The sequence below is a fragment of the Elgaria multicarinata genome, chromosome 13 (genome assembly GCF_023053635.1).
Source record: "Elgaria multicarinata webbii isolate HBS135686 ecotype San Diego chromosome 13, rElgMul1.1.pri, whole genome shotgun sequence".
NCBI lineage: Eukaryota > Metazoa > Chordata > Lepidosauria > Squamata > Anguidae > Elgaria > Elgaria multicarinata.
The window spans coordinates 13703506-13775594 of NC_086183.1; the positions used below are offsets into that span (position 1 = coordinate 13703506).

The following is a 72089-nucleotide window of genomic DNA, read 5'->3' on the forward strand; positions in this document are numbered from 1 at the left end:
AAAGGCCCATCTAGTCCAGCGTCCTGTTCCTGCAGTGGCCAACCAGATGCCCACAGGAAGTTCATAAGAAGGACATGAATGCAACAGCACCCTCTCACTCATGGTCTCACACAGGTCTCTGTTACCAATGTCCCAAGCCTGTTCACATAGGAACTGCCACCTCAGAAACACTGGGGTCTTGTTTGGAGGCCTGTATATATACAGAGCAGTTCAAGGTGTGCTGCTGTCCTGTTCTCTGCTGGCATTCCAGAGCAAGTGCACCAAGATAGTAGCTGGGTCTTCCATGGGTTATAGCATCGGAATGGCAAGGAAAACACCAAAGGGATGGAAGCCTCCTCATGAGCGAGGAAGGCTTTTCTGTTATTGGAGAATCCTGATTTGAAATCGCAGGCTCTGGCACATAGGTTGCTTTGGCACAGTGGAGCAATGAGGACAGAGTGACCTTCCACGGTTGTGTCACTTTCTGTTGATCATGGGGGGGTGGGGAATGAAAGGTAATGCAATGCATGATGCCCCAAACTCTTAGTTTATGTCTGTCCATCCAGAATTCATAGGATACCTGATCCTCTCTCCAGAGCTAAAATAAAGGCAACTCTGATTACAAAAGCAAGAAATTGGTTTACCTCTTTTCTTACTACATAGAGCCAAAAGAGTCATTGCAGAGGTGACCGAGGCATAAGAAGCCACAAGTTTCCAGCCTGTGGCTGAGCAGTACTGATTACTCTGCAATTGTTATTGGTGGGAGACTGGGCTCCACTTAAAGGGCTGTGGCTTGCGATTGTTGGTTTCTCCATAGGGTTGAAATCCATTGTCCATTCCAAATGGGTAAATCGAATTCCAATATTGTTATGGGACATATGGTACTTGGTTACTTGAGGGTACTTCCATATCATCTGCTAAAGTTAATTCATATCATCTACTAAAGATAAAATATCATCTACTAAAGTTAAAATGAAGTTAATGCAAAAGGTCGTTTTGATATTGGCTTACCAAAATACTTAGCAAATAATGAATGAGGGAAGCAGCAGAGCAAACGTTGATGTGTAAGCAACAACTCAACTATCAACGTAACACAAATGTGTGCTGTGAATTTTTCAAAATGGTTGAAAGCCAACAATACTTGAAATCCAAAAATGTTTTAGAAAGAAAGAAAGAAAGAAAAATTTGAGAATTCAAACCAACAATTAAATTCACACCTATGTAGCAGGTTGCAGCTGGTGCCTCTCTTGCACATAATCTGATCTGTAGTACATGGAGAAAAAGAACAACCCAAGCATTTGCAGTTCAGAAAAGTCTGAAATGTTCATGATCAGGTCTATTGCCCAAGCGGCAACTCCTTCGGTTTTGGCTAAAATTCAGTGGTGGTGACCTGGGTTACTTCTGAATGCAGTTCCTCCCCTCTGCGTCCATGGGAGCCCCTTTTATGGCTTTCCATGTCTAGTCATGCCGATTTATTGAGGACTTCTGAAGGAGTGCAGGTCGAGATGCGCTCTCGGGTGGTGTTCCGGGCCCGGCTGAAGCTGTTCTGTTCCATCCGTGACCGGAAGGGGAGGCAGAATTCTCGGAAACACCTCTTGAAGTTTTCATCCAAGAAAGCGTAGAGGACTGGGTTGAGGCTGCTGTTGGTGTAACCCAGGGCAATGCAGAAATGCAGGCTGGCCATCACGTAGGGGTTCTTCTTGTCAATGCCCACCAGGGTCCAAACGATGACAAAGATCTGGATGGGCGTCCAGCAGATGATGAAGGCTGCCACCACTACCAGCACCATGCGTGTGATGCGGCGCAGGTTCCGGTCCTTCTCCTTGGAACCCGAGAGGAGGCGGACACTCTTCAGGCGGAGAATCATGAGCCCGTAGCAGATGGTGATGACCAGGATGGGGACCAGGAAGGCAAAGATGAAAACACAGATCTTGGTGACTGTGTCCCAGTAAATCTGGGGTTCAGGAAACTGAAGGAGACACATCACAATGCCACCTGCATAATAGGGAGAGGAAGAGATGAAGAAGACCTTCAATCAGTACATGGAGAGGGAAGAGAGAGAGAGAGAGAGAGAGAAGAGCTGTAACTCAATTGCTGAGGAAGGACTATTTCCTTGCAGAAGTAGTTTTTCACACCTGAGATGCTCAGTGGTTCAACCCCCAGCATCTCCAGGTATGGAAAACTCCTCTCTTAAACCTTGGAGTGAACCAATGATCTGACTCAGTAGCATCCTATGAATGATGTTCAAAATCACTAGGTTTCCCCAAATATCATCAGTGCCTGATTCCTATTTGCATTCGCTATCACTTCTCGCTCTGTGTGAAGAGGAAACTTGTGCAAACGGAGCAGCGATCAAAGGGGAGATTCATGCAACCCCTGTTGGAATCCTGGATCAGGGTTCTGGATATGTTTCCAGGGATTTACTAATTGCTGAGGAGCTGGAGGAATCAGAAGACTCAGCAGAAAACTTAAAGGTCAACGTTGCACCTGGACATTGATGTCATGATTGAATAATTGGTGACTTGATTGTTTCAATTAAGGGATTGCAAGCAGTTGCATCATTGTACAGTTAGCCTATAAAAAGGATTGTATTCCCATGTACATGTATCAGAAATGATCACTCAGAAATGATCACTGTATCAGAGCTGTATTGACTGACCGTATGTAAGTATTTGTATTTGTGATTGCCATAACTAAATTATATTTTTATATGCCAGTAAAGGTTTCTTTAAACCTACTGAAAGTCTCAGTCTTAATCTGTGTCTGTGCTGAGTTTGCTGGAAACCGCTGCAAAACTCTGTTATAAGGTTATTGGCCAGAAGCCCAGTCTGGCAATAACTAAAATAAGGTTGTAAATATTAGACCAACATATTCCAATAACACCCCCCCCCCCCAGGATTTGCACAGATCTACTGTAATTTGCAGACATTTCCTCCCTAGACTAAAGCAGGGCTGTTTCAGTCTACTAAGGGGATTTGTGCAAATTCGAAAATGTGCACAAACTGAAATGGGAATTAGGAACGAGGTGAATGTGAACACGTGTTCAGCTATTTGCAAATATTTTTGGTGAACACGTGCTCATGTTTGGAGCTTTGAATAGATCATGCTTGCATGTCTTGTGAGCAAAAATTGAATTCTCATACAACTCTACTTCCTATGTCAATGCCCAGAGAGAGAGAGAGAGGCCAAGTTCTGACATTATTTCCCCGGGCTCGTTCACTACAGATACTTGCAGCACCATCTGTTCGTTGAAAGAAGTGTAGCTAAGTCCATCGGGACCTGCTGCTGTTATAATTCTTGATTGGGTCAGCATCACTGAAATCCTGTGAGACTGTACCATTCAACCACATCTGCAAACAAACTGGAATTCACACACTGAGTACAGCAGACTTCATTGGGGTGGGTGGGTGGGGGTCAGGGAAGAGGTTTGCATTGACATACAATTAGATCTGATCTGCATGCAACATCCCCCCTGTTGCATTAGTTATGAGGGTCTGCAGCTATGACCCTTTTGGTATCCCATCCCTAAATGCTACAAACCGAAGGACACAAGAAATGCTGTCCAGAGTAGCAATGGATAGGGAAGGGCCATAGTTCAGAGGTAAACAACCTAAATAATTTGGGGTCATCAGCAAATTTGGCCACCTCACTGCTCACTCCTAAGTCCAGATCATTGATGAACAAGTTGAAAAACTCTGTCCCAATAGAGATTCCTGTGGGAGCCCACAGTCCATTAGGAGAAGTTACCATTTATTCTACTCTCTGCTTTCTGTTCTTTAATCTATTACTAATCCATAAGAGGACCTCTCCTCTTATTCCACGACTGCTAAGCTAGTCATTGTTAAGGGACTTTGTCAAAAATCATGTTGGCAGTGTCCGAGTAAACAATGTCTATCAGATCACCCCTGTCCTCATATTTACTGCCACTCTCATAGAACTCTAAAAGGTTAGTGAGACATGACTTACCTTTGCAGAAGCCATGCTGGTTCTTTTTCAGCAGGACTTGTCCTTCTATATGCCTACTAATTTTGACTTTAATCATGCTTTCAAACAATTTACCTGGAATGGATATTAAGCTAACCAACCTCTAATTTCCCAGATCCACCCTGGACTGCTTTAAAAAAACACACACAAAAAAACACATTGACATTACATTGACCATTCTCCAGTCCTCTGGCACAGAGGCTGATTTTAGGGACATATTATCTATTTTCTTAGAAGATCAGCAATTTTGCATTTGATTTCTTTAGGCTCCCTAGGATGGATACCACCCAGGCCCGGTGATTTATTAGCTTTCGAATTGTCAGTAAGGTCAAAAAGTTCATCTTTTGTCACCACTATTTGCCTCAGTTCCTCAGACTCCCTTCCTGAGACACAGGTATCTGTCCTATATGCACTGAAGACAGATGAAAATAATTGATTTAGCGTCTCTGCAATCTCCTTATCCTTCTTTAGTACTTCTTTAACTCTATTGTCATCCAATGGTCCAACTGCCTCCCCAGCTAGTTTCCTACTTCTGATATATTTAAAGAATTATTTATTGTTGGCCTTGATGTTGTTAGTATGTTTGCATCTCCTTTGTGCAAGTTTGGATTCCCATTTTTTCTCCTTATTTAGGAAGAACTTTTATTTTCTGAAGGAAACCTTCTTTTCTCTAATAGCATCCTTGACACTGCTTGTTAACTATGCTGTTGTGTTGACCTCTTGGACCTTCTGCTATCTTTCCTAACCTGTGGTACACATTCTAGCTGAGCTCCTTTTATTATGGTTTTGAGTAACTTCCAAGCATTTTGAAGGGGTTTAACCCTCTTGACTCACCCTTTCAACTTCCTTTTTAACAGTTCTCTCATTTGAGAGAAGTTTCCTCTTTTGATGTCAAATTTGACTGCGTCAGACTTCCTTGGCAATTTCCCACTGGAATTTTTATTAAAACTGATAGCACTGTGGTCACTGTTTCTAATTGGTTTGACAACACTCACATCTTGTATTAAATCTTGGGTGACACCATGTAGGATTAAATCCAGGGCCTCAGCTATATCAGGGGTTTTTACAGCGAGGATCTTGCAATTTTGTGATCATGAGATCATCGCCCTGGTCTACACGTGGCATGCAACATTGCACCCACCATTTTGGTTTTTTTGTTAAAGCAGACAGAGTGCACGAGCACTTGTGCGAAAAATGGTGAGTTTTTTTTAAAAAAATTACTTACCCGCTCTCCCCACCCCACCCCCAATGGGCACAAAGCTTCTGAGGAGCTTTGCAACCCATGCAGGGTTCCCGGCTCCTAGTGGTTACTCCCGACGCTGGCACACACGTTCTGCGGTCTTGGGATCAGCCTGAGACTGCAGAAAAAGTGGGCTAGAAGTGTAGGGTGAGATCCCGGGGCAAGGGAGGGATCATCCCTCCCTGCTCCTGAGATCCCCTGTGCATCATGTGAATGCACAGGAATGATCCCGGGGTGATCCCTGGGACATCGCCCCATCTAGCTATGGCCCAGGTTTGCTTCCCCTCTGGTCGGTTTCATAACCAAGTGTTCTAAGGCACAGTGATTTGGGGCATTGAGAAATTTAACCTCTTTGTCATGACTGGAACATCCATTTATTCAGTTGATGTGTGGGTAATTGACATCACCAATTATTATCTTGTTTGGATACCTCCCTTATTCCATTTTCCATCTCAAGATCATATATGCATGTTCTATGTTATGTGACTTGATGTAAAGAAGACAGTGGATGAGATCATGTGCTTGGATATATTCCTAGTTCTTGTTTTGTCCTTGTGGCACATTGTACTGGTCTGGATTAGGGCATCATATCGTCTGTGGAGGCATATAGAGTCTTCTGGTGGTACCATTCCACTCCCCCAGTGAGCCTCTCCCCACTTAAGAAACTGTTGGGGAATTTCTCTGCCCACAAAGAGGGTGGAGAAATTAACAAAGCCATTTACAGGAAGCCAGGTTCCGGCCAGACATCAGGAAAAACTCCCTGACTGTTAGAGCAGTACGACAATGAAACTAGTTACCTAGGGAGGTTGTGGGCTCTCCCACACTAGAGGCCTTCAAGAGGCAGCTGGACAGCCCTCTGTAAGGTATGCTTTAGGGTGGATTCCTGCATTGAGCAGGGGTTGGACTTGATGGCCTTGTAGGCCCCTTCCAACTCTACTATTCTATGATTCTATGATTCTATGTACATCTCTACAAGGCTTTTGCATAGCTCCTTTTCATTTCAATGGAAATTGGACAGGGATGTTTTCTAGTAGATAATGCCCCATAGTTCAGAATCTATCTGCTCCCTATTTTGCTTTCCTTAGGCTGCAATCCTATATCCACTTGCATTTAATGCATTTGTTTTTGTTTTAAACAACTGTGAGAGGGCAATCAGGATCAAGATTTCGGTGTGCAAGATGCTTTTTTTTAAACCCTTTTTTTAACCAAGGTCCTAGTAAAACCCCTCTGCCTTTCAAAACCTCCTGTTGGCCACGGGAGTGAAGCTGCTCTTAGCGCCCAAACATTCTACAAACTGCTCTGATGAGGTCGGAAAGCTGGCTTCATGATTGACACAAGGGAAAGCCAATCAGCATCACAGTATGGACAGGCCTACTTTGAGAAGTGGGGGAGGTGGCTTTATATTTGTCACAAAGACTTGCTGATCAGAGATATGTGCACAACCCTGTTTGGAGAAGGGAAGGGAAGGTAGCTTTGCAACTTAAACGAGGGTTGTCCAATCAGCGCTCTGCAAAGATGGCTTCTGAAGGGGAAAATGCTTTCTCCTATTCAAAAACTGAGCCAGTAGGTTGTGAATGTGCTCAAAATGTGCTGAACGTACTTCCACAGCACTCTCACAGCTAAAATTATGCAAGATCTGTATGCATGCTAAGTTGTTCAGCTTTAAGATCTAGTTTCAGAGCAGGTACTTCTATGTCCTCAAACCTTTCTAGAAGTTGGATAGGATAGAATACAGCAATGGACACTTGCCTTGAGATTTGGTGACAGCCATGATCATGATGGGCACCCCAATAACAGAGGAGAGGACCCAGATGCAAACATTGATTAGCTTTGCTTTGGCTGGGGTCCGGAAATCCAGGGCTTTGACCGGATGGCAGACAGCTATGTACCGGTCCACGCTCATCATGGTGAGGGTGAAGATGCTGGTGAACATGTTGTAGTAGTCAATGGAGAGGACCACCTTGCAGAGGAGTTCCCCAAAGGGCCAGGTCTCCATCAGATACTTAGCACTCTGGAAGGGCAGAGTGCTGGTAGCCAAGGCGTCTGCCAGGGCCAGGTTGAAGATGTAGATATTGGTGGCTGTTTTCATCTTGGTGTATCTGGAGGGATGAGACAAGTGGAGAGACATAAATTGCAGTTGATGCTTGCTCACTAGCCAAGAAGGACGGACATATTATTATCCTTCTAAACAAAAGCTCCAAAGGGCATCAAGGCAGGCATGGTTGAGCACCAGCCCAGGGCCCACACCCCAGGAGCAGCCCACTGACAAGAGTCCCCTGGAGTTGCTTCTGTTCTTCACCATTGCAACTTTCTTGTTCACCTGCCTCTCACCTCTGGCCAGACGACAGCAGTAGCATTGAAAAGGAAGAGCAGTAGATGCCTCTGACTATTTGCTCCCTAACTCCCTGCATGTCAAACAAGGAAGTGGTAGCAATGATGAAAAAAGGATGAAGAGCAAGAGCAGTGAGGAGGTAGAAATATTGAGTGAGGGGGGCACTGAAGGTGGCTTGCTCAAGCCCCCTCAAAAACCTGGAGCTGACACTGATCTCACAAGCCTTGTTTTGCTGTAATAGGAGATCATAGGATCTGTTATCTGTTATGGGAATCATCTGTAGGAGATCATAGGACCTGTAATCTGTTATGGGAATAATCTGTAGGAGATCATAGAACCTGTTATCTGTTATGGGAATCGCCTCTAGGAGCTCATAGGACCTGTTATCTGTTATGGGAATCGCCTGTAGGAGATCATAGGACCTGTTATCTGTTATGGGAATCGCCTGTAGGAGATCATAGGACCTGTTATCTGTTATGGGAATCGCCTGTAGGAGATCATAGGACCTGTTATCTGTTATGGGAATCGCCTGTAGGAGATCATAGGACCTGTTATCTGTTATGGGAATTGCCTCTAGGAGATCATAGGACCTGTTATCTGTTATGGGAATCGCCTCCAGGAGATCATAGGATCTGTTATGGGAATCGCCTCTAGGGGATCATAGGACCTATTATCAGTTATGGGAATCGCCTTTAGGAGATCATAGGACCTGTTATCTGTTATGGGAATCACCTGTAGGAGCTCATAGGACCTGTTATCTGTTATGGGAATCGCCTGTAGGAGATCATAGGACCTGTTATCTGTTATGGGAATCACCTGTAGGAGATCATAGGACCTGTTATCTGTTATGGGAATCGCCTGTAGGAGATCATAGGACCTGTTATCTGTTATGGGAATCGCCTCTAGGAGATCATAGGACCTGTTATCTGTTATGGGAATCGCCTCTAGGAGATCATAGGATCTGTTATGGGAATCGCCTCTAGGGGATCATAGGACCTATTATCAGTTATGGGAATCGCCTTTAGGAGATCATAGGACCTGTTATCTGTTATGGGAATCACCTGTAGGAGCTCATAGGACTTGTTATCAGTTATGGGAATTGCCTGTAGGAGATTTGTTATAGGACCTTTAAGATCTCCCATAGGACCTGCTGTCGGATTGGTTATAGGTTATAAATTTGTTATAAGATCTATAACAGATCCCATTACAAATCTTATAGCAAATTTGTAACCTATAACCAATCCTATAACAGGTCCTAGATTTGTTCTAGCTTATCTGTTATGGGCTCTTTTATAGTTTATTTATCATAGATCTGTTATAGGTTATAGGTTATCTGTTGTAGATCTGTTATAGATTATCTGTCATAGATCTGTTATAGGATCTGATATAGTTTAAGAGTTATCTGTCCACATATCTGTTTGTAGGATCTGTTATAGGAGATCCTAGGATTTGTTATCTGTTGTAAGATCGCCTATCTGTTATACTGATCATAGGAGACTTGTTTTGTTGTTATACAAAAAGGCCTGTAAACAAAAACACTGTTACACTCCATTTCTCTGAGATGTGAGTCGTTCCGGGGTGTGTGTGTGTGTGAGTGTGCGTGCAATTAACTGACTTTTGGTTCCCTCTCAGAGGAGGCCACTGGAGGCTTAATGGCATTTTATGATATTGGCATTCATTTACAAATATGCAGGTTGAGCCTTGATGGGGGCACAGCTTAAACCAAGGGTGCAAAACCTCAGGCCCGTGGGCCAAACCCAGCTCCCCTGGCTCCCCTAGATGGCCACATCCTCTTTCCCTGGCCTACATGCTTTCCCCCAACCACTGAACATTTGATGGCTTCCCAGATTTTAGGCAGTCTTCCTCCTCCCTTCTAAACGATAACAAGATACAGGAATCCAGAAGATTACTATATGGAAATCCAAAAATATAAAGATGGGTAGGTAAGGATCAGATGGGAGTTGGGTTTGTCTGAGACTGAGCCCAGAACCTAGAGGAGTTACATTTTGAAGGCAGTGGAAGCTGGTGGCTCCAATGTCAGTGGGGCTGTAAATCTGCTCCAGGTTCCAATCAGAGCCAGCCAAAACACTAAAGAAGCTATCCAAGGTGCAAAAACTTATCTCCATAGAGTAAAGCCTTCAGGGTAAATTTGCGCAAATTAAGAATTTTACCCAAAATCAAACTGGGAAAGTTGCACAAATCAAATGCAACCAATTCTCCCACAATTTGCAAATATTTTTGGCGGACACCTGTTCACACTTTCATTTGCTTTCAGGGCTTCGAACAGGGTGTGCTCACGTGTTTTCTGAACAAAACCAACATTCTTACCACCCGACACATCTGTGATAGGAGCATAGGAAGCTGCCTTGTCTAAAATCAGATTGGTCCACCTAGCTTTACACAGACTAGCAGCGGCTCTCCAGGGTTTCAGACATGGGTCTTTCTCGGTCCTACTGAGAGATGCCAGGGACTGAGCCAAAGCTGTTGCCAACAAATTCATGAACTGCTGATGCCCTGGAACAGTCTTCTCCAACCTGATGCTGTCTTTATCTGTGGGCCTACAACTCCCATCATCCCCAGCAGACTCATAGTCCAGCACTTCAGCAGAGCATGAGTTTGGGGAAGGCTGCCTCGAATTTCATCTCAGTTATTAAACCTTGGAGGCTTTCAGATCTATATCCTGCATCAATTAATATCTGTCATTCATTTCGTTTCTGGCTCTATTCCTCCTTTCCATGAATAATTCTCAGGCCTCATTAAATTCCAGATATCAGTTTTCAACAGCATCCTCGCTGGAGTACTTGCAAAGCAAAAGCAGCAGACAAGCCTGGGACCCTGTTGCTTTAAAAAAAAACACAGCCACTCTTGTTACACTATTCATAGGAGGATGATCCAGTCTTTATCTTGCTAATGTTTATAGACTAAGGGCTCATCTACACCAAGCAGGATATTCCACTATGAAAGTGGTATATAAAAGGCAGAAGCCACACCAAGCAGGATATAGCAGTAGATGGAATGTGTCGATGGGCCCCCAACAGTGGTCAATGCACTTCAATACCGCTATAAAGAAGTAGTGTGGCTCCTGCCTTTTATATAGCGCTTTCATAGTGGAATATCCTGCTTGGTGTAGATGAGCCCTGCATGTAAGGAGCAATAAAAGTATTGATATCAACAACAAAATGACCAGGCTCTCTTCTTTAAAAAAATGTGTATATCAGAAACAAAATAATTACTCTTATACACCCAGGCCAACTTGTGTGGTCACATCGGATGGCTTTGCTACATTTTGCTCCAAGGTTCATCTCAAGCATAAACAGTATTTCCCTCCCCACACATACGTATGTGCATGATATTTGCTCGATCCTCCCAGAGTGCAGGGCTCAAGTTACAGGAAGCCAGATTCTGGCTGGACATCAGGAAAAACTTCCTGACTGTTAGAGCAGCATGACAATGGAACCAATGACCTAGGGAAGTTGTGGTCTCTCCCACACTAGAGGCATTCAAGAGGCAGCTGGACATCCATCTGTCAGGATTCTTTTAGGGTGGATTCCTGCATTGAGCAGGGGGTTGAACTCGATGGCCTTGTAGGCCCCATTCCAACTCTATTATTCTATGAAAGGCCACATTTCAGACTTTTCTGCCCATCTAGTGAAGGTGTTTCAATGGGACAGAAAGGGTAGTATAAAAGAGGCCTCGGGATAGCATATATCCCAGCCTCTTCAATCCCCTCCCCTTCCTGTCCATCGAAACGCCTTCGCTAGATGGGCAGAAAAGGCCTTTTGATTGTGTGTATGTGATTTCTATTGTACACCCCACAAAGACAGAGAAGGGAGGCTTAATTTTTCTCTGCCTAGTTGTGATTTTACTGGTAGTCACTCTCCCCTCCTCCCGGGGGGGGGGGGTTACCAGTAAAATCACAGATGGGAAGAGAAGGATTAAAACTCCCTTATCGGTGTGGGGGCTTCCAATAAAAAAATACAGACCCTCCATACTGTAAATAAAAAACAACAACAAGACAAAAGATGTAGTTGCTAGCTTTGTCTTTAAAGTAACTTGTGGTTTCATCCTGAGATTATCAGTGTTAGGGTTGTGCACCTGCAAATGCTTATCCTCGCCTATCCTTGTATCTTGTTGATATATATATATATATATATATATTATTCAGTTCTATTCTACACAAAAACTACTTAAACGGTGATAGTTCTAGCTGCACAAGAAAGAGGATTAATCATTTGATGGCTTATTTGCAGAGAAAGAGCAATTGTTTGGAGAATTCAAAAGGAAGAGGCAGCAATTTTGCTTCAAGAAGCATCCCTTCTACCTCTTCCCACCTCTCTCTCTCTCTGAAAAGGTTTGACTGCAAAAGAAACCATTTCCCCCTCTATTTTTCAGACTGCAGGAGCAGCCGTGCAAACCTTCCTTCCTATGGTTGGCTGCTTTCCTTGTATCCTCTTTTTAATCTAATTGTCCATGGCGAAATAATTATTATGTATTATTTTATTTTCTACCAGGTTTGCTTTCAGAAATCTCTCTGGTTACCATGGGAAACTGATCTCTTGGAAATTTCATGATTAACAATCATCATTTGAAATTTTACATTTCTTAAGCTTTGCATAACAAAGCCCACATTATTTCAATTGTTTTGCCGGGTAGACAGAAAGGAGGGGTGGGGGGTTACTTCTGAATCAAGCAAGGGAATCAAAGGGGGATATTTATTATTCAAATGCTCCACTTCTGATCTTTTGGAGTTTAACTTTTATTTTACTTTAAGTACTGCTGTTCAGTATACATCTTCTCAAGCCAGCTTAATGCAATTAAAAATAAAAATAAAACAAAGTGTAACAATTACCTGATTAAAAAAAAGCAGGAATAAAAAAATCATAGACTGAAAAGCCTGGAGAAATTAAAAGGATAAAAAGATAACAAAGGAAGGAGGAGTCAGGCAAGCCTCCCTGGGGAGAGAATTGGAGAAATGGGGTGCCATGACTAAGAGAAGGCCCTCTCCCCAGTTCCCAGCCTCTGATGGTAGGGTCATCTGCAGGAGGGCTGCTCATAATCATCTGAGGAAGACTGAACAGGTTGATGTGGAGGCAAGTATTCCTTCATGTACACTGGTCCCAAGTTGTCGAGGGCTTTAAAAATAAGCACCAGCCCTTTGAATTGTGGTCCAAAATGGAGTAGTAACCAATGGAGATATCTGTATGTACATTTATTACTAGATGGTTATGTTTGCATGGAAGGATAAGCCAGAATATTACAGAAAGCACACAGCCAGTTTAGTCCCGCATTGCTCCTCCTTACTACAGTGACCATGAAACGAAACGGGGAGGATTAACTATGCACTGCGTGAAAAGTACTTCCTTTGATCTGCTCTGAACTTCTCACCAATCAGCTTTATGGGATGACCCCTGGTTCTAGTATTATGCGACAGGGAGAAAAATGTCTCCCATCCCATTTTCTCCACACTGTGCATTCTGTATATCACATCTCCCCAAATTCACCTTTTTCCTAAGCGAAATGGTCCTGGACATTTCCACCTTTCCTGGAGGAAAAAGCCATCAATGTCTACTAGTCCTGATGGCTCTAAGCTCCCTCCAGCATCAGAGGCAGAAAGCCTATATATAACAGTTGCTGGGGAACATGGGTGGGAGGGTGCTGTTGCACCATGTCCTGCTTGTGGGTCTGTGGTCGACATCTGGTTGGCCACTGTCTGAACAGAGTGCTGGGCTAGATGGACCCTTGGTCCATCTACATGGCTCTGTTCTTTCTTCCTGGCATAGTGAGGGTCATAAATGAGAGCAGGTTTTTGGATGACTGATGGTAGTAATGCCAAAGGGGGAAAGATGGCAGGTAGAGAAACAAGAGCAGAATGACACAGTGGAGCGATTTCACCAAGATCTGTTTATGTGAGATTTCCATCACCAATCAAATATCACAGCGATGGAGCTTTTTCACCACCTGACATTCCCTCAAAGATGCGTTTGAGTGTGTGTGTTTGAATGGAGGAAGGTTATGCATTCAGCTGCAAGTAAGTGTCACTGAATGGTCATCTTCTGAAACTCCCTTTTTCCTGGCTTAAAAAAAAGCTTATTGCCAAGAGGTGAAGGTTGAGGGGTGGGGTGGGGCTTCAAGTGATGGTGGCAGAAGCTCTTTCTTGAGGGATTATGTGTCACCTTGAGTTTGATCTATGGCTGGCTCCCATTCAAGGCCAGGGGAAGAGTAATGTTTTACTGGCTGGATTTCAGGTTGAAGCCTTTGACTGATAATATATATTCAAATAAATGTTGATATTCCGGGGGTGGGGGTGGTAACTCCAAAACACTCCAATATGAGCCAGCACTAAGCAGTAAACAGAGAAAAAGAGGTCATTATCTTTTTGTGTTCATATTATGTCTTTCTCTCCTTGTCCTCTTCCATTCAACATTGAATGGATAACGAAATTGAATGGATAACATTGAACAGATAGCTGGTGTGGTGTAGTGGCTAGAGTATGGGACTGGGAGTTGGGAGATTCGGGTTGTAGTCCCCACTTAGCCATGGAAGCTCCTTGGGTGACTTTGGGCCAGTCACAGACTCTCAGCCGAACCTACTTCACAGGGTTGTTGTTGTGAGGATAAAAATGGAGAGGAGGAGGATTATGTACGACATCTTGAGTTCCCTCCAAATGTTTTGGCCAATGACTCCCATGGCTTGGGACCACAATACCTGACAGAACGCCTTTCCCGACATGAACCTACCTGTTCACTGCACTCAACATCTAAGGTCCTCCTCTGAGTGCAGCTCGGAGGATGGCAACAAGGGAGAGGGCCTTCTCAGTGGTTGCCCCCTGACTGTGGAATGATCTCCCCGATGAGGCTCGCCTGGCACCAACATTGTTATCTTTTCAGCGCCAGGTCAAGACTTTTCTATTCTCCCAGGCATTTTAACATTTTAACAGTATTTTAACAGCATTTAACAACGTTAAGTTTGTTTCTAATGGACCCCAGAACTGTTGTTTTTAAATGGATACTGTTGTTTTTATACTGTTTCTGTTTCTGATGGTTTTTTAAATCTTGTATACTTTTTAATGTTTATTATTTTAAACTGTTGTAAACCGCCCTGAGAGCTTTGGCTGTGGGGCGGTATATAAATGTAATAGATAAATGAATGAATGAATGACCCTTCACCATTGACTATACTGGTGGAGGTTGCAGGCCAAAACATCTGCAGAGCGATAAGCTGCCCACCCTTAATGCAATATCCAGGTTCAGAGGTAGGATTCTATCCCAATGGAGGGCCAGTGTGGTGTAGTGGTTAGAGTTTTGGACTAGGAGTCAGGAGATCCAGGTTCTAGTCCCCACTCAGCCATGGAAACCCGCTGGGTGACTTTGGGCCAGTCACAGACTCTCAGCCCAACCTACCTCACAGGGTGGTGGTTGTGAGGCTAAAAATGTTGAGGAGGAGGATTATGTATGCCACCTTGAGTTCCTTGGAGGAAAAAAGGCAGGATATAAATGCAATAAATAAATAAGGGGTAGAAGGTACTGACAATACACCCTACTCCCAGACCTTTCAAGATGAAACATGGCCAGAGTTTTCAATTTGGGTGTGTCTGTTAACATCAAAATCTCCCCCACTGAATACTTGCACCATCCCAATCAAATATTCCTAGCCCCGCCCCACATCAAATTTTTACTCACCAGCCCCACATGTCGGGATAGAGGAAACATGGCAACATTCTTAGGTAGCAACATCAGTTTGCCCCTGGGGTTTTTCCATCCCTGCTGGAGATGTCTAGACTAAATCCTCCACACTCACGTATAGGTTGCAAAGGACTTAACATAGTTTCCTTTGCTCCCTTTTTTCTTTTTCTTTTTATCATGAACAGGAGTCTTTCTCGTTCATTTCCACCAAACTCCCTTCTTAACATTTCCTCCAGCCCAAAGGGTTTTTTTCAGGTTAGCATCAAGGTTAACTTTCAAATCATAGATTTGAACTTGAGTCATAATTAGTCTCTCTTGTAATGAAAAGCTTGATGCGATAAAGGCGCCGGCACCTCCTCCTGGCTTTGACACATTGCTGATTAATTACTCTGCCTTAATCGCTGTTCGGAGGCAAAGAAATTACTCTAAAAACACAGCAGTGCGATTGTAACTGGGAACACATCGCAGTTGGACAGTGCAAAGATTAACTGCTAACTTTCCTTTTGCCTGCATAGGGGTAGAGACATTTAGATGCCAGAGAATGGCTTCATAGCCATCTAGATATATCCTGATGGTGCTTTGGGGTACAACTACAATCCTATGCATGTTTAGGCAGAAAAGTCCTATTACAACCTTCATGCTGGCTGGGAAAAGCTGGGAGTTGTAGGAAATTTCTCTCTCTCTCTGACCTTAGCTATATCCCTGAGCTAGACCAGTCTATGAGGGAATCTACACATCATACTGAAGGTGCTCATGTGCGCCTCCAGTGCGCCCTCAAAACGATGGTGCAGACGGAGAAAGAAGAGGCGGAGGAGGGGGCGGCTGGGGAACTGGCCACGTCCTTGCTGCCGCCGCCGCCTCCTCGCCGGCCTCCTGCTGCCGGGGTAAGAGCCACCCAGGTTGGAGAGCTTGGCAGAAGCGGAAGCCGAGCTCTCCGACCCGGGTGGCTCTTACCCCAGCAGCAGGAGGCTGGCGGGGAGGTGGTGGCGGCAAGGATGCGGCCAGTTCCCCAGCCGCCTCCTCCTCCGCCTCTTCCTCCATCTCTTCTTTCTCCGTCTACACCATCGTTTTGAGGGCGCACTGGAGGCGTACGCGAGCGCCTTCAGTACGACGTGTAGATTCCCTCTATATCCCAGGGTGATACCCAGGATTGTCCCTGTGTGTCCAGATGACGCACAGGAGTTCCCGGGATCAGGGAGGGATCATTCCTCCCTTGCCCTGAGATACAGCCCTACCCTTTGGCCCCGCTTTTTCCGCGGTCTCAGGCTGAGCATGTGGCCCGTTTCCGTGGGTTTACACGGCTCTGCGCAATTACTTGCTGGGAGCTGCGCCCATCGGGGGGAGGGTGGGGGGAGCGGGGGAAATCATTTTTTTTAAAAAACAACAACCACGCACTCACAGTTAGTCGCTTGAGCGCTCCTGTGCTCCTGTCGCTTTAAAAATATTTTAAAAATGGCAGGTGCGACGCCTCTCTTCCAGAGGTCGCCACGCCTTATATTTAAATGAGGGAGAGATCTCACATTAATCGCAATGCGAGATCACCTTTCCTCCATCCAGCATTATCCGGTAGGTCTAGCTAAGGCCTCTCTCTCTCTCTCTCTCTCTCTCTCTCCCTCTCTCTCTCTCTCTCTCTCTCCTTCTTCCTCCCTCCCCTCCCCCTCTCTCTCCCTCCATCCCCTCTCTCTCCCTCCTCCCTCTCTCCTTCCCTCCTTCTTCATGCATAGGAATGCACCTTTAAGCACTTAGGGCTTTTTGTGAATATTCAAGGAGTATCATCAGAAGGGGGAAAATCGCATTTCCCTACCATCGCTTTGCCTCCTGCTTCTGTCCCACAATAGGGACGAACGACTTCCTCTTTCTTCACACAGGGAAGAAAGAGGAAGCAAGCAATGACTACGTGGCCCATTCAGTGGGCGTTTTATCACGCTGCTTCTCCTGCGCACAGCAGGAAATGGCGTCAAGCTTTGTTACAGCCCCAAACCCGGAATTTCCCAGTCATTTTTTGTGATGGAAAAATGAGCAGGAGACGAGCAGGAGGCAGATGGCATAGTGAAAAGGACCCATGAAAATCCATGGGTGGCCAGTAATGAGTGTGCTATAAAATGCTCAACTGATGACCCTCAAGGTGTGTGTGGACAGTAAGAGTGATTCTGCTAGAGCAGGGTGAAGATCTGTTCAGGGCAGCCTTTCCCAACCTTGGGTCTGTAGATGTCATTTGATGGCATCTGCTATCATTCATGGATGGCATGGCCAATTGTTGAGTTATGATAGAAATTGCCATCCAACAACACCTTGGGGAATCGGTAGCTATGGAGCAGTACCTATATGTTACTTTCAAATTGCTTTTAGAAAAGTAAGTTTGACCCCTTCCTCTAATCTAAAGAAAACTGAGCTGCATTAACCTTGATCTACTACAATAAAAATACATGGATGTAGGTTGTTTCCAGAAACATCTCTATACTTGCCCTGGAAATAAACTGAAGTATTCTGGCCAATAACTAACCATAGCTTGCATAGTAAAGGTACACGACCATTCACAATGATAAATCCTAGCATTGCTACTGAGATTATGTCTAAGGTCAAATAGTGAATTTGAAAACTATATCAGTGCGGGGTTTTATGATGCTAGTGCTGATGCTGAGAATGGATGGACTGACAGATTCCAAGGAGCTATTACGTTCCATACTTTTCCAAGCTTTTATCCATTTAGAACATTTAGAGAAATGATGACCAACATATTTATCCTAAGAGAAGACATTAGAGATATGTACTTTTAAGTGGTTGCACTACAGTAGATTTTTTCCATAGGGACACCATTATTATGTTGCAACCTTATGCGAACTTATCTGGGAGTAAATCCCATTGTACCCAGTGAGGCTTGGGAAAGCTGGTTTAGGGCCCTGAGTTGATAGGAGACGCCATATAGGAATTTCAGTCCTGTGATAACTGTTCTTTGAAATACCCCATTAGGGAGTTTCAGATATGCCCTTCCTCTGCACACATACAAATTTAAAGAATGTGTGAAAGGGTTCTACATGCGTACTGAAGTCCATGCATGGAGCGCCTCTACTCAACCGGGAGCCCTGGTTAGGCCAGGATCTTTCTCACTCACGAAGGCATTCTACATGCATACATTGGCACGAGCATAGAGCATCCTCACATGCAAGCATGCAACCCTGGGAGGCACAGCCGCTGCAAATGTAAGAGGCATGCAGGTGTCCTTCAATTCAAAGGAGGCAAGTTGTCTGAATGTCCTTATTATGGCTTGTCATCTCAGCAATATGAACATAAGTGCCCTGCTGGATCAGACCAAGGGTCCTTCTAGTCCAGCACTCACAGTGGCCAAGCAGCCATCAGCCAGGGATGAACAAGCAGGACATAGTGAAACAGCACCCTCCCACCCATGTTCCCCAGCAACTGGTGCACACAGGCTTATTGCCTCGAATACTGGAGATAGCACACAACCATCAGGGCTAGTAGCCATTGATAGCCTTCTCCTCCAGGAATTTATCCAACCTCCTTTTGAAGCCATCCAGATTGGTGGCCATCACTACATCTTGTGGTAGTGAGTTCCATAATTTAATTTATGCACTGTGTGAAGAAGTACTTCCTTTTATTTGTCCTGGATCTCCCACCAATCAGTTTTATGGGATGAGCCCAGGTTCTAGTATTTTGAGAGAGGGAGAAACATGTCTCCCTGTCCATATTCTCCATACCATGCATAATTTTGTACACCTCTATCATGTCTCCCCTTAGGCCTTAGCTAGACCTAAGGTTTATCCTGGGATCGTCCCGGGGTCGTCCCTGCCTGCCCCTGGGATATGCTGTGTGTAATTTACATGAACAGAGATGACCCCGGGATGATCCTGGGATAAACCCTAGGTCTAGCTAAGGCCTTAGTCTCCTTTTTTCCAAGCTAAACAATCAGGTTCTACCACCCTGGAAGAATGTCTCCATACCAGCACGTGATGTTTCCTTGAGGGGCTAATCTCTGGCCCATCTTTCTGTCACATCCTAGGTTCTGAGCCACCACATAAGTCTGCTTCCAGGGTTCCTGCACGCCTCACGTTTCCTCACACTGTTTCCTCAGGCAAGTTTCCCTGAGAATTCCAATATTAGGAAGTATAGACTGCATGTCACAAGAATAGGAAATGGACCATTCTTGGCCATCCAGTGATCTCCATCTTCCTCACATCGAACAATTGTGACCTTTCTTCCTTGTTGCCCATGAAGCTTGGAATCACCTTCTTCAGCTCCTTCCCCCAAACCCATCTTTTCTGCAAAGCTCTGACTCAATCTCCCAGTCTTCATGCTCTACGGTAAAACTATGATTTATCAGCTATCCCTGCCTCTTAAATCATGTTGCCTTTAGTACGATCTTTCGTTGATTGATTCTTTTAAAACCGTATGTTGAGAATATGTTGTGTTTGTTGTGAAATACCTTGAGTTGTTAAACTAGGGTGAGGGGAAATGGAACGGAATGGAATGGAGAGACCATGACTGGCTGGTTGGCTGGCCAGAATTCTAAACTTCACATTAAAATGCACGCCGAACATATTTCTCCTATTTATCTCTCCTCTCTAACTGAACAGAGACATGAAGAGGTTAGGAGCAGCCTCTGCTGACTTCACTCTTTCCCTCTGGGCCTAATGCAATTAGATTAGGCCCAGAGGAAATTAATAGGAAGGACCACCATGGAGAGGGTGTCGCATTTGCTGAAGGCACCCTTAAAATCTGGAACTGGCAGGATGTATTGAAAACAAAGTGCCGTTTGACCTCTGAACCCTCCCTATCATTGACACTATGGCCATAGCTAGACCTAAGGTTTATCCCTGGATCGTCCAGGGGTCAAACCTGTTCATCTAGGTGACACACAGGGGATCCAGTGCTCAGGCAGGAGCGAACCCTGGATGATCCCAGGATAAATCTTAGGTCTAGCTGTGGCCTATGACAGTTTTGTGAAATGGGAAAGACACTCTGAATGTGCTCAGAGACACTGCTTTCTTTGTCAGGACATCCAAGGACATTCCAGAACAGATCCTTGGAACAAGCTGCTGATATAACGAATCCGTGGAGCAAGCAAGCAAAGCAGAGGCAAGAGCGAAAGGAGTTCTTTGATGAAAAGACAAGTGAGCCACCACCCTACATGTGTAATAGCATTAGAGGCTCCGAAGTCAGTGGGGTGGTGAATCCGCTCCAGGTTTCAGTCAGAACCAGTCAGAGCCCTGACTTAAACCCCGAAGCAGATTCACCACCTTAATGACATCGGAGCCACCAGCCCCCACTGCATAATGGTGAAATTGATTGGCCAGATAACCCCCTTGGTCAGCAACAGCGAGAGTTCAGTGCTGATGTCCACATCAGAAACAGAAGGTAAGTCAAAGGGCTGCCATTAATATGCATATTTTGAAGCGTGTGATGAATGCAGTTTCCGTATCTTGCTCCATGTGCTACACGGACACTTGGCCAGCTGTTGCACTTTAGTTCTTGAAAGACCTTGGTCTATGACAGGAGTAGGCAACATGGTGCCCATGGACACCAATGCACCCCTAGGTACCTTTCTTGACACCCACCAAGTGACTCTAACCCTTCCCACTTTTTTTTTTTAATTAACACATTTTCTTCCAGCACATTTGGGATTTCTGTTGGTGTCAAAAACTGTGAGTTCAAAGGTGTTGTTTGGGGTCTCAGATCCCAACTCTGCCTTGTAGTCAGTCTTTTGGGCAGGTGACTTGTCCTTTGCCATGCCTCCCATGGCAGCCATTTTGTGCTGGTGCCCAGGACAGTTTCTCAAATTGCTAAAAATGCCCATGGCTCAAAAGCATTGCCTATCCCTAGATATCACAGAGAGCTGAAATTTGTATTAGGTACGTGCGTCTTTTTAAAATTTATTTATTTACCTTGCTTATATTTTGCCGTCACTTTTTAGAAGGTCTCACTGCAATCATCTAGTTTTGGGGTGTTTTTAAAGGAAGCCTCAACATTGTTACAAGAACCTTTTCTCGTGCAGATCAGAAAGCAATGGGGGGGAGAGAAGGTGCCCTCCAGACCCTTCCCCCAAGCCTTCATGGGTTTTGATTTTCAGTCTCGTTTTCTGGAAGTTGAGGGTTCTTAAGCAGCTGAGGATGAAATGAAGCAAGGAAGCAAGAAGCCAGTTTTTCTATGATGGAAGATTTAGACAAAAATGGCAAGCATATGGATTTCCTGTGCCCTTGCAACGGGTGTATCCCTGGTGTATCATATTTGTAGTGATTAAGCAGCTGCCTTGGTTAAAGACACATGGAATTTAAAGATGCACCAGGCAAGGATGTTTATTTTTAATTTTCAGAAGTGCCGTATGCCATTCCAAATTTAAGAAGCAGCTTAATAAAGAATTACACCAGTAGGGTGACCATATGGAAAGGAGGACAGGGCTCCTGTATCTTAAATAGATGCATAGAAAAGGAAATTTCAGCCTGTGTCCTTTGTATGCAGGCAGCACCTGACGAAATCCCCTCTTCATCACCACAGTTAAAGCTGCAGGAGCTATGCTAGAGTAACCAGATACAAAAGAGGGCAGGGCTCCTGCAGCTTTAACTGTCGTGATGAAGCAAGAATTTCATCAGGTGCTGCAGGCATACAAAGGACACAGGCTGAAATTTCCTTTTATTTGCATCTATTAAAGATACAGGAGCCCTGTCCTCCTTTCCATAGGGTCACCCATAGGGTCACCCATAGAAAAGGGAATTTCAGCAGGTGTTATTTGTATATATGGGGAACCTGGTGAAATTTCCTCTTCATCACAACAGTTAAAGTTGCAGGTGCCCTGCCCTCTTTTAAATCTGGTCACTCTAGTATAGCTCCTGCAGCTTTAACTGCTGTGATGAAGAGGGAATTTCACCAGGTTCCCCATATATACAAATGGCACCTGCTGAAATTCTCTTTTCTATGCAACTGTTAAAGATACAGGAGCCCTGTCCTCCTTTCCATATAGTCACACCAGTGGTCTGTGTAATCAACTAATCTCAATTCTAATAAGCGGAGAGTTTCATCCTACTATTCCAGCAGCAATAACTAGGAACAAACCAAGTACTAGAGATGCGTTGGTTAGGGTGACCATATGAAAAGGAGGACTGGGCTCCTGTATCTTTAACAGTTGTGATGAAGAGGGAATCTCAGCAGGTCTTATTTGTATGTATGCAGCACCTGGTGAAATTCCCTCTTCATCACAACAGTAACAGCTGCAGGAGCCCTGCCCTCTTGACCAGATAGAAAGGAGGGCAGAGCTCCTGCAGCTTTAACTGTTCTGATGAAGAGAGAATTTCACCAGGTGCTGCATGCCTACAAATGACACTACCTGACATTGCCTTTTCTATACAACTGTTAAAGATACAGCAGCCCTGTCTTCCTTTTCATAGGGTCACCCTAGCATTGGTCCATATGGAAGGGGAAAAGGAGAACCTCAGGAAACAAATGTGTTTCCCTCCATCCCAATCTAGTCCCCAATGGTTGCCTGATGGTCATATCCCTTCCCCCGATTGCTGGTTGTTTCTTGGGGGGGCGGGGTTCCCAGGCACTTGCACAATTTCCCCTCATTCTAAAAGATTGAAAAGCCACTTCTAAGGTTTCATCAATGGGAGCAAGGGCTTTAAATTAAAATATCCTAGTGTCTTGGCCCCGCCCAGTTGCTTTTGCCACACCCACCACTGGAATGCAGCCTATGAGAGCTTCTATGAAATGGAATTTGGCCCCTGCTCTAAACCCTGGGGATTTGGCGCGGGCTTCATATGTGCCAAGCCTAGTCTAATTGAGGTCTATTGTCATTCTCTGTGCTTCCATTCTTAACTTTTGCCACTGACATGATGCCATGTCTGTTTTAAAACAAGCTTTGCTCATTCATGCCTCCATAATTGCCGTTCATTCATTTGCTCATTCATGCCTCCTTTACCTTCTTGTCCCTGGCTGCATTCATAAAGGATTAGTAAGATCCTTTGGTGCGTTAAGTAGCTGGCATGGTCATGTTGCTGTCCATTGCTGTGAGTCACTGACAAAGAGCATCCACATGAAGCATCCTACCACTAGGTAGCGCTACCCACTTTGACTTGTGCACCTCCTACAATTCATCTCCAGCATTGTGAGTAAAGGAGGACTGCCACATTTCCCCCTTTACTTCTGCTTTCTAGTGGGCCTGCATGGTCTGAAGAATGGCAGAGGGGGATCTGAATTACCCCTGGCATTTGCATGTCCAAAGGGAGAGCGGGCCCTCCGTCTTCCACCCAGTATGCTTTGGCACAGCCAGTGGAGGTAGCGGCTCTGCTCCAGGTTTCAGTCCGAACCAGTTAGAACTCATAAGGAGTTATCCAAGGTGCTTCACAAACACCTTGGACGGCTCCTTTAGAGTTCTGTGTGGTTCTGATGGAAACCTGGACAGGAGTCACCACCCCACTGACATCAGAGCCACCAGCCTCCACCGGGTGCAACCTGAGACTTAGTTTTGCTACTAGCATCGCCTACCCCTAAGTCACAGCATGGCATGCAAAAGTAAATCCTATTATTATTATTATTATTATTATTATTATCATCATCATCATCATCATCATCATCATCATCATCATCATCATCATCATCGAATTTATATCCCACCTTTTTTCCTCCAGGGAAACCAAGGCTGCGTACATAATCCTCCTCCTCCGCTCCATGTTATCCTCACAACAACAACCCTGTGAGGTAGGTTGGGCTGAGACTCTGTGACTGCCCCAAAGTCACCCAGTGGGTTTCCATGGCCAAGTGGGGACTAGAACTCGGATCTCCCGACTCCCAGACCAACACTTTAGCCCAGGGCTGGGCGGGGGGGGGGGCAGGGGGGGCAGTTGGTATGGGCCTATGATTTTGAGGGGGCCTACTCCGAGTCCCCCTGGGCAAAGTTGCTTGATTTTTCTGTAGTTGACGTTGTTGTTGATGGTGAAGGTGATGAATTTGCCCAAAGAAGAGCTCGTAAAACATTTCTGAATGTGAAGAAGTGATGTCTTATATACAGCTTGAATAAAAGAGCTTGCCATTATCTTTTTTTATAAATCATTCTAGTTCATATGTATTTAGAACTGATTAAAAATACTTAATGAGCAGTTTGAAATGGAGCCTACATTTCCTATCTGGCCCGGGGCCTATTACCAGCTTTGCCCGGCCCTGTTTTAGCCACTACACCACACTGGGTCTCGTAGTGTTCTCCGACATCCCTTGCATTAGGGCTCCAGGCCCTTTCCTTCTCCAAGCCCTGCGTGCCCTTTCCTTCCTCCCAAAGGGCATCAGCGAATCCACTCCAGCACACAGCAGCATCAGGACAAGCCCTGTTGAGTCACAGGCTGGGAAACGCCATCACGGCTGCCGTAATGAAAACGAACCTGCCAGGTCGCCGTTTCGACTAACTGCACTCATCCGTGGAATGTGGATTCTCTTATCTCATTTTTTTTCAATTCATTTTAGGCTGTGCTCCATCTTCCGCCGCGCCTTGCGGCTAATATGGAAATGAAATGGAATGGGATCGCGTCATTGCTGTTGCAACCCCGGAATTTGCCTTCGCTCTTTGTGCGTGGGCTGGAGAAGAAGGAGCGACTCCGTCCGACTCCCTCATGCCCGGCGTTGTCACTGTGTGCCACGGTCTTCAGCAGCCGCGTGAAAGATGGAAACACACGCTTCTCCATGCTCAGCTAATTCATTGCATTTCAGTCGCTTTATAAGCTTCGGAAATGACTCGATGGGAAAAGCATCAGCTCTCTAAGCAGCGGCAGGAGATAAGAGTATATATGCATAACGGAGATTAGATAGGATTAAAAGATGCCAGGGTGATAAATCAACCGTTGGAGAAGAATTTTAAAAAGGGATGCAGAAGGTCTTTCAGCCCAAGGGCTAAATTCCAGTTCCGAGAAGCTTCTTGGGACCATATTCCCGTGGTGGGTGGGGTCAAAGGCAAAAGGGTGTAGTGGTGTAGTGGTTAGAAGCTGGCTCCCTCTGTGCTACACTTTTGGAGGCAGGCAAACGCTTTTTTGTTTCAGCAGGCTTTTGGGGCTACTCTGGACCTGTGTTAATGTATTGGATTCCCCCACCTCCACCCCCACATTTTTAATCTGTTACTGTTTTTAATTTTTTTAACGTGTTTTTAATTTTACTGTAGGTTTAATTCTATTTTAACTTTTGTAAATTTATATTTATATGTTTTAATTGTACATGTTTTAATCTTGTAAACTGCCTTGAGTCCCAGTACTTGGAAAAAGGTGGGATATAAAATAATAATAATAATAATAATAATAATAATAATAATAATAATAATAATAATAATGTGTTGGACTGGGAGTTGGGAGATCCAGGTTCTAGTCCCCACTCAGCCTTGGAAACCCACTGGGTGACTTTGGGCCAGTCACAGACTCTCAGCCCAACCTACCTCACAGGGTTGTTGTTGTGAGGATAAAAATGGAGAGGAGGAAGAAGAGAATTATGTATGCTGCCTTGGGTTTCTTGGAGGAAAGAAGGTGGGATATAAATGCAACAACAACAACAACAACGGGGTAGGGCCAAAATAATAATAACCCCCCCCCCAAATGCCAGCATATTTGAGCTTACTGCCAGTAACTAATGGCTCACCTACACAAAGCAGGTATTCCACTATGAAAGCAGTATGAAAGCGGTATATAAAAGGCAGGAATTGAAGTGCACTGACAACTGTTCGGGACCATGACACAGGTCATATACTGCTTTCATACCACTTTCATAGTATTACATCCTGCTTGGTGTAGATGTGTCAAGGCCCCCAACAGTTGTCAGTGCACTTTAATATCACTATAAAGCAGTAGTGTGGCTCCTGCCTTTTATATACCGCTTTCATAGTGGAATATCCTGCTTGGTGTAGATGAGCCCTAAGCTTTAATTAACAGAGGTATTTCAACCTGCTTTGCATGCACAACATCACCAGGTTCGATCTCTGGCATATTTAGGTAAGGCTGGAAAAATTCCTTCCTGACCCTGGGGAGCCAATGCTGCCAGTCAGTGTCGACAGTACTGGGCTACATAGACAAATTATCTGATGGTATAAGGCAGCTTCCTATGTGACTGTTTAAAAGCTCGGAAATGAGGAAAAGGTGGGGAAGGCAAGGGAAGGGAACATGGATATCTGGGAAGTCCAGGGGGAGAGGGTTCAGGTCCCCAGTTTAGGTAGGGTGACCATATGAAAAGGAGGACAGGGCTCCTGTATCTTTAACAGTGGTATTGAAAAGGGAATTTCGGCAGGTGTCATTTGTATATATGCGGAACCTGGTGAAATTCCCTCTTCATCACACCAGTTAAAGCTGCAGGTGCCCTGCCCTCTTTTAAATCTGGTCACTCTAGTCTAGCTCCTGCAGCTTTAACGGTGGTGATGAAGAGGGAATTTCACCAGGTTCCCCATATCTACAAATGACACCTGCTGAAATTCCCTTTTTTATGCAACTGTTAAAGATACAGGAGCCCTGTCCTCCTTTTCATATGGTCACTCTAGTTTAGGGCAAGATTAGGCCTCCAGGCCTGTGTTTCTGTAGACCTGCTCTAAAGGAAAAACTGTTCTTTCCATGCTCTTTATGAAGAAATGTGCAGATTTTGGTGAGTTTAACCGAATGTTCTCACTTATCTGCACCAGCCAAATTCAATGGCTACAGCTGGCCTTTGCTAGACCTACCTGATAATCCGGGGGTGAGGAGGGGAGAGCCCGTGATGCAATTATCACGGGCACTCAACATAGTCTACACCTCAGGCACAACAAGGTCAAGAAAGGAACCCATCGCGTCCGCCATTTTTTTTGTCTTAAAGGGGCCATGCGCATGAACGCTCATGCGCTCAGGTAAATGGTTTTTTTAACATTTAATGGCTTCCCCCGCTTCCCCCACCCTAGCCCTGATGGCCGCAGTGCTCCTGAGGAGTGCTGCGCCCTGTCCGCCACTTTTCCCGGCTACTTGTGAGTAATTGTGGTAGCCAGGAAAAGCGGCAGAACGGTCTACATGCTCGCGGTCTCGGGCTCAGCCCGAGGCCGCGGGAAATATTGGGCCAAAAGTGGTGCCCGTTACCCCAGGGCAAGGGAGGGTTGACCCCTGCCTGAGCCCAGGATCCCCTGTGTGTCATCTGGATGCACAGGGGCGATCCCGGCTATTAGCCTGGGCTAACCCTTCGTCTAGCTAAGGCCTGAGTCTCAGCATGGAGAGGACCAGCTGCACCTGCCTTCTGTCCAGCTGTTAGAGATGAGGGGCCTCTCAGGAAAGGAAGAAAAAAACAGTGGCAATCCTAATGGAGCACTAACATGCTTGAATACCCAGGGATAAAGAGCCAGAGTTTTAAGAGCGAAACTCTCAACATCTTCTTCAGGCTGCAGATGAGTGTCCACGCATGATGGAATGTTCCCCCATACAAAGAATTCATGGCACATAGGAAATTAGATCTTTGATCTTTTAGATTTTATGTGCATGTAGGGTGTCCACGGGTCCCCTTTTTGAAGACCTGTCTGGAGGCTGCCCTCTCTTTTGAAGGCATCCTGTATTTGATGGGTAGCCCTCTCCAAGTCTGATATAAAGACGAAGAACCATCCAAAGGAAGAGCTGGGCTTAGAAGTTGCCGATCAGCAACACCTGGACAGCAGCCTGAGCAAGGCACACTGGTCCCCTGGTCCCCACTGTGGTGCTATGTATATTATTTCTAAGGCCATGGCTAGGTCTACTGGTCTAGCATTACGGAGGGGGAATGATCTCACGATTTTATGATCACGAGATCTCCCCCTCCATCTACACGCGGCACGTGACATCCTGGGAGGACGAGGACGAGGACGTTGCAGCTGCCACTTGGTTTTTTTGTTTTCTTAAAGGGGAAGGAGCGCTCAAGAGGTTAAGCACAAAAGGTAAGTGGTGTTTTTTTTTTACAAAAACCCCCTCCCGCTCCCCCACCCCAATGGGCACAGAGCTCCTGAGGAGCTCTGCACCCCATACACGCTTCCCAGCTCCTCGCAGTTACTCGTGAGGAGCCGGGGCAAAACCGCGATGCCCGGCCACATGTCCCGCAGTCTCGGGATTATCCTGAGATTGCGGGAAAAAGTGGGTTTAAAGGCTATGCCGATATCCCGGGGCAAGGGAGGGATCATCCCTCCCTGCTCTCAGGATCCCCTGTGTGTCATGCGGACACACAGGGATGATCCCAGGGCGATCCCCAGGATATTGGCAGGTCTAGCTGAAGCCTAAGTTTGCATCTGTACATACAAATCAGCCTATGTAAACTTGATGCAAATTGGTATCCTCTTTTATCTTCGGTTTTGGTGAGGTATGTCCTCTGTTTTGGCAATTCCCAAGTAGCCACCCTATGCACAAGTTCCCCTTCTTCATCATAGGGGCCCTCGACTGTCATCAGAAGCGGTATAGTCCTAATGCAGATATTCCACTTACGCTGATCTGGGAGACAGCATCCATTTTCTCCAGTCGCTAAGTACTAATAGAAGCATCATTAGCACATTCACAATTACCATTCCGTTGACGCGAGCTTTCGCAAATACCCTTGGAAACAATTTGGAAGCTGTGCTATGCTCCCTCTCGTTTGCTTGCCCCTTAATGGTGCTGCTATCAGAGATAATTCGCCCAAATGAAGCCTTAGCAAAAATTGTGTCCCGCCGGAGCCAAACATTGGCTTCCCACGCAAGTACTTGGAGCCCAGTTTGCCGACACATCCAGCCCGTGTTTCAAAGGTTTGCAGAGATGAAGTTGAGCTCATTGGAAACCTTTAGCTTGAAGGAGATTTGATACCCCGTCTCCCAGGCCGGAAAATATTCCAGCCTCAAGAAGAGTACAGACTGCTGCTCAAATGTGGTCAGTGTTGAACAGCTGCGGGTTTTGTGACGGACCCAGCAAAACATGAGGAGGAACACATTTTGGAATGTGTTTAATAATCAACTTGTTGCATATTAAAAGGTAGAGAGGGTTGTCCACTGGTCCCTCTTTGGGGGATGTATGCTCAACTCTGGGCAGAGATTAGTGTCTAGAATTTGGAGAAAAATACAGATGCATTTTTAAGACAGGAGTGCACTGTCCTTTTGGCTCTGAGGGCCACGCACGCACGCACGCACACACACACACACACACACACACACACACACACACACACACACAGAGTGGTGGCTGGGAAAAAGCAATTTGCATGATGATCTCAGGGTGGGGGGCAGAATGTACATGCGTCATGGAAATTGGGGGGGGGCGAGATTCAGCAGCAGCAGAGCACCTGTGTGTGTATGTGTGGGTGTGGGTAAAGGTCTTGGGGCTACAGGTTGTGCACCTGTTTTAAGGTAATACAATAAGGTACAGCCAACATTGCAAATCAATTAAGAACTCTTGGGGAAAATCTAAGTATCCAACCCCCACCTGAGGAGTTCTCCAATTACGCCTGATTGCCGAGTCAATTCTAAATTGAGCTGAGAAGCATTCAGCTCTCCAGGGTGCTTAATTTCTAAATGGTGAGGGTCTAAGTTTTGAGTCTGTCTGAGCATAAAAATTAAGAGGAAGGATAGGAAGTCGTGTCAAGTGCTGTGGTAGGAGTCTGGAGGACAGGGCTGGCTCCAGATGTTTTGCTTCCTGAGGCAGAAAACAAGATGGCGGCCCCTCACACACCATGGACAAAAGCCAGTTGTTCTTCAGCAGTGACAGTGTATCCAGTGGAGGCTGGTGACGCTGATGTCAGTGGGGTGGTGAATCTGCTCTGGGTTTCAGTCAGAACCAGTCAGAACTCTAAAGGAGCACCTTGCATCTGACTTACTCTGACTGAAACCCGGAGTGGATTCACCACCCCACTTACATCAGAGACATAACTATTTAACATTATTCTATCTAAAATTATTTCTAGATCAGCTTTAAGGATGGAACCTGTGGCGTTACACCCCACAAGTCAGTTCCCTAATGCATTGTCTAGCATTGGTAAGTCTGTGGTGCTTAGAATGTTGACCTGAGTGGGTGGAGTTAGAATGTCTTAAGGGGGGGGAGGAGTGATATATAAGGGAATGACTGAGGGGATTGAGGGGTACTTTTAGGTACTCTTAGGGCCTTGCTAGACCTGGTCGAAAATCTGGGGGAGAGGAGGGGAGAACTCACGTTATGAATAATGCGAGATCTCGCCCTTATTCACACGTGAGCTGCGACGAGCTCTGGAGGAGAGCTGTCGCGGTCGCCATTTTTTTATTTTTAAAGTGGCGGCAGCAGTGCAGCAGACAGGAATGGTAAGTGGTGTGTGTGTGTTTTTTAAAAATCTCTTCCCCCCCTCCGCGATCTCCCCCACGGCCCCGTTCTCCTTCCCCCGCCCACAATGTCCAATCCCCCGCTTGCCACCCTGCCCGCAATGTCCGATCCCCCCACTCCCTGCCTGCAATGTCCAATCCCCCGCCTGTGATTCCCCCCCATGTCCCCTCCGTAGCCCTGATGCCCACAGCGCTCCTGTGGAGTGCTGCAGCCCATCCGCTGCTTTTCCCGGCTACTCAGGAGTAAATCTGGTAGCTGGGAAAAGCGGCGGACCTGGCTACACCAGGTTCAGCCCGAGACCACAGGAAAAACCGGGCCTGAAGTGGTGCTGGTTACCCCAGGCCCAGGGAGGGTTCAACCCTGCCTGAGCCCGGGATACTCTGTGCGTCATCTGGACACACAGGGGTGAGCCCGGGGCTCGTACTGGGCTAAAGCCCCATCTAGCAAGGCCCTTAGAGTCTTTAGCCTTTAGTGCTTGAGCTCTCTCTGTGTTAGCTCTGTATATTAGCTCTTGGTGTGTAGAGTACTTGGGTTCTGAAGAGTTTGAGGTTCAATATAGAGAGAGGTGTCTTTTGAGTGGGGTGTGCAGATAAGACAGTTTGTGTAAAATAAACAATACTGATAATAAAATTCAAGAGTGAATGTGTGTGTGACAGGAAAGCATGTATGTGAATGGGTGAAAGGATTGGATGAGAGGTTTCAAAAAGGTTTTTAAATATTTTATTTTGAAACAAAGCTTGTGAACTTTTAAAATAAATTTTAATTATTTTGTTTTAACTACCACAAAAATCCCACATGTCTCTTTGGCATTTATCATCTGAAGTTTATTCATTTAGCACCCACTCTGACAATAATTCACCTCAGCACATATAATTCACAGCGCATTATTTTATTATTGAAATCCTTCTCCATTTAACCCCTTTCTCCACATAGTTTGGAGAAAGGTGGTGTTTGTCCCTCACCTCAGGCATATCAAGCGGTGGTGCTTGGCTTGAGCAGGGAGTGTCCGCGGCCAGGTCTGTTGTTCAGAGCCTGTGTCATGGCAGAACCCTCTCAAGGTAGTGATGGAACAGCATCCTCCACCACACCTGAAGGCAGCAGGCTACCTTTGGGAGCACAGGAGAGGTTGCATGGCACAGAAGTCTCATCAATGCCTTGCTGCCACCTCCCAGGATTTGCTGCCTAAGGCAACTGCTTCACTCGACCTAATAGTAGGGCCAGCCTTGCCTGTGGAATAGTTATGTTTCTGTTTTGGAAGTTGGCCAGCAGACGAAGAAGCTACAGGCTTGTGCATCTGGAGGCTTGCCACAGGGAACCATCATTCATACTTGAGGCCTGGGAAATCAGAGGATGTTGATGGGTCAATCAGAAACTTTCAACTCTTGAACCACTTGGAGCATGTTACTCTTGAGAATACTTTAAAGCATTCTGGGGTAGTTTGGTGAACCAACTGAATAATTCAACAAGAGAAGATGAGTATTGAAGATATGACAGATAATGTCAGCAGGAACTAGTGATGGATGAATCAATCTATATCTGGTCTATGTCAGTTATGCATATGTTTAACCGTATCCCCATTCTATCCAATCTTTGCATCCATCTTCAAATTCCCACATTTCCCATATTTATTTTTGCGTGAAGCTTTCTCCAATATCTGCATTTTTCTTTGCAACTTCCCCCAATATATTCATTTTTGTAAGCAAAATACATGCATTATCTGTGCAACTTCCTCTAATATATGCATGTTAGTATGAGTTTTCTGAGCCAAAAGAGAATTCTAGAATCTGGAAAAGTGCACAGTCAAAAGAATAACTGCCTTCTGATCTGCAGATTATTCTGGGGAGTGCAAAATAAGTCAGTTCCCTTAAAAACACAGATCAAACAAAATACTCCGCATCCCTATAGCGAGGAGCCCATATTTCAGGATTCCCATCCTGCTTGGATGTTGGGTGACCTGAGTGAGGACAACTGCCTGAGCTATAGGCACTGCTGTGAAATCTAGTCCCACTGGCTTACCCTTGGGAAGGGAATGTATCTCAATGCCAATGGAATTCATACTTGGTAACTAGGGCTGTGCAGGGACTCCCCCCCCCGATCTGCTCAGGATCCCAACCCAGACCTTCTGGATCAGGTCCAAACTGCTCCAGATCAATCTGGACCTCTTCTGAACTGATCCGGATCTGAATCCGGAGTGAGATCCAGAGGTCCGGATTTCCCCCATAGACTTACATTGGAAAAGAAAAACGCCTATAACTTTTTTAGTTTTCAAGATAGAAACTTGAAAATGGGCACCATGATAGCTTCCACATAGGACCTTAGGCATGGTCACTTTGAAGGAAATGGAATCATCCCCTGATTTTGGGGGAAATTTTAAATTCCCCCCATTTACAGAAATGGTCCTATGTGGAAGCTATCATGGTGCCCAGTTACATGTGTGTATCTTGAAAAATGATGGAGATAAATGCAGTTTTGTAAATGGGGGGAACTTTAAAAATTCCTTAATAATCAGAGGATGAGCCGATTTGCTTCAAAATTGGCAAGACTAAGGACCTATTTAGAAGCTATCATGCTATCCTGTTACATGTGTGAATCTTGAAAAATAAAAAAGTTATAGGCATTTTTCTTTTCCAGTGTAAGTCAATGGAAAAAACACACGGTTTGACCCAAAATGGCATCCAGAGCTCCGGATCAGTGTGGATCGATCCAAACCAATCCGGACCTCCCCCGACCCAATTCAGATTTGATTTTAGGGGGTCCGGATTGGCTCAATCCACTCCAGATTTGGGGATCAGGAACGGAGCAGAGCACAGCCCTATTAGTAACTAAATGGCCTCAAGTTTAATTTCCCCCTTCTCTACTTAAAGGATCATTCATGTACTAGTGCTAGAAAGACCTCTGCCTAAAACTTGGACAGCCAGGTGTTGCCCATCAGTGTAGGCAGTATTGGGTTAGATGGACCAGTGGTCTAATCCAGTATAAGACAGTTAGCTGCATGTGGGTTTGTGTGTGTGAAATACCACCTTAGTGCCTGAATGGGAAACCTGCATTTACGGTAGAGCATAGAGATGGGCAAACTCCCCTGTGTCTTGTTTGCGTTTTGCTCACTGTACTCCCACCAGCTGTCCAACCCTGGCACGCATGTGGGCTGAGCCGCCAAATGGACTGCAGGCACCCAATGAGAACCCGTGTCTTTTGTTGTTGTCTACGAGCCATGATTTGTGCCAATTCGCGGCTGGGAATATTTACGGAAATTGTGATTTGCGCAAATTCGCAGCCATAGGTAGCACAATTCGTCCTGCCAGGGTGGTCCATGCATCTCATGGAGGGGAGAAGAAGCAGAGGGAGAGGTGACGCGCCCACCATTTTTTATTTTTAAAAAAGCAGCAGCGCACGAGCGTTCGTACTCAAAAGGTAGCTGGGTTTTTTTGTGTGTTTTTTTTAATTATTATCCCTGCTCCCCACCCCACCCCTGATGGGTGCAGTGGGCTGATGGGAGTTATAGTTCAAAACATCTGGAGGGAACCAGATTGGGGAAGGCAGGTCTAGGCAGATGTAAAGATGTCTTGAACTTCCTAGGCATGGTTTACCGACCATGGGGATGAGAGAAGAAGAAGAAGAGCCATAGCTCAGTAACAGAGCACATGCTTTGCAAGCAGAAGGACCCAGATTCAAAGTCTAGCATCTTGAATTTAAAGGTTGGCATAGAAGGTGATGGGAAACACCTCCCTCTGCCCGAGACCTCAAGGAAACAAATTGCTCTAGCATTTGAGAAGTAGCAAACCTCAAATCCATAACCTTCGGTAAATAAAGCCAGACACCCCACCCACTAGAGCACTGCACTATAGATCGTGCTAGCGAGATTAATGTCCTACTAAAACCCTGGCTGAAAGTCTCTTTGGGGAGCTAGGCTGGAGAGAAGGTTAATAAGTCCTCCATTATGGAACATGCCACATTGTTGATGGCCTCGATACATTTTACATGGTGGGTTTATTTTCCTCCGGTGAGTCACTGTTGATTTTGTTCACAGCCAAAGCCAGGCCAGAACGACCTTGTGAAATGGTCGCCATGTTCCGACTCTGTTGGCAAAAATGGAAAGGGAAACAGCAAATAAAAGAGAATTGGGACAAGCTTAAAAAAATAATAATCTTGGAGATGTCTTGAATTCAGCCCAGTTGAGCTAAATTCCACTGAATTCAAGTTTAAGCCTCATTGTAACCCACCACCCTGCGAAATCTTGGCAGGGTGGTGGGTTACATGAGGCCTCTTCCTTCCGCCTTCCTTGAAATGCAAGGACTGCTGCTGCGTGCACACAATAGCCACTTAAGTGGCAACAATTCTGATCATTAACTTTTTCCGAGTCGACAGATTGGTTTCATTCTTCATTTATCAGAGGAGAGCTACTTCAGGCAGAATGGGGAGTGATTTTCTTTCAAGGAAATCCTAGATGCCTCACAAGCCCTGTCTGATATATATATATATATATATATATATATATATATATATATATATATGAAATGATATGAAGGGATGCCCTGTCCAATTCTAGTTTAAAGATAAAGAACCATCACAACTGTTGTCCATCCATAGTTAGCACCTGTGCAGCAAACTGAACAGGTGGGCACTCAGTGTCTTCTGCACTATGGTGAGATGCACTGTATTTCTATTTCAATTCGAATAATGATGTCTCTATTTGCATCTATACACATAAATTGGCATAGATGCATTTGATGCAAATTGGTATCTTCTTTGGTCATCTTTTTGGTGACAAATTTCCTCTTTTTGGATGATTCTCATAAGTGGCCATCCAAGCCATCCCTAGCATTAGGCTATTACCTTTAAAGCCCTACATGGTTTGGGTTCAGGCTACCTGCAGGATCGCCTTCTCCCATACAATCCACCCCACACACTCAGGTCCTCTGGGAAGAATCTACTTCAGCTAGCAAAAACTAGATTAACAACTGTTACCCAGAGGACCTTCTCTTCTGCTGCTCCCAGACTGTGGAATGGCCTGCTGGAGGAGACTCGTCAACTTAACAGTCTACTAGCATTCCAGAAAGCTATAGAGACTGATCTCTTCCGGCAAGCCTATCCAGTGGAATTTTAAGATGTTTTTAGGATTTTTTAAAAAGATGTTTTTAACAATGTATATTATGTTTTAATTCAGTTTTGTTTATTTTATCATTTGTTGTTATTCCCTGCCTCGATCAGAATGGAGAGGCGGGTAAGAAATAAATGTGTTGTTGTTGTTGTTGTTGTTGTTGTTATTATTATTATTATTATTATTATTATTATTATTATTATTAGGCAGAGTGAGGCAGCTACCCCAGGCTAGCTGCTTTGGGGTGTCATGATAGGGGAGCAAGCCTTTAGCTATTTTATTGTTTATTAGGACTTTTGATACCGACTCTGGGGTTTGAATGGAGATCATGAGGCTGTGACTTAGGAATGGGGAAAAATTGGGGGAAATGCACAAAAGCTGGGAAAATCCCATATGATTGGGGGTTAGGAAAAATGAAGTTCAGCCAGGGGTAGGGTGTGTGGCCTTCTGGGGAACCCCAGAGGGCTGGATTTGGCCCTTGGTCCTGAGGTTCTCCACCCCTGAAACATAGGACTGGCCTCTGGCAGCCCCTCAAACAAAGGACCATGCCCTGTAAAGTAAGGAAAATATTCACCCTACCCAATTCAGGAATTCTGAGTTGGAAGAACTTGCTCTCCCTGAATAGATTTGAGTATTACTGGCCACATCCCTGTCACAATGGTAGCTGTCTCTGTAAAACTGACCTGTTTTGTTGGGAATATATAGCAACCTCATCTGCAAGTTGCTGGAAGGGGTCAATGTTTATTTATTTATTATTTATTTATTACACTTATATACCGCTCCCATAGCCAGGGCTCTCTGGGCGGTTTACAGAGATGTTGCAGTTAGTTAGTTAGTTCACGCACGCTTAGGCCAAAGCTAGTCTTAGGGTCTCTATAACCTACAGTGTGGTTTCCTGTGACTTCTTAATTTTGGTCTTCCCCTTCCTTCTTCTCCTCCTCCTCCCCACCCTCTCTCTGCCCTGCTCCATTGCTGGGAGCACTTATATTTGCTCTCTTGCTCCATCTGGTGTTATAGAACACAAATGGAGCGAACAAACTCTTTTAAAAACACACACACCATTACACTGGACCTGTATATTTATTCAAGAATATTGTGAGTAAACTGTTTTATCTTTCCTTCACTGAAGAAGCCTGCAGTCTCCTTTTTAGCCTTGTGTGCTCATTCAGATTTGCCTTTTGTTTTTTCTCTGCTAGCTGCCTTTTTAACAGGAGGTATCATTGCTAAATAATTCCTGTCAATTTTCTCCCCAAAGAGTAGGCAACCATAATAGATGTGCATCCCTCTATGGCCTTAGCTAGACCTAAGGTTTATCCCAGGATCGTCCCAGGGTCATCGCTGTGCATCTAAATGACACACACGGGATCCTGGGAGCAGGCAGGGACGACCCCGGGACGACCCCGGGATAAACCTTAGGTCTAGCTAAGGCCTATATCAGGGTTGGGGAATCACAACTCCGATCATACCTAACAATTGACCATGCTGACTAGGGATCGTGGGAGTTGGAATCCAGCAACATCTGGCAGATGACAGGTTCTCCAACCTCAGCTCTCTATCACTTCCCCTTTTCCCATTATCTCCTCTTTTCTCATCATTATTTGTCACTGGCTAACCTTTGCATGCAGAAAGAGCAGCTGGCTATAATGGAAATTTCCAATACCGTAGAAAGATGGCTTAGAGTTGTTGCGTTTCCACTTCCCAATTCTTCCAAATAATATGTCTAATTTGAGAAAAGTCGCTGCAGTAGTCTCCGCAGTCATAAAAAGTCGCCGTGCTGTGGCACCTCAGAAAGCAAATTGATTTATTGAGGCCCATGTGTTTTCCAAACACCAGTCTATGGCAGATGGATGAAATGGACTGAGAAGGTGACAGCTAGCACTCAGCTGAAATTTCTCAGGCAACATTTTCTTTTTCCTGAGAAAATTCACAAGATGTTTCTTTTTCTCCCCCCTCCCCCCAAGAAAAAGGAGGACACTTTGCTAATTTTTCTTTGAATATTCTCCATCAGTTTGTGTGCTACTCCATCACACAAACACCCACACCCACCCACACACCTGCAATGCCTTGGAATGACACTGCAACATGATGGCAGATGCAAAATGGTAGTCAAAATGGTGCCACTGTTGCTACTTGCGGCAGCAACAAATATATCTATCTCTATATCTATCTATCTATCTATCTATCTATCTATCTATCTATCTATCTATCTGCTCCCAGGTAATTCATATTTTCTGCAAAGTAAAGTACTGCAACTTGCATCAATTAAGCAGGCTGATCACAGTTGCATAATTTAGCTCATGTTGCAGAAAACATTTGACAAGTCCGTTAATATATATATATATATATATATATATATATATATATATATATATATCATATTCTTTTTTTGCTAGTCATGGAGCTGTATGGAGTCCTGAAATCTCACCCTCCCACAACTGGAAATCTTATTTAGACATCTCTTCTGTTTAGCAGGTACTACCCCACAAAGTTGCACAGGGCTAGAAACTTGTAGGGGCTTTAAAGATGCTCATCATCAGTTTGTAGGCACCTGAGCAACAGACAGAGCTGGTAAAATGGGTCACTTGACCACAGTCTTTCCCTAGGATGGTGAGCTGAATTGTATTTATTATTTCTATTTAAAATCTTTGGAATTATTTCAAAATGTGTATCTTTACATATAAATCAGCATATGCAAATTTGATGCAAATCATGCCTTTTCTCTGTCTTTTCTTTGGTGATGCATAAATGCTCACCCTAAAAACTGCTCCTGATTAGTGCTGTGCCAAATTTTTCTCCAATTTTTTTTAGCATTGTTGTTCAATTTGATAGAAAATAAATGGCTTTTGAAAAGACATTCAAATGAGAAAAACAATTCGGAGAAATTCTCATGGATTGGGTTCAGGGTTCTTATGTTTACCTTCCTTACAAGGTGGTTGAAACTGAAACTGACAGGTTTATCCATTGTTGCTTGTCACACAGGTATCCCTTGCCTATCAGAGGATACTTTGTGTGACCCTAAGGTAGCTATCACACACTCCTTAATGTAATGTGGTAGCCTTCCTTGGCCTGATGCTCTCCAGATGTTTCAGGGTTCAACGTTCATCAGTCCAAGCCAGCATGCAGGAACGCTGGGAATTGTAGTCAAAAAGCACCTAGAGGGCTGCAGGATGAGGAAAGCTGAAGTGTGAAAAAAGATGCATTAATATCCTGTTCCAGTGTGTTTCCTTGCATGGAATTGAGGGCCTGTAGCATGTCTACAAAAACACACCTCGAGGGACCTTGGCCAGCCAGCATGTTTTTATAGAATCATAGAATAGTAGAGTTGGAAGGGTTCTATAAGGCCATCAAGTCCAACCCCCTGCTCAATGCAGGAATCCACCCTAAAACATACCTGACAGATGGTTGTCCAGCTGCCTCTTGAATGCCTCTAGTGTGGGAGAGCCCACAACCTCCCTAGGTAACTGGTTCCATCGTCGTACTGCTCTAATGGTCAGGAAGTTTTTCCTGATGTCCAGCCAGAATCTGGCTTCCTGTAACTTGAGCTCATTATTCTGTGTCCTGCAATCTGGGTGGATTGAGAAGAGATCCTGGCCCTCCTCTGTGTGACAACCTTTTAAGTATTTGTAGAGTGCTAGTATGTCTCCCCTCACTTTTCTCTTCTCCAGGCTAAACATGCCCAGTTCTTTTAGTCTCTCTCCATAGGGCTTTGTTTCCAGATCCCTGATCATCCTGGCTGCCCTCCTCTGAACACGTTTTCATAGAACTGTTCAGCCCCTTCAAATGATATTGTATTTACTGGATGCTGAAATGGTGGAAATGCACAAACACGTGGCACATAAACACACACTTCTCAGACTACTGCCTATATTTGGTGAAGAGTCAGTCAGCATGGACTCCAAGATCATAGAAGCTTTGGGTGATCAGACTATCAGTGAAAGTTGTCAGCTTAGTGCACTGCAATCATAAAAAAGCAAATTCAATGTTATTCGAAAAAAGGATTGAAGCTAAAACCCCAGGCACTAGCACTTTGTTATATAGTCAGATGCTGTTTCCAGAACACTTTGTGCTGTTGTGATTACTACAGCCTAAAAAAATGTTAACATTCAAAACTGCTAATCCATTCAAACGTTCTTGCACCGTTGCGTAGGCCCCCTCAAAATTGTAGGCCCATGCCAACTGGCCCCACTGCCCCTCCCCTGCCCAGCCCTGTAAACATGCAGAGGATTGTGCTCTGAATGTTTGGGATTGGGGAATGGGTTTGTCAAAAACCCTACACTTATCTCAGGTTGATATCCATCATCTGGAAATAAAGCCCTGTGAGGAGAGACTGAAACAACTGGGCATGTTTAGCCTTGAGAAGAGAAGATGGAGGGGAGACATGATAGCACTCTTCAAGTACCACAGAGGAGGGCCAGGATCTCTTCTCGATCCTCCCAGAGTGCAGGACATGGAATAACGGGCTCAAGCTACAGGAAGCCAGATTCCGACTGGACAGCAGGAAAAACTTCCTGACTGTTAGAGCAGTACAATGATGGAACCAGTTACCTAGGAAGTTTGTGGGCTCTCCCACACTAGAGGCCTTCAAGAGGCAGCTGGACAGCCATGTATCAGGTATGCTTAAGGTGGATTCCTGCATTGAGCAAGGGGTTGGATTCGATGGCCTTATAGGCCCCTTCCAACTCTACTATTCTATGATCTAATGAAAACAGGGATGTGTACTACATGTGCAGTATTCTTGGGATCTGGAGTCAGAGGCCTTAGCTAGACCTACTGGTCTAGCATGATAGAGGGGTGAAGATCTCATGATATTTTTATCATGAGATCTCCCCCTTTGTTTACACGTAGCGCACAACAACTTCAGAGGGACAGGACGTCGCGCCCGCCATTTTGGTTTTTTAAAAAAGAGGAAGCAGCGCACGAGCACTCATGCACAAAAGGTAAGTTTTTTTTATTTTATTTTTTAAAAATCCCTCTTCCCCCCCACCCAATGGGTGCAGAGTTCCTGAGGAGCTCTGCACCCCATGCGCGCATCCAAGCTACTCACGAGTAACCACAAGGAGCTGGGACAAATCGTGATGCCCGCTCACACATTCCATGGTCTCAGGATCAGCCCGAGACTGTGGAAAAAGTGGGCCTAAAGTGTAGGGGGAGATCCCAGGGCAAGGGAGGGATCATCCCTCCCTGATCCTGGGACCCCTGTGTGTCATGTGAATGCACAGGGATGATCCTGGGGATCACCCCGGGATAAAGCCCCATCTAGCTATGGCCTTAGATTGATTGCCTACAACCTGTTTAAATACAGACTCAACTTTAACCCACACAGCCACTTGAACTTGCACAACCACTTTCAGGAGTGGGCCATATGCCCCACTAGCATATACTCCTTTAGCAAGCCTTTGCACAACAGACAGATTTGGCAGAGCTCCGCTGGAGCCATTTAAGTTTGCAGAATGATATTATTGGATACTGCCCTTGGATTAGCCCTTGGATTAGCCATTAATGCTTTATGTGTGTATGTTCTGTGTTTTAGAGTTTTAAACTTTGTATACTTGTTTTTATCACAATTTTAGAATTTCTGTAAACCGCCCAGAGAACCCTGGCTATGGGAGCGGTATATAAGTGTAATAAATAAATAAATAAATAAATAAATAAATAAATAAATAAATAAATAAATTTCCAACCTTCGGTTCTTTTCCAACATGGCTTTCGATGGTCATCCACTCCCTCACTCCTCCTCTCTTGCCTTTCCAACATTAGGACATCAGAACTGGCAGCTTTTTACTGATAAATAAGTTCTTCAAGATCTTACATGGATTCTCCTTCATTAGACATTTAAGCTGAGGCTGGATGGCCAACTGTCAGGGATGCTATAGCAGTGGATTTCCTGCCCTGGCAGGGGGGCAGACTAGATGACCTTTGAATGCCTTCCAATTATTTGATTCTATGCCATACAATTGATATATTGGGTATTGATCATTTGAAAGCATCAGCATTAGGTAATGGCAGTGGAGGTTGGTGGCTCTGATGTCAGTGGGGCTGTGAATCCATTCTGGGTTTCAGTCAGAACCAGTTAGAACACTAAACGAGCTATCTAAGGTGTTTCCACACCTTGGACAGCTCCTTTAGCGTTCTGGATGGTTCCTATTGAAACCTGGAGTGGATTCAGCACCCCATTGACATTAGAGCCACCAGCCTCCACTGGTTAATGGTAGATTTCTGAGAGAAGGAACGTTCAGATTTCTTTCTTTCTCTTTCTTTCTTTCTTTCTTTCTTTCTTTCTTTCTTTCTTTCTTTCTTTCTTTCTTTCTTTCTTTCCTAGGTGCAGTGGCAGGAGCAGGAATGGTGGCCTTATCAATATGCTGTCCACATTCTGAGAATGACAGAGTGACTTAAAAGTCCTTGAACTCTATATCGAGGCACTGGAATTGCCATTACATTTTCAGCCAGTATGTTTGTGTGTGTTTATGTGTGTGTGTGTGTGTGTGTGTGTGAGAGAGAGAGAGAGAGAGCGAGAGAGAGAGAGAGAGCAGGTGGGCGGGAGAGAAGATATCAATGGGTCTTAAGTTGGTCATGTCGTACCTATGTCCCATTGATTCCTATGGGTATATAAATATGACTAAATCTGGATCCAACCCATCTTGTTTAGGAGGTAGGTGCACAACCAGATCATTATAGAATAAAGTGCTGAGATTGTACTGATTTATTTAGGAATTTATAAACCACTTTTCATCTCTCTCTCTCTCTCTCTCTCTCTCTCTCTCTCTCTCTCTCTCTGGGAAAGGGAGAAAGCTTCATGGCAACAGAATTAAAAAGTTTTGGTGCCACTATCAAAAAGGCCCCGTTCCCCTTACCCACCAAGCAATTCCTTGCCAGCGATGGGCAGAGAAGCTGATTTCAGCACTTGGATACATTTGTATGGGGGAAGGAAGTCCTGATGATAACCTGGTCTTAGGCCATTTGGGACTTCAAAGGTCAATGCTAGCATTTTAAATTGAGGCTAAAATTGAAATGTTAAGCAATGCAATTTATAAACCCATAGGAATCAATGGGACACAGGTAAGTCATGACCAACTTAAGGAGAGCTGTGTGCTTGCCAGCATCCCAGTGCCTGCAAAGGGGGTTGTCTTCATGGCGCCAGGTTGGGGCTGCTCCACCACCAAACCTTACGCTATCATAGGTGCAAAGTGACAGCAAGTTGTCCTTACAAAGGGAGGCAGAGCAGACTTTCCAGCGACCAATAGGAGGTTGCTTCTGCCTGGGAAATGCCCCCAGAGTGACTTTCAGTGAGGATAAATGAGTGGAAGATCTGGGCTGTCCTCGCTCTGGCTGAAAAAGATGGGGTAAGTTCCCAACTTTTCCGCCATGCCTCTTCGACTCTTTGTGATAGGATGGCTTTGAACCTGCATCTGTGTCATATAACCAGCACAGAGCAGATCTGGAACCACCCCAGGGCAAAGCTGATGTCAAGACAGCCCCCAGGTAAAGATGTGGTGATACCCACCTTTCTGTCCCTTAGGTATGTCTGGATTTGTATGTCTAGTGAATGTGGAATGTTTGACTGAGTGGGTGTGGCTAGTGATGCGGTGATAGAGGGGGAGGGAGGAGTATAAAAGTAGTTGGCTGAGGGGACTGTGAGTTTAGTGTGGTTGGTTTGAGGTTTGGTTTAAGTCTGGGAGTTTTAGGCCACAGCTAGACCTAAGGTTTATCCTGGGATCATCCAAGGTTCGCCCCTGCCTGAGCACTGGATCCCCTGTGTGTCACCTAGATGAACAGGTTTGACCCCTGGACGATCCAGGGATAAACCTTAGGTCTAGCTATGGGCTTAGTCTGGCTTGTGCCTCATGGGAGTGTTTGGTGTGTGAGGAGTGAGAAGAGATAGGATTTTAAGGGACTTGGGATTGCTGTTTTAAGTATAAAAATAAGCAGGTTTGATCCAAGTTGAAATACCAAAGATCTGTTCAATTTCAATAAACTTTACTTTGTGTTCTGTTACCACAAACCACGTGTCAGCTCAGATTTATTACCTGCTATATTACACAGGGCGTTCCTAGACGAGGCCTTAGCGCGCCTTGAGAGCCGGTTTCCCTGCTGTGCTTCCACATGACGCACAGGGGAATCCGGCCCCAGGCCGCACTGAAGCCTCCTCTAACGCGCCAAAAGCGAAGTCGCTTATGGCGCGCCTTTTCCCCAGCCCTGGCCTGAGGCGGGGGCTGGGGAACATCTAGCTACTTCTGTGGCTTTTTGCGGCTACTCGCTTACTCGCGAGTAGCTGCAAAAAGCTGCGGACTGGCCACAGCGCTGAGTGCTGTGCCCATCGGCCGGGGGAGATCCCGGTAGGGAGAAGGGGAGACGACACAGGACAGACACACACACACGCAGGGAGAAGGGGAGACGACACAGGACAGACACACACACACGCAGGGAGAAGGGGAGACGACACAGGACAGACACACACACACGCAGGGAGAAGGGGAGACGACACAGGACAGACACACACACACGCAGGGAGAAGGGGAGACGACACAGGACAGACACACACACACGCAGGGAGAAGGGGAGACGACACAGGACAGACACACACACACGCAGGGATAAGGGGAGACGACACAGGAGCGGATGGGGGGGTTAACTAAAAAAACACCTTACCTTCTCCGCAGTCTTCGGGCCACACGTGGCCCCTTTAAACTTAAAAAAAAATGGTGGACACTGCAGGGATCCGACATCCCTGCGCGTCCTGCGTCTGGAAGCCCGGGCGGTGTGCGCTAACATCAGCGCGCTGCCGCCCCGCCTCCCTGCCAGCTTATCCCGGCAGGTCTAGCAAAGCCCACAGTATAATGAGATCTAATAACAATACACCTGCAGTTCAGTACCTCAACAATAGAACCTATTTTCCAAAACCTTTACCTTGTTCCCTCACATGTAGGGGAGAGGTTGTGTTGTTTTTACCCTTTCCTCAGGCTTTTCAAGAGGTGGTGCTTAGCTTGAGAAGGGTGCGCTAGGCAAGGCCTTCAGGGTGAGGTCAGTGCCGTCGCATAAGACCATTATAGTAGTCTAGCCTAGATGAAATAACTGCATGAGGAATTCAAGTCAGATCTTGCATGGACACTCAGAAATGTTCTGGATTCATCCGCCCCTAAGAAGGAAGGACTACAGCTGATGGGTGATTAGGCTGCAAGCCTATATTCACTTACCTTGAAGTGACTTCCATTTAACTCTAGGGGACTTACTGTTGAGTAGACGGGTATAGGATTGCACTGTTAGGCCATGGCTAGATGAGGGGGTTGTACAGCGACAATCTTGCGATTTTTTGGTCGCGAGATCGTCACTTTGGTCTACACTCGGCAGCGACATCATGGCCACCATATTTTTTTAAAAAGAAAAGGAGCACACGAGCGCTTATGGGCAAACCGCTGATTGTTTTTTTTTTTTAAAAAAAAAACCCTCACACTATCCTACCCTACCCCTGATGGGCACAGAGCTCCAGTGACCAACCTCAGGAGCTCTGTGCCCATGCCCGGCTCCCAGCTCCTTGCAGTTACTCACAAGGAGCAAGGACAAACCGCGATGCCTGGCCATATGTTCCATGGCTTCAGGATCATCCGAAGGGCAGGGCAATATCCCAGGGAAAGGGAGGGTGCACAGGGACAATCCTGGGGTGATCCTTGGGATATAGCCCCATCTAGCTATGCCTTTAGTCGCTTTACTTTGAAACCCCATAAAAATCCTTGGCGTCCTTTTATTTGGGGAGAAAATATTAAGGCACCAATCCTCATAGTAGTAGATACTGGAATTTCAATATCATCAATATGCGGATGATACCCAGCTCTACCTTTCCTTTTCATCAAACCCAGGTGAGGCAGTGGCTGTTCTGAACCAGTGCCTGGGCACGGTAATGGACTGGATGAGGGCTAATAAACTGAAACTCAAACCAGATGAGACGGAGGTACTGTTAGCGGGTGGTTCATCTGTCCGGCGAGGTGATGTTTGCCCTGACCTGGACGGGGTTGCACTCTCCCTAAAGGATCGGGTCCATAGTTTGGAGGTGCTCTTGGATCCAGAACTGTCACCTGAGGCACAGGTGAACTCAGTGGCAAAGAGCACCTTTTATCAGCTTAGGCTGATATACCAACTGCACCCTTATCTGGACAGAGATAGCCTAGCTACAGTTATCCATGTTCTGATAACCTCTCGTTTGGATTACTGCAATGCGTTGTACGTGGGGCTGCCTTTGAAAATGGTCCAGAAACTTCAACCGGTACAAAACAGGGCAGCACGGTTACTAACAGGGACTGGCCAATGAGACCACATCACGCCAGTCCTTTTCCAGCTTCATTGGCTGCCAGTCCAGGTCTGGGCCCGATTCAAAGTGCTGGTACTAACGTTTAAAGCCCTAAACGGCTTGGGGCCAGGCTATCTGAAGGAACTCCTCCTCCTGTATGTACCTGCCTGGACCCTAAGGTCATCCTCAGAGGTCCTTCTCCGTGAGCCCCTGCCAAAGGAAGTGAGGCAGGTAGCAACCAGGAGGAGGGCCTTCTCTGCTGTGGCACCCCAGCTGTGGAATGAGCTCGCTAAGGAGGTTCGCTTGGCACCTACATTATATGCTTTTAGACGCCAGGTGAAGACCTTTTTATTCTCCCAGCATTTTAACAGTCTATTAAATACATTTTAACTTGGTGTTTTAAATTTGTAATTTTGCGTTGCTGCTGTTTTTATCTGGTTGAACTTTTATATTGTATTTTATATTATGGTTTTATACTGTTGTTTTATACTTTGAATGTTTTTAATTTTTGTGAACTGCCCAGAGAGCTCTAGCTTTTGGGCGGTATAGAAATGTAATTAATAAAAATAAATAAATAAATAAATCATCTAAACAATTATAAAAGCTCAGAAACCACAAGCAGATTTTCTGGCTGTGGACTTTCAATTGCCAAAAAAAAAAAAAAATGGGTATTTTAATTCAGGAAAGCTAAATGTTCCTTGTAATGGCTCCACATCACTGCCCTGACAGCACCAATGGTCTATTCTCTGACTTCAGTAACCACTTGTCATCCATTGCCATTTGAGAAAAAAAAATCTTTCCTAATATTTGGAAAGGGAGTCATCAGACACAAATGTATGCACTTTGCATATTTTGTTCCAAAAGCAGCATTTGGACTGGTGGACCGTGGAATTTGATGATCTTGTCATGTAAAGTTGTAAGTTCCCTGACTTCAGGAATATTGCATATTCCTAAAATGCAACTTTGTAGAACATTCACTGCCAAGCATACAGCCAGCATGTGAATCTGCTGATGATGAGTTTATACCATGATCATGAGTTTATGCCATAATCAGAGATCACTTCTCCTGCCCACAGTCTTGGATATTCTACACTAAGTGTGACTCAGAAAAGCAATGAAAAACTACCCTGACACCACTGTTCTTTTTTCCAATTCCTCTTTCCCAACATAAATCTGTGAATGGTGACTCACAGCCTTCCCAGTAGCAGTGATTTTCACAAGTTGGGGAGTCTGGGGAGGGATATATATATATATATATATATATATATATATATATATGTCACACAGAGGAGGGCCAGGATCTCTTCTCAATCTTCCCAGAGTGCAGGACACAGTATAATGGGATCAAGTTACAGGAAGTCAGATTTCAGCTGGACATCAGGAAAAACTTCCTGACTGTTAGAGCAGTATGACAACGGAACCAGTTACCTAGGGAGGTTGTGGGCTCTCCCACACTAGAGGCATTCAAGAGGCAGCTGAACAAGCATTTATCAGGGATGCTTTAGGGTGGATTCCTGCATTGAGCAGGGGGTTGGACTCGGTTGCCTTTAGGCCCCTTCCAACTCTACTACTCTATGATTCTATGCATGTGTGTGTGTGTTGCAAAATATACAATCTGAATCAACAAGCTGCTGGAGGGAACTAGCTCCATCTGGCCACAAATGAATTCTGTGTGTGTGTGTGTGTGTGTGTGTGTGTGTGTGTGTGAAGCACTGTTCTGAAACAAAGCCATAGCTCACTGGTAGAGCAAATAGTTTGCATGCAAAATGATCCCAGTTTCAATGCCCAGAATTTCAGTCTCGCAGAATAGTGATGGGTATTACTGCCAGCCAGAGTTGAAAATACTGGGCTAGCTGGACTAATGGTCTCACTTGAAATAAATGGCAGCTGCATATGTTCATTAGACAAGAACCAACCTGGTTGCATAAGCATTTGATCACACTGCTGATCAAGGATCAGAAAATATTACATCAAGTTATGATTACTATGGTTTAAATTTTTGTAAACCACCCAGAGAGCTTTGGCTATTGGGCGGTATAAAAATGCAATAAATAAATAAATAAATAAATAAATAAAATTTCATTGATAGTTCAATTTAGCATGATTACTTCTTCCACATTAACACAAGGCACCTACTCTAGGAAATTTCTTCCTACAATCAAAATACTACATTACCAAAAGCCAAACCCAAGAGTTATTAATGGAACACACCATGCTCAAAACAACTACATGCTTCCATACAAAATTCACACATGTTTTGCACACCTATCCCCACTTTTATTCATGCAAATTGAAAACTGGCACTCTCACGCAGAGAATCATATATGCCCATGTTGACAAATGGATTTGAACAAAATTCTGTCTTCCACATAGATCTAATATTCACTATGCAGCTGGCTTCTCTGATATTAGAGCTGACACAATTAAGAAGGCATTTTCTGTTCCAAGGTGCTTCCTCCACTCATAAACATCCACATATAACATCCACAGGATGGACGGAATCCTAGAATTAGAACCCCACACATAGAATCATATTCCCATGCACTGATCTGGCACTGCAGTTTCCTATTCCCATAACAACAGCAATAACATGCAATAGTCTTTCATTTTGCACTCACAAATTCACCCATGAAGACACAACATTTTCTTTTGGAGATATAAGCATATCCCCACATTTTAATCCCCAGTTGCTATGCTAACTTCCAAACAATGTACACACAAGGCACACAATTCCCACAGGCAATCAAAAAATATTAGTCTTTCTTACACAGGCTGTACTCAAAGCAACACATTATGCTCAGTGACATGCACAACATACATGAGCATACAAATCCTCTTGCTAGCCACTTTTCTTGATGATTGTGTTACGTATAATTCAGTTCACATGCATGCGATCTTTTGCACCCGTACATACACACAGTCTCTAAGAATGTCTTCTAAACACACACTTTTATCTCCAAGTTAGTGCTACACACAGTTCTACTGATCTTCCTACACAAAGTCAGTACAGGGACTTTCCTTGCTGCTGCTGTCTATAGCCCTTGGCAGTGGAGGCTGGTGGCTCCCATTTCAGTGGGGCTGTGAATCCATTCTGGGTTTAAATCAGAAACAGGCAGAACCCTAAAGGAGCTAGCCAAGGTGCTGAGCCCGATTCCAAATTTGGTTCGTAATCTTGGCTAGCCCCTTCAGAGTTCTGGCTGGTTCTACCTAAAACCTAGAATGGATTTAGTCCCCCACTGAAATCAGTTCCACTACCCTCTACTGTTCCTTGGGCATCCACCCCAAGGGAGATATGCATAGAACTTTCCCCTTTCTAGTCAAGGAAGAAGCTGGGTTTACATACTCAGAGTTCTGCCCTTACCTGACAATGCCATACATTACTAGGATGTTCCCCAACAGTCCCACCACACAGACCACAGAATACAGGGCGGTGATAGCAATGGCTATGATGATTGAAGAAGTGTTCTTCAGTGGGGATTGACTCGTAGCATTGGACGTCGCGAGAGAACTCAAGTTGAAGTCTTCCAAGCTGCTGTTGTAGAGGAAATTGGGGAAGCTTTCAGCAACCCGGGAGATTTCAGCACCAGGGCTGGGGGACAGCTCCATGGCGGGAGATCGGGAGATTCCCGATGACACTACCCTGAACGATCGGACAAAATAAAATAAAATAAAATAAAACCGATCAGGCGGCTCGCAGTTCGAAGGCTGCTTGGGAGCTGTCCCGTCTTGGTGGTGCTGAACAAAACACGCTGTGCTTCTCCGACTCCGCAGTGATCTCGCTCTCTCCCTTGCAAAGTGCATCCAAATAAAAGCAAAACTTGATGAGCGGCGGGGGGGGGGGGGCGGAGGGAAAGGGGGAATGGACTACCGGGGTAAAGGCAGGAGTTCTCAGCAGCAGCTGCGCGGGTCAGCAAGATCTAGCATCTATTCTAGCTTTTCTGCATACCCTCGGCTATAGACACGCCACTGCACTACCTTCTCCTTCGTCTGCTGCTGAGCATCTGAGCACAGGAAGCTGAATTTTCAAGCTCTTCTAATTCTTGTGATTTCTTTCCTTTTAAAAGAAAAGAAAAGAAAAGAGGGGGGAATCTGACATCTCCCTTGGACGTGGGGGAACTATGTAGGGGCGGCATATTAAAAGGGGGGCTGTCAATTAGAACCCTTTAGGCTTGTTGGGGAGGGGACAAATAATTCGACAGATTACTCTCAATGTCTTGGAAATGCCCTTTGCTTAGCTAACGTGTTCTTAGGGAGCTGTTGATGTTATCATGGAAAAGTCTGTCTCCCAGTAAGGCAGGCATTTATTAGCCAAATTTAATTGTATTTGGACATGAGGGGGGGGTCTGGGGGTGGGGAGAAGAAAAGAAATGAATTAATCCTGAACATTCAAGTAACACAGCAGCCTCCTTTTTAAGCTTAGTTGTAGATGGAAGATACAGTCATTGCAGGCTGAGTGCACTGCCACCAACGTGATACATTCCTCCAAAAGAAGTGGGGTTGGCAAGCATCAATACATAAGGTCAGGGTCTCAAAGGCATGCGGAGAGGCATTGCTCATGGCTATATCTATGTTTTGGCTTCTTTTTCCCCAGAGACTCAATGAATCTTGGGCTTGTATGTCTTCCAGAAGCAATGTAAGATGTGTTGGAAAATGTAAACAGAGTTTTGATGGCTGGGGAGAAGGCATGGAAGGGTCAGAGCTCAGTGATAAAGCATGTGCTTTGCATTTTGAAGGTCCAGGGTCCAAAACATCTCATCTCAAAGAAGGACTGGAGCCTAATCCACACCAAGCCAGATACTGCACTATGAAAGCGTTATGAAAGTGGTATATAAAAGGCAGGAGCCACACCAAGCAGGATATAGCAGTATGAAAGCAGTATATGGTATGGGTCCATGGGCCCCAACAGTTGTGAGTGCCCTTCAATACTGCTATAAAGCAGTAATGTGGCTCCTGCCTTTTATATACCACTTTCATACCACTTTCATTGTGCAATGTCCTGCTTGGTGTAGATTAGACCAGAGAAAGACCCTCGCCTGAATTCTTGGAGACCCACTGTTGGTGAATTGCTTAATGCCTAAACCAACCTTCCCCAACCTGATGTGTTTTGGATTTCAACCCAGCAGCCCCAGTCAACATGGCCAATGGTCAGGGATGCTGGGAATAATAATAATAATAATAATAATAATAATAATAATAATAATAATAATAATTTATTTCTTACCCACCTCTCCAATTGGATCGAGGTGGGGAACAACAGCAAGCAAAAAATACATAAAATACTGATTAAAAACATAGTATACACTGTTAAAAACATCCTAAAAGCATCCTAAAAGTATCCTAAAATTCTACTGGATAAGCCTGCCAGAAGAGAGCAGTCTTGATAGCTTTCTTGAATACTAAAAGACTGTCAAGCTGATGAGTCTCCTCTGGCAGGTCATTCCATAATCTGGGAGCAGCAGAAGAGAAGGTCCTCTGGGTAATGGTTGTCAGCCTAGTCTTTGCTGACTGAAGTAGATTCTTCCCAGAGGACCTGAGTATGTGGGGCGGATTGTATGGGAGAAGGTGATCCTGCATGTAGCCTGGACCCAAACCATGTAGGGCTTTAAAGGTAATAACCAACACTTTATTAGTCCAAAACATCTGGAGGGTGCCACATTAGGGAAAGGCGATGTAAACCATACTGAACAAAATAGATCAATGGTCTGATTCAGTATAAGACAGGTTCCCATGTAGAATAATTATCTAGTCTGTGGACATGGCATGGGGTGAGTATAAGGCTACAGTCTGATAAACTCTTACCTGGGAATGTCCCATTGAACTCATTTGGTCTTGTTCTGAGTAGACATGCATCAATGTCTACTCAGCCTGGAGGCTATAATAGGCTGGATGAAGGCTAACAAACTGAAGCTAAATCCTGATAAGATGGAAGCTCTGTGGATTGGTGGTTCCAGGGTCCAGGAACTGGGTAAGCAACTGTTCTGGATGGGGTTGCACTCCCTCTGAAGGAGCATAAATTGGAATAGTCCTAGATCCATCCTTGTCACTGGAAGCCCAGGTGGACTCCATGGCCTGGAGTACTTGGGGTCAGCTTTGGCTGATCTGCCAGCTACGGCCTTTCCTGGACAGGGACAACCTAGCCACAGTAGTCCATGCACTGATAGCTTCCTGATTAGACTACTGCAATGCACTCTATGCGGGGCTGCCTTTGAACATGATCCAGAAGTTCCAGCTGGTGCAAAATGCAGCAGTTAAACTGCTCACCAGAACATCTTATAAAGACCATATAACACCAGTCTTAAAAGAATTGCATTGGCTGCCTATACACTTCCGGCTGGAATTCAAGGTGTTGGTAATGACATTTAAAGCCCTAAACAGCTTGGGACCTCAGTATTTGAGGGAGTGCCTCTCCCTATAGATGCCTGCCCAAGATTTGAGATCTGTTGGAGGAGCCCTGCTCTGTGTCCCACAAACACAAGACATACGTTATGGTTGGATGTGGGAGAGGGCTTCCTCTGTTGTGGCACGCCGCCTGTGGAATGCCCTCCCCTTGGAGGCCCAACTGGTGCCAACATTGGCTTCATTTCAGTGCCAAGTTAAAACATAACTTTTTATCAAATCCTTTGAGGGCTAAATTATCCATGGTTTCACATAGTTTTAATTGTTTCTAATTGTTTATTGCTCTCGAAATTTTTCTACCATTTTAATTTATTAATGATTTAATACATTTTTAGCTGTGTAAATTATCTATGTTTATATTGTTCTGGTTTTATCTGTATGTCGCCCTGAGATCCCAATGATATAGGGTGGGATATGAAAGCTTTAATAAATAATATAAATAAATCAAATAAAAAATCCAAATTAAAGCTTATAACCAAATAGCTATGGGTGGACAATTAAAACTATTCAGCTTGAGCCCTCAAAGGCTTTAATAGAAAGCCATGTTTTAACCTGGTGACAAAACGAAGCCAGTGTCAGTGCCAGTCAGGCCTCCAAGGAGAGGCCGTTCCACAACTGGGGTGCCACAACAGAGAAAGTCCTGTCCCATGTCCAACTATAATGTATGCCTCGTGTTGGTGGGATGCAGAGGAGGGCTCCTCCCACAGTTCCCAAATTTTGGGCAGGCATATATAGGGAGAAGCGTTTTATCATCACTGTGGCCATGTCTACACCAGCCCTATATCCTGGGATCATCCCTGTGCATCCAAATGCCACACAGGGGATCCCGGGAGCAGGCAGGGATGAGCCCTCCATTTTCCTGGGATAACCCTTAGGTGTAGAAAGGGCACGTGTTATGTTTTGTGGTTTTCAAGTTCTGCTTTATGCTGCCTTGGGAGGATTTACTCTAAAAGGCAGGATTGTTGTTTATTCGTTCAGTCGTTTCCGACTCTTCGTGACTTCATGGACCAGCCCACGCCAGAGCTTTCTGTCGGCCGTTGCCACCCCCAGCTCCCCCAAGGTCAAGTCTGTCACCTGCAGAATATCATCCATCCATCTTGCCCTTGGTCGGCCCCTCTTCCTTTTGCCTTCCACTTTCCCTAGCATCAGCCTCTTCTCCAGGGTATCCTGTCTTCTCATTATGTGGCCAAAGTACTTCAGTTTTGCCTTTAATACCATTCCCTCAAGTGAGCAGTCTGGCTTTACTTCCTGCAGTATGGACTGGTTTGATCTTCTTGCAGTCCACGGCACTCTCAGAATGTTCCTCCAACACCACAGTTCAAAAGCGTCTATCTTCCTTCGCTCAGCTTTCCTTATGGTCCAGCTCTCGCAGCCATAGGTTACTACGGGGAATACCATTGCTTTAACTATGCGGACCTTTGTTGTCAGTGTGGTGTCTCTGCTCTTAACTATTTTATCAAGATTTGTCATTGCTCTCCTCCCAAGAAGTAAACGTCTTCTGATTTCCTGGCTGCAGTCAGCATCTGCAGTAATCTTTGCGCCCAGAAATACAAAGTCTGTCACTGCCTCCACGTTTTCTCCCTCTATTTGCCAGTTATCAATCAAGCAGGTTGCCATAATCTTGGTTTTTTTGAGGTTTAACTGCAACCCGGCTTTTGCACTTTCTTCTTTCACCTTTGTCATAAGGCTCCTCAGCTCCTCCTCGCTTTCAGCCATCAAAGTGGTGTCATCTGCATATCTGAGATTGTTAATGTTTCTTCCTGCAATTTTAACTCCAGCCTTGGATTCGTCAAGCCCAGCACGTCGCATGATGTGTTCTGCATACAAGTTGAATAGGTAAGGTGAGAGCATACAACGCTGCCGTACTCCTTTCCCAATCTTAAACCAGTCCGTTGTTCCGTGGTCTGTTCTTACCTTTGCTACTTGTTCGTTATACAGATATATGTCTTTTAAACCAACAAACCCCCAAACAATCCCTCCCTCCACCCTTTTATTCTCATAACAACTTTGTGAGATCATTCAGGTGAGCCCAAGATCACGGGTTAATTTCCCCCCCCCCAATGGGTGGGGATTTGAACCCAGGTCTTCCCAAGTCCTGAACTGACAAATTGAGTCTGAAAACATTCTCTCCCTCCTTTCCTCCTGAAATCAATCCTATTGCTAAAAGAATGTTGCTCCAACCAAGGGGAGCCCTTAGATCTTGTTTACACTGAATTCTGTTTTATCGCTCTCTGCAAGTTATGTAACTGAACACTCATCCTCGTATAAGGAGAGTATAAGAGATCTGTGCTTATTAGACTAGAGACCACAACTGCAATATTAAACAAGATAAAAGCAGTGAACAAAGGGGGGAATGATGTGTTTGATTCACCCTTTTGTTCCCTTTGGGATTTTCCTCTGTAATAGAAAGGAAGCAGTTTAGGCTGCCAGGTATTATACCAGCAGATGAAGGGACATGAGCATACTAGCAAAAAGATAAAGGCAGGACTCCAAAGTGGATTTGAGATGCAGCTGATCACATCTCAAAATTAACCACAACAAAAGTAGCCCACTGGTTGTATTTGAAAGGTTTTATGATGGTTCTCCTGTGCCGCTACCCTCCGACAGAGGCAGTGTCTGTCTGTCTGCCTCGCTCGCTCTCACACTTTTATACCTCCCTCTCCACCTTTCCATCTCACCAAGCTGTGTTTGTTCGCTTCAGTGTCATGACACCATGCAGGCGGATGCTTCACCATGCCGAAAGGGGCTCCAAAGCTGTATCAGGGATTATGATCACTGAGCCTCCCTCCTGCTCCCCTGCCAGGCACTCACTGCCAAGGAAAAGGGATGCCCTCTATGACAGAGCATGGAATAACATTCTAGTCCATACTCCATGCCTTGGCAGAGTGTTTTCAGGAAGGTGAGCACATGTATGTACAGACACAGACACAGACACAGACACACACACATTAAAAAATGTTTTCTTCTACATTCAACAAAAACAGCAAAGAGTCTAAGGCCATAGCTAGATGGGGCGAAATCCCATGGTGATGCCCGGGATCACCCCTGTGTGTTCACATGACACACATGGGATCCCAGGATCAGGGAGGGTTGATCCCTCCCTTGCCCCGGGATCTCGCCCTCCCTTCTAGGCCCAGTTATTCTGTGGTCTCGGGCTGATCCTGAGACTGCAGAACATGTGGATGGAAACAAAGAGCGTTGAGAAATATGTCAGTAAGAATAAAAGAGAATTACTTTAAAATTATATGGAGGTGGTACCTAACCCCGGTTAGATTAAACAAGATAAATAATCAGCAGTCAGCAAATTGTTGGAGAGGATGTGGGGGGAAAGGAACGTATTTACATATGTGGTGGGAATGCAAATATGTACAAAAATTGTGGAAGATGGTGTTTTTGGAGATTGAAGAAATTGTGGGAATGAAGATAGAACGAACACCAAAAGTTGCATTACTGTCACTATTTGAAGATTTAAAATGTAAAAAAGAAATTAAGGAATTGATAACGAATTTGCTGACTGCAGCAAGATTGATTGTAGCTAGGAACTGGAAGATTCAAGGGGAATATTCCATTGAAGAATGGTATAAAGAAGTATGGGATATAGCTATTAACGATAAATTGACTGGTAATATTAAATGGAGAAGAGGTATAGCTAAAACAAATGATTTTGAAGGAATTTGGAAACAGTTCCTAATATTTGTGTTTTCTAAGGGAAGTGGGAAACCGCCAGCAGAAGAAAGTATGAGATTTTGGAATCAGGATTGAGATCCCGAGGTGGGGGGTGCACTTATATGTTAAGTTTGATTATGTTATATAGATACGATATTATGTATTCAACATTTATTCAACATTTATGTAGTATGTTGTTTTAATTAATGGTAATGTTGTATGTTTAAGTATTGTAGAAAATTATATATATATATATATATATATATATATATATATATATATATATATATGTAAACAAGAACATGTGGATGGGCATCGCGGTTTGTCCCGGATCCTCACGGTTACTCACGAGGAGCTGGGACCCACACATGGAGCGCAGAGCTCTTCAGGAGCACTACGCCCATGGAGGGGTGGGGGTGGGGGGAGTGGGGAAAATATATATTTTTAAAAAAAACCACTTACCTTTTGCGCACGAGTGCTCATGCACTGCTGGCTCTTTAAGAAAATAAAAAATGACGGGCCTGATGCCTCTCCCTCTGAGATCATCGCATGCCATGTGTAAACTGAGGGGGGATCTCATGATAAAACCATCGTGAGATCTTCACCCCCCTGTCGTGGACTAACAGGTAGGTCTAGCTAAGGCCTTTCATTAAAGACCAACATAAGCATATGGCACATACTATCACAGACTATAGTTCACACATCATCAGATGCATGAAGTGTTAGGTTTCAAGTATATATGTACACCTGGGGGCTGTCTTCACAGCACTGGGTTGGTGCTGCCTCTCTCTTCAACCTTGCGCTTTCCCTCTCTTTGGATGGTGTGGGTAATCCCAATGCTGAGGAGGGATTGGGGGGTTTCTGAGCTGCCATCTGGTCCCAGAGCCACTTCTGCCATTTTCCTGATGGAAGGCAACCAATCACTGGTCACCTTCCACCAGGCTCCACCCCTGGGTGGACCCTGGATTGGTGGTGGAGTGATATTGCATGGCGTTAAGCCCTGGGTTGACATTACTCCATTTGAAAAAGCCGGGGTAAATCCCCATATTTTTCTAAACGCAGCATCGTGGAGAAGCTCCGCAGTGACTGTGAATTTGTGTCTGCGTCGTCTAACCGATGAGGCACAGATCCACAGCCACCACAGCCCTTTCCCAGTGTATAGACAGCCCCCTGGTTGTGGGCATGTGTGTTAATTGGAAACAGTGATGTCAGAGGGAAACAACATCCAAAAATTATGACAGTGAAAATGATTAACCGCTTAACAGGGGCTGTTCACAAAGAGTTGTTGGGTGAGCGTAATAAAAACAACTTTTCATTGGCAAAAGGATTTGTGCTTTTTGCTTTAACAAACTAACAAAGCTAACCCTCTAGAAAAGTCTGCATTCAAAATTCATGTGTGTGTGTAACATAATTTTACAGACTTTGCTAATCCCTTACTTGGAAAATCTTTCTGCCAGTGATAGCCTGCCTCTCCCCTCTCTCTCAACAGCAATCATACCCCCTCCCTCTTCAAGCTCCTGCCATGCCAGAATTAAGCCTGCGATCCTATGGGCATTTATTATATCCCATGCATCTACACTAGGGCTTTTTATCAGAACCGAAGTGCACTGATAATTGGGGGCACATCACACATTTCTGTATACCACTTTTCTTGCATTATTTCCTGCTTTTTATTTCATATTATCCAAATTAATGCAACCGATGTCATTGTGTGTGCTATGAGGCATAAATGAACAAGAGGGATAAATTGTCACCACGATGGATTGTATTGATAAGACACAAGGTGTAGATCTACTGTATACCAGTTGCTGGTGAACAAGCGCAAGAAGGTGCCTATTATTATTATTATTATTATTATTATTATTATTATTATTATTATTATTATTATTATTATTATTATACCACCCCATAGCCGAAGCTCTCTGGGCGGTTTACAAAAGTTAAAAACAGTGAACATTAAAAACAAATATACAAAATTTAAAACCATAAAAAGCATACAATACAAACAAAACCAGACAATATCAATGCGCTTATGTCCTGCTTTTGGGTGGAATCCTGCAGTGAGCAGGGGGTTGGACTTGATGGCCTTATAGGGCCCTTCCAACTCTACTATTCTATGATTCTATGACAGAGCGCTGTCAACGTGTGTTGCCTTTGTAATGTCAGTTTTATTTGCAAACATACAAAAAGAGCACAGTGGAAGCAAACACATTCCCATCAGCATAATGCACAGCTGCTAGGCTTGCTTCAGGTCCCCAAAGAGAATTCCAGGGAAGCTTCAGCCCAGCCAGCTCACATTTTTGGCTGATTTTTATTTCACACTTCCTCATCCAAACTAGGTGTTCCTCCTTTACGCCATCTCTCTATTTCTCTCTCCCTTGCCCTCCACCTTGTGCAGAGCCCTGGTTTGAGACCCCACCAGTGAGAGCACCAGGATAAAATCGGGGAGGGAACACCGAAGGGATGCAGGACTCATCACCAGGAGACTGTCCTCTCCAGGATGCCATAGCATGTATGGCCCTGCACTTGGGTTGGCCCTACCATGAAGCAGAGTGAGGCAGTTGTCTCAGGTGGCAGATGCTGGGAGGTGGCAGCAAGGAGGTAGTGGGGAGAACTTTGTGCTATGCAGCCTGCCCTGTGCCCCCTAAACTAGCCTGCTACTGCCTTCAGATGTGGTAGAAGTTCCTGTCCCATCACTGGTGTGTCAGAAAGAGTTGACTTTTGTTCAGGGAATGGGAGGGGCACCGTCTTTTTTTCTCCACCTCAGGCAGCAAAATGCCTGGGCTGGCCCTGCCAAGCAGAGCAAGAATCATGATGCCTTGTACAAGATCACATCCAGGTTTCTCTTTCGGCAGTGTTAAATTAAAGCACTCATCATAAAGACAGGGCAAGAGATGCAAATAAACTGAATGAATGGACATTTACCTGCCCCACCCCCACTTTGTGCTGATAATCACAGTGGCAAGAAAAGTGCACACGGATGGATTTTCCCCATCATGTTAGAACATAAGAACATAAGAAGACCCATGCTGGATCAGATCAAGGGCCCATCTAGTACAGCACTCTGTTCACACAGTGGTCAACCAGCTGTTGACCAGGGACCCACAAGCAGGACATGGTGCAACAGCAGCCTCCCATGCGTGTTCCCCAGCAACTGATACATATAGGCTTACTGCCTCTGATACTGGAGCCAGTATCAGATTCTTGTCCTTTTTCTTTGATCTGGAAATAGAGAAGACAATTGTTCAAATAGTGGACACCTTCAAATAGAGGACAGCCCTCTGGCAGCCCTTCAGATAGAGGACTCTCCCCTGTAAAAGAGGACACATGGCCACCCTAGGAAGCTGAATGAATTCTTTGCATTGATCTTCACTGTGGAAGATGTAGGACAGATAGTTGGACCAACTTTTTCCAAGGGTGGGTGGGGTATCCAAACAGCTAATTGAGATCACAGACTGAAACAACGGGGCATGTTTAGCCAGGAGAAGAGAAGATAGAAGGGAGTCATGATAGTGCTCTTCAAATATTTGAAAGTTTGTCACACAGAGGAGGGCCAGGATCTCTTCTCGATCATCCCAGAGTGCAGGACATGGAATAATGGGCTCAAGTTACAGGAAGCCAGATTCCAGCTGGACATCGGGAAAAACATCCTGACTGTTAGAGCAGTATGACAATGGAACCAGTTACCCATCTCCTCATTTAGCTCTGTTAAATTTATATAGGGGATCAGATATTAAGTTCTTAAATAAGGAATTAATAAACCATCTATTATTGGCGGCTAGATGGTTGATAGCAAAACACTGGAAGGATGGTAGGTTTACGACTGAAAACTGTTTTCAAAGGGTTTGGCAGAAAAGCTGACGCAAAAATGAGGAAAGCAAGAGGACAACAAAGTGAAGATAAATTTGAGGGGGTATGGTGGGAATTTATTAATTATACAAATAAAGAAGACAGTGGGAGAACACCCCCACTGGCACACAATAGAAACATGGAAAACATAGGTGGAAGAGTAAAGAGAGTTAGTCTCGGGATGCCCTAAGTGGAAGTGTATTGAATATAATTTAAATGAAATCGAATGAACTAATTATTGTTAAATACTTTTACCCAGGCTTGTATAAGTTTGTATTATTTAGTAATCAAATATATATCTGTATTGACTCCAAATGTATATATGTGATATAGTAGTTGACCCTTGTAACCAGAATCACATAATAATAAAAACTAAAAAAAGGAAGAAGAACCAGTGACCTAGGGAGGTTGTGGGCTCTCCCACACTCGAGGCCTTCAAGAGGCAGCTGGACAACCATCTGTCAGGGATGCTTTAGGGTGGATTCCTGCATTGAGCAGGGGGTTGGACTCGATGGCCTTGTAGGCCCCTTCTAACTCTGCAATTCTATGATTCTATTGGCAAATGACTCATCAATACCCAGGAATTCTTTTAAGAATGCAGATGCGAAGTTGGGGATCTTATAACATGGGACATAGCTAGACGGGGCTTTATCCTGGGGTGAACCCCAGGATCGTCCCTGTGCATCCTCATGACGCACAGGGGATCCCGGGCTCAGGGAGGGATCAACCCTCCCTTGCCCTGGGATAACGGGCACCACTTGTAGCCTGGTTTTTCTGGCAGTCTCAGGCTGAGCCCAAGACCGTGAGCATGTGGCCCCTCTAGCAAGTGGTTTTTCCGACTCCTTGCAATTACTTGTGAGGAGCCGGGAGCCGCGGACAGGGCCAGGGAAGGAGATCGCAGACCGGGGGGGGGGGGAGATCGTGGATGGGGGGGTTGGGAACATTTTGGGAAGGAGATCGTGCACATCTGGCCCCTCCTGAAAACAAAACAAAACAAAAATGGCGGGCGCGTGTAGACTAGGGCGAGATCCTGCGATATTTGCATCGCGGGATCTCCCCTGGTCAGGCCCGGATTTACCAGTAGGTCTAGCGAAGGTCATGGTCTGTTTTCCTTGGAACTTAAAGCATGCACAAGTGAATATCATAGAAGAGGATGTAAAATTGCTGCTTCATTGCGTATAACACCAGCCCAAGGGATGACATAGTGTTGGGCTTAACTGATTTTGCAGTAGATGAGGTTCTTCACGCCCATAGTAAAATAGCTTCAAGTCTGCCTCTTTAGGAGGAAACCTTCCTTCATTCGCACAGGGCAGGGAGATGCAAAAAGGGAGGTTGTTAGCTATTCAGATATTTGTCCTTCCATTTGCATGCATGTTTTCACACACATCCCTCCCTTCTGCTCAAACCTTTCTCCAGTTTATTTATAATTGAAAAGCTCAGGGGAGATTCACCAGCAGCTCATCTTGGCACTGTATAAGCGGTTGCTTCCTCATTTCTGCCCTGGATAGCACCATAAGGCATTCCCTCTTTTCACACTCCAATAATGACCGACCGTCCCCCCTCCTTTCCCATTTCCAAAGACGGCAGTATGCCTCTGTGCATCAGTTGCTGAGGAACATGGGGCAGGAGGGTGCTGTTGCACTCATGTCCTGCTTGCATGTTTTTCATTGTTGGCCACTGCATAAACAGAATGCTGGACTAGATGGACCCTTGATCTGAGGGAAGTTTACATCAACTGGGTTTTAGTTTGGAAAAAAGGAGGCTAAGGAGAGACATGATAGAGGTGAACAAAATTATGCATGGTGTGGAGAATGTGGATAGGGAGACATTTTCCTCCCTCTCTCAAAATACTAGAACCTGGGGTCATCCCATGAAGATGATTGGTGGGAGATTCAGGACAGATAAAAGGAAGGACTTCTTCACACAGCGCATAGTTAAATTATGGAACTCACTACCACAAGATGTAGTGATGGCCACCAATTTGGACGCTTTAAAATGGGGTTGGATAAATTCCTGGAGGTAAAGGCTATCAATGGCTACTAGCCCTGATGGTTGTGTGCTATCTCCAGTACTCGAGGCAGTTAGCCTGTGTGCACCAGTTGCTGGGGAACATGGATGGGAAGGTGCTGTTGCATCATGTCCTGCTTGTTGGTCCCTGGCCAATGGTTGGTTGGCCATTGTGTGAACAGAGTGCTGGACTAGATGGACCCTTGGTCTGATCCAGCATGGCACTTCATATGTTCTTATGTTCTTATCCAGCATGGCACAACAGGAAATGTTTGCAATTTCCCACAATTGCATTCACATATTTTTTTTTTAAAAAATGCACACTTTTAAAACTGAGCATTTTCCCACGTCAAAATGCAGACTTTCCCCATTTGAATGAATCAAAAACAGAACACACTCAACTACAGGAATCAAAGTGAGCTGAACTTCAAGCTGGTTTGGGAGAACATTGGTGCTCGCAAAAATCACTTGCTTGCCCATCCCAAGTCACTAGTTCCTATTGCTCCTCTTTCTCATCATTGCTACCACTTGCTTCCTTGACAGGCAGAGAGCCAGTGAGCAAATAGGCAGTAGCACCTGCTGTTCCTCCTTTTCACCACCACCATTGTCTGGGCCAGAGCGAGTTGCTGAAGAACAAGTAGGTTACAATGGCGAAGAGAAGGGAGCAAGTCCAGAGAGGCCCCTGCTGGGCACCCTTGGCAAATACCCAAACATGCCTACCCTAGATGCTGGCCCTGTCTCTGGCCCTCTCTTTCCTTTCCTAAGAACTTAGCATGAGAAGAGCCCTGCTGTATCAGACCAAGAGTCCATCAATTCCAGCAATTTGTTCTCACAGTGGCCAACTAGCTATCGACCAGGGACCCACAAGCAGGACATGGTGCAACAGCACTCTCCCACCCATATTCCCCAGCAACTGGTGCACACAGGCTTACTTCCTCTGATACTCCTGTTCATTATTTTCTTTTCTTTCCTCTCTTTATCATGTTTTTATCATCCTCCTTCTTCCTGCTTCTTTTCCCTTTCCCATAAGAACCGTAAACAAGCAATGCGCACCAGGGGTGTGTAGAGTGGGTCTGCCCCTCCATGAAATTTGGGGCAGAGCTCCATTGAGTGGGTTCTGTGCTCTGACTTTCAGAGGTGGTCCATCTCTCCACACTGCCGGATCACTCATGGGAAAACTGCTTTAGGTTTTAGGGCTTTAGCCAATGCCAAGTTTAGAGCAGATCCCTTCATCCCTTGCACAGGTCCTTTTATCCTTTACTTTGCTGATGCACAGTTGTGCATATTCAATTTATAAAAAGTAGAGATTTGCTGTGTTCCCTGACCATTTTCACGAACAAGGTGAAATGGGTGGTGGTGGTGCTCTCACTATGAGAGATCAGACAAGAGCAAACATAAATATAATACCTTTATTTTTTATTTATTTTTCAAAGCATATAATCTTGACTCCTGTTCTCAAAACAGGAGATATACTAGTACTAGCAATAGCAAACTTTTTGCTCACCACCCCTTCTTTTCTTGACTTTATGCCCGGCCATGTTGAGTCCATACTTGCAGTACAGCCTTTGTCACAAGATTCTTTTCCATATCCTAATATTGGCTTGTGAGACTGTATGGATCTACACTGCCTGCCAGTCATCATCACTTCCTGGAACGGTTTTCATTATTTTCACAATGTGAGCCATTTTTCCTAAATCCTTCCTTTCAGCCAACACGAATTTTTCAAGAACTGAAGAAAATTGGTTGTAGCTTTATTCTAGTTCAGACACAGCTCCCATAATTTAAACATATGTTATATGGTACCAAGTCGACACACATGGATGGGGGATTTCGATTTTTGTAGGAGGTTAGTTTCTGAAAGTTCTGCAAGCTCTCTTGAGAGAAGATGAAGTATATACAGGGAGTGGATCTTGAACTCTTTCTCACTCTGTGAGCTAGCAAACGAATGAGTTCCAGGGCGGGGAAAATTGGATTGTATCATTTGCAATCCCTCTGTCATGTCTAGCCCAGCTCCCCCTAGGTTGGAAGAAGGTGCTTCAGGTGATCAGTCAGAATCAGACTCTGAAGTAGAGGAGTCGGTGCCAGAAACAGGCCAGCCTGTACCAGTGGGGGAGAAAGCTCTCACGGGCTCTTCACCAGCTGGGAGTGAACCTTCTCCAGAGCTTATCTTCTCAAGGGCAAACAATACACAGTCAGTGGGAAGCCAATATTCTTCCGAGGGAGAGAGCAGGGAGAGGTTAGCCGATCCTAGAGTACGCTGCAGACTTAAACGGGTGGAGCGAAAGGAAGGCAAGAGAAAGTCAGCCCGGCTGGTGTCCTGTCAGAAGCTGCCTCAGAACTAGACTCTCTGAAGTTAACGTATCTTGGGAAAGGGTTTTCCATTCTTCTTGAAAGGACAATTATCTCGCTTAGTTTGCATAGTTTTGCCTAGGGGAAAGTTCCTAGTGATTAGACTCTCTTCAGGTGGGAAGAGATGTTTATTGCTTGAATAAAGCTGTGTAGATTACTTAGCAGGCCTCGTTATTGTCTCCCAAGAAGGCAGGAGGTTTTGAGAAACATGACACCCTCCCCGCCCCTAAGTAGTGTGATTGGAGGGGGAGCAGGGAGGAGATTGTGGCTATTGGTTAGCCATAGATGTCAATCTCAAACCTACCCCTCCCTCACCTCTCAGTGATAGCGTCTTCCAAATATGGAACTGTTCAGTTAGTTGTCCATCAACATGAAAACAAGCCCTCACATGCCTAAAAAACCTTTGGATACCTACGGATCCATCCGGGGCTCCAAACAATCTTCTAACTGCACTGTGGTTTTCTAGCGGTTTTAAAACCACCCCCTAACTGCGCCATGATTTCAGAGGTCTATCGGAGGTCCGTTGGAAACACAAACTGGCAAAACATCATTTTGGGTGTTGTGCTTGAGTAGTGGGTTAGAAACGGCAAAATTGCAATTAAAGACATTGTGAAAAAGCTGGGGGCGGCAGAGGGGGGGAGGAGGAATAAAAAACAAACTTTTCTTAACAACAAAAATGCCTGCTTAGCTATGGGAACCCTGCATGGCTTGGCTTTGGGCAAGTTGCTTGCAATATGCTCAACTCTTCAACGGTAAAATGAAAAGAGCAGCGATCTGCTTCTATTGATGCTGATGATGAAGTTGGCAAATAACAGCTTCATGATATGAATTTTCACAGCTCGTAATACCAATTTTTATTAGGAGCTCCAGGCGTCCTTCCCCCCCCTCCCCGAAACCCTTGCTCTGCTTGTAATTAATAATGAATTTGGAGCCGGTGCCCTGCTTTGAGGCCTGCATGGTCAGCATTCATCAGACTGGGCTGTTGAGGCTTGCAGCTGCGGTTGCATGATTCCTTTAACAATTTAGGAACTCAGGCCAATCCAGATGTGACACTAGATGCTCCTGGGATGTAAGAGGGATAACCACAGGGAAGTTAAATACAAGGGATTAGAACTTTACTTTTGCTTTTGGTTGGCACCAGGGTTGGTTGGGCACCTGACCAAGGACCACATACCAGCAGGGTGCCACTGACTAGAGTCTCCTGGAGTTGTTCATCCTCTTCACTATTGCAACCTGCTTCTTCACTTGCCTCTTGCTCTGGCCCACCTACATCTTCCCTTTTAATCCTCCCACAGGCTTGTCAGGTAGTTGTTGTCACAGAGGCCATGGTAGAAGCCAGCCCTATCATTAGCCCAAGACAGCGGGGGCGGGGTTCACTTGTGGCAGCAGCTGCTGGGGTGTGAGAGGGGGCAGTGGCAGCAGGCCGGGATGGCATCAAAGGCCATCATGGTCAGGCACTTGCCTTCAGCCCAACAGGGTCCCACTGACAAGACTCTCCTGGAGCTGCTCCTCCTCTTCCCCATTGCAACCTGCTTGTTCTCTTTCCTCTTGCTCTGGCCCAGTGTTGAGAAGGAGAAGGAGGAGAACAGGAGATGCCATCACTTGTTTGCTCACCGGTTCTCTGCCTGTCAAGCAAGCAAATGGTAGCAATGGTGAGAAAGAAAGAGTAGCCGGGGACAGTGGCAGTGAGAAGGTAGAGCCATTGATGGAGGGGGGCATGGAGGGTGCCTTGGCCAATGGCCCTCGAAAGCCTGATGCTGGCAAGAGCTGCCCTGGCCCTTCCACGTCCTTGCACTGTTTGCTTCTGTTACAGGACAGAACTGTCCATACCATGGCCTGGTTCAGACAACATGCTAAACCATGCTGCTTAGCGTGATGTCTGAACCAGGCCCATGCGGTCTGCCTTGCATCCCTTAAACCAGTGCTGTTCTCAGATGCGATGCAGGGTGCTGCGTCTCTTGGGCAGTGCTGAAGTAAGAGTCAACTCCCAGTCTGATCAGGTTTTGTTCACAGAATGCGAAAGGGACAGGGAATGTCAAAACTGTCCGTTTCGTTTCTCTCTGTTCCTTCGTTTTTCTGATCTTGAATTTGTTCCATCCAGAACACTGAACATTCTTCTCCCCACACTTTTCTTTCTTACGTTCGAATGAACTGCTCCAATTCCTTCTTTCTTTTTTTAAAGAAAAAGTTGGCATTAACTTTTGCTGCTGGCTCGATTAATATTTTTTTCACATTTTAATGTCTTTAAGTTTTAATATTTTATCACATGGATACTTTCATTGTTGTATTTAATGTTTAATGTCCGTTTCTTGCTGCTGTTGTTGTTGTTGTTATTGTTGTTATTATTATTATTATTATTATTGGAAACAGCCCAGTTGAGTAGCGTACAAATATAATAAACAAACAAATCATAAATGAATAAAACTTCACGTTCATTTGTGTGCAAATTACCCATTTATGGAAGTGGGCCCATGGGAGAACTGTTCTTCATATACATAAAGTTGATGATAATAAAGGTTATTGAAATTCACAGATTAAAAAAGAACTAAAGAAAAATATTCTTGGACAAATGCAGTGGAGGCTGGTGGCTCCGATTTTAGTGGGGCATGGTTAGGAAAGGGCAGAACCCTGGATATTTTGACCCAGATTCTTCCTTGATGAATTGGGGAAAGATCTAGCCATATCTCCCTTGAGCTGGGTTCCCAAAGACCAGTAGAGAGTAGCGAAACTGATTTCAGTGGAGCAGTGAATCCATTGTAGGTTTTAGTCAGAACCAGCCAGAACTCTAAAGGAGCTATCCTGAATCTATTTTAGTGATAGTGTTGGGCACCTTGGATGGCTCCTTTAGAGTTCTGATTGTTTCTGACTAAAGCCCAGAATGGATTCAGAGTCCCACCAAAATGGGAGCCACCTTCCTCCAATGGATGAATGAAAATAAGATATTGAGTTCATTAAAAAGAAAAGAAAGAAAGAGAAAAGAATCACCAAGATACAATGATAATGCTCATACTGATTAGTGGAACTGATATTGTAGGTATGTGTATTCACTTTTTATATTTGGTCAGGTACAGTCAATAGTTAGACTTTATTTGTATAATTCAATTGCATACAAGAGAAGCACTCTGAGTATGTGAAAAGTCTCTTTCCTTTAAGTTACCTTATGGGTCCAGCAATGGGGTGGTGGTGATGAGTCAGTTACTTGTCCCCCGACCTCCTGGCACCATCAATGGGTTATGCCTCCCCGCCTCATGCCTTCCCCCATTCCTGGTGCTACAGCCTCGGAGGAAAGTTTGGATTCAGACATATAAGGGATTGATTGTGTGTGTGTGAGAGAGAGACCAGGCAGTGGAATGACAGAAGGGTGAGGGCCTGTTTCTACCTGGCTGGCTTCTCAGAGGGGATTAGGTCAGATGAGTCTGACATTCATAGCCAGCTGCAAGAATAGACCTTGGAAGAGGTGTCTTCAGCTCAGCGGAGCTGAGAGACATTTTGAGGGAAATGAGCAGTGGGGAGGCTCAGGTGAGAAGGAGGGGCTCCAGGCAGGTCACCTTGGGAATAACAGAAGTCTCTGGATGCTATAGAAAGGTTTATTATCCAAATGTCCCCACGTGTTTCAGCCTCTTGTTTTTTAGGCCTTCTTCACAGGGTTCTTCAGGGGCCTCTAATAATGTCTGCAGAAATTATTAACAACAAATTGTCTTGTGATGGAGATAAGAGGCCAAAACATGTCAGGCTTTTGTATAAGAAACATTTCTGTGGCATCCAGAGACTTCTGTCATTCCAAGGTAACCTGCCTGAAGCCCCTCCTTCTCACCTCATAGAATCATAGAATAGTAGGGTTGGAAGGGGCCTACAAGGCCATTGAGTCCAGCCCCCTGCTCATTTGCAGGAATCTACCATAAAGTGTACCTGACAGATATGCCTCTTGAACGCCTCTAGTGTGGGAGAAGCCACAACCTCCCTAGGTAACTGGTTCCATTGTCGTACTGCTCTAACAGTCAGGAAGTTTTTTCCTGATGTCCAGCTGGAATCTGGCTTCCTTTAACTTGAGCCCGTTATTCCGTGTCCTGCACTCTGGGAGGATCGAGAAGAGATCCTGGCCCTCCTCTGTGTGACAACCTTTTAAGTATTTGAAGAGTGCTATCATGTCTCCCCTCAATTTTCTCTTTTCCAGGCTAAATATGCCTAATTCTTTCAGTCTCTCCACATAGGTCTTTGTCTCCAGATCCCTGATCATCCCCATTGCCCTCCTCTGAACATGCTCCAGCTTGTCTGCATCCTTCTTGAAGTGTGGAGCCCAGAACTGGATGCAATACTCAAGATGAGGCCTAACCAGGGCCGAATAGAGGGGAACCAGTACCTCACGTGATTTGGAAGCTATACTTCTATTAATGTAGCCCTAAATAGCATTTGCTTCTTTTGCAGCTACATCACACTGTTGGCTCATATTCAGCTTGCGATCTACAACAATTCCAATATCCTTCTCATTTGTAGTATTGCTGAGCCCAGTATCCCCCATCTTGTAACTGTGAATTTGGTTTCTTTTTCCTAGCTGTCGATCTTGGCATTTATCCTTGTTGAATTTCATTCTGTTCTTTGTAGCCCAGCGCTCCTGCCTATCAAGATCACTTAGAAGTTTGTTTCTGTCTTCCAAGGTATTAGCTAATTTGTGTCATCTGCAAATTTGATAAGTGTTCCCTGCACCTCCTCGTCCAAATCATTAATTAAAAAGTTGAAGAGCACTGGGCCCAGGACTGAGCCCTGCGGTACCCCACTCGTTACCTCCCCCCAGTTTGAGAAGGTACCATTGATAATCACTCTTTGAGTCCGATTCTGTAGCCATCTGTGGATCCACCTAGCAGTTGTTCCATCTAGCCCACTTTTAGCTAGTTTGTTAGTCAAAATATCATGGGGCCCTTTGTCAAAAGCTTTGCTGAAGTCAAGATATATTATTTCCACAAGGGAGGTTACCCGATCAAAGAATGAGATCAGATTAGTTGGACAGGATTTGTTCTTGACAAATCCATGCTGGCTTCTAGTAATCACTGCATTGTTTTCAAGGTGCTTACAGATGGACTCCCCACTGCTCATTTCCCACAGAATGTCTCTCAGCTCCCCTGAGCTGAAGGCATCTTCTCCAAGGTCTATTTTAATTGGTGATCATGCAAACTCTCTCCACAGCAGGTGACCTGATGCTCCCTTTTTCAAATGTTGGGAAGGTTTGCTTGGGAAAACAGTGAGTGGAAACTGTAAAGGGTGGGTGAGTACTAGTGGGTGCAGGGCCAGGCTCAATCTTGAACCAGCCCCCAATTCAGAGGTGTGTCGCCCCAGCTTGAAATGGGTCAAGGCTTTTTGAACTGCAAGAATTTAAAATACAAACACCCCAGTTCTAAATTTGCCCCATCACTAGTTTTAAGTTTCCAGAAAAGGCCTTCCTCATCTAAGCATTACATTCCTACTATTATTTATGATAGTACAACTATAAAAAAGCGGATGCACTTCAAAGCTGCAACACAGTATTTCATCCAGGAGAGACACCCTATGGATTTATTATCTTCGATGAAAAAGCTCATCACATCAACAGGAGGGAATACTGAATGCCTTGATGAAGGATTCTATTGGTGTGATATTGGAGGATGTTTTAGAGGCTCAATAATGTCAGAAGCTAATGGATGTTGGTATCTTTGCAAATTATCCCGCCAGTCCTATAATATTTTATCCCGAGAAGAACAATGTTGAACAAGAATAGATTGTGTATCACCAGGGTATTTTGTTAATGGCTTAATCCTTACATTGTGCAGGAGGGCAAAAGGCATGCTTCATGCTACATCTATGGTGAAGCGATAAGACTCAGACCTGTATCAGCCAGTACTGGCTCTGGGATTTTGATGCAAGGCACCCTCATTGGGGGGGGGGGGGGTCCCTCACCGAGTTGACCTTCTCACAGCCATTGCTGCTACTTGCTTGTTTGACAGACAGAGAGCTGGCAGGCCAATAGGACGTGGCATCTCCTCCTCCTCACCACCACCACCACCACCACCATTGTTTGGGCCAGAGCAAGAGGCAGGTCAATGAGCAGGTTGCAATAGCAAAGAGGGGGCAGTCTAGGGGGTTCTTGTCAGTGGGGTGTGAGCTCTTGGCAGGTGCTCAAGCATACCTAACTTTGATACCAGCCCTGGTATCAGGGCTGAGGCAGGGGAGCGGAGCATTCTGGAGCAACTCAGGAGCCATGAACCAGGGGTCAGGACTAGGGACTGATATGACATAGAGGCCCTGTTATAAGTCCCATCACCAAAGGAGTCTGGGATGGTGGGAACTTGAGAAAGGGCCTTACCTGTGGCAGCACCCCAATTATGGAACTCCCTTCCTAAAGCACCATCCCTGATAGCATTTATGTAGGCAGGGAAATCTTCTTCTTCTTCTTCTTCTTCTTCTTCTTCTTCTTCTTCTTCTTCTTCTTCTTCTTCTTCTTCTTCTTCTTCTTCTTCTTCTTCCTCCTCCTCCTCCTCCTCCTCCTCCTCCTCCTCCTCCCACATACACACAGCTAGAACACTGGTCTGAGCCCCGACCCTGGCAGGAAACTGTGACTGTTCATATCAGTAGTTTGGAGTAGCCACCAGCCATCAAAGGCCAGTCAGCAAACAACTTCAAGCTATTAGCTATCCAAAAGCCCAGAAAGAAAGTAATTTTGCCTTGCTAAAGAGCATGACTTCAACAATATCTGTGATCCTCATGGGTCATCAAGCTTGCCTATGAATACAACATTAGCATTTTGAAAATTAGTTTGGTGCAGTAGAACACAGGGGGAGTAGAAGGAAAAGATGCAGAACACAGTCTTTTCACTAAGCAAGTACAGAACATTAAAAAAAAAAGGCTGTTCAATAACGTTTGCAGAATCTTTCATCCAAGCCCTGCAGAATGCGAAGTTTCATTTTCAGTGCACTTGCTTCCCCCCCCCCCAAAAGTGTATTTTTCCCACAGCAGGCGGGTGTAGGACATGAATTCCACAAGACAGCTGCATAGCAAACCTGCGAGTACCTTATCCTTCAGGCCTCTTTCAAATCCATGGCTCCATATGGACGGCTCGTGCTATCCTTTCGTTCCGCAGGGATGGGCTATAAATAGAGGAAGGCAACCAGAATGAGGAAACCTGACTGCGGAAGAGATGGAAGATAAACCGTCAAAGCTGATGTAATCAAAGGAGACAGTAACCTATGCGAGAGGGAGAGAGAGAGAGAGGGAGGGAGGAGACTAGAAGAACATTTGGCACTGCTCTGTGGCATCATTCCATTATCCAGTGGTCTAAAGAAACACTACCTGAAATATCATACTAGAGAAGCATTGTATCTATGGTCTTAGCTAGACCTAAGGTTTATCCTGGGGTTGTCCCTGCCTGCTCCCGGGATATCCTGTGTGTCATGTACATGAACAGGGTTGACCCCGGGACGATCCTGGGATAAATCTTAGGTCTAGCTAAGGCCTATGTAGTCCATTATCTTTCCAGTAACTGGATAATACAAAATAGGTTTTTTTTTTAAGGAATAAAGCAACCTTTATAGCACAGATGGGGAACCTTTGGCTCCCCAGATGTTGTTGGACTCCATATACTATCAGCTCCAGCCACCATAGCCATAGATGATGGGAATTGTAGTCCAACAAAACTTGGAAGTCCTCAGATCCCACTCCCTGCTTCAGAGGGAAGGATTGTCTTTCTGCAAACCTAAATTTATGTGTTTTACCTATAGATGTGTCAGGGCATAGGGTGGACAGGTGTCCTACTTTAAATCCTTCATTCTGGAGAGCTGGCCGAGGACAGTCCTCTATTTGATGGGCTGTCCAGTCCAAGCCTGGTTTAAAGATTAAGAACTTTAAGAGAGGAGAGCAGGGCCCGTGTATATAAGTCAACTCCGCTGTAAATCACACCAGACAATCCAACCTATTTAATCCAAAGCAATTTCAATTATAATA

The 72089-nt window shown here is 45.1% G+C and overlaps 1 protein-coding gene across 2 annotated transcripts; it reads right to left on the reverse strand.

Annotated features, from left to right (window-relative positions):
• Positions 1-1294: 1294 nt before the first annotated feature.
• Positions 1295-49429, reverse strand: OPRD1 (opioid receptor delta 1). 2 transcript variants are annotated; one of them, XM_063140858.1, is made up of 3 exons: positions 49216-49429; positions 6953-7302; positions 1295-1974 (listed from the first exon to the last, which is right to left on the reverse strand). In XM_063140858.1, exons 1-3 carry the CDS (start codon positions 49230-49232, stop codon positions 1442-1444), a joined length of 900 nt encoding a protein of 299 aa, XP_062996928.1. In that variant the 5' UTR covers positions 49233-49429; the 3' UTR covers positions 1295-1441. The 2 variants fall into 2 exon arrangements, with proteins under 2 accessions (XP_062996928.1, XP_062996927.1); XM_063140857.1 differs by having other exon boundaries at positions 6947-7302.
• Between the last annotated feature and the right edge of the window lie 22660 nt (positions 49430-72089).

Coding starts and splice junctions, on each gene's coding strand:
- OPRD1 (XM_063140857.1), bottom strand. Junction 1,975..6,946: donor CACCAAATCTCAAGGCAAGT/GTCCATTGCTGT, acceptor CCTATTATGCAG/GTGGCATTGTGATGTGTCTC.